Below are 72,089 nucleotides of genomic sequence, written 5' to 3'. Positions count from 1 at the left end.
CTCTAATCTCAGCACCAATCAGAATAGCTCATCACATTGTTAGCATAATGTTTTATGTTTTAAAGGCTTTTAATAACTCCTGGATGGAAGACACTATTTTCTATATTTTAGATATAAAAGAATATATTCATATGATAAAATTCACATAGGGCAGAAAAGAAATAAAAGCAAATTCTTTCCCACAACACTATTCACTAAAATAATTACCTTTAGCTTTGGAGGTTTGTTGTTTTTCTTTTCTTTCTTCCCCCTCCCCCCTACTCACCTTCCTCCTCCCCCCTCCCACACTTTCTTTTTTTTCAATACCGGGGATTGAATCAAGGCCTCATGCTTGCTAGCAGGATCTCTGTCCCTTGAGCTGCACTTCCAGCCCTCTTTTGGGTTGGTTATTTTCAAGGTAGAGTCCCACTTTATGCAGGCTGGGCTGCAGTCCACCTACCTATGCTTCTCTGAAGTGCCACTGTATATCCCCCTTTGCTGTCACCACACACAGCCATTGGTTAACATAGAGTCTTATGAACTTTTATTCTCAGGCTGCCCTGGAACCTTGATCTTTCCCCTGATTTGTGTCTCCCAAGCAGTTAGGATGAAAGACTTGAGCCACTGTGTCCAGCTCTTAATTATTTCTTCAACCATTTGTTTTTCTACTCTTTCTTCCCCCAGTGGATCCCTCCCATGGGTCTAATGAATATATTTACACTTCCAATTCTTGATTTATTGGCTTTAGATAGTATGCCTGTCAATTTTTGCTTCCATACGTACAAACACTCCACAAACTGATTTACAGCAAGATTTAGTCCAAGCTTATGAGTTATTAGCTGCAGCTGTGCTGATCTTGGTCATGTAGGTGTCTGTTGTCTTCTCATTTTGGAGCTTGGGCTGAAAGAATGACCATTACTTGGGACATGTTTCCATTGCAGAGGGGCATAGCTCAAGAGGAACAAATATGGTATTTCTGAAAGCATCAGTTCAAATTCTGAACTACTGTCACTTCCACCAAATCTAGAGTTGGTGGACAGGGATGACATTGTATACAGTTCTTCCAGTTGGCATGGTAAAAAATCCCCAAACCATCAGGACAAAGAATGTGAATGTATTATAGACTCTGCAATTATAACTGTGTTCTAAATTGGTAATGATTGGATTAGTGATTCACTGTACCACACACACATCTATTTAGCCTTACTTACCAAAGAGAAGAAGTTGATCTTATTAATATCATTGCTTCCCTTCCCAACCTCATCCTTTCAGTCGCTGGGATGGCAGGTACACACTTGCACCCAAATATTGTTTGAGATGAGGTCATGTAGACCATTTTTTGTCTAAGCTAGTTTCATATTGTGATCCTCCTGATCTTAGCTCCCAAGTACCTAGAATTAGAAACACACACTACCATACCTACCTAATTAATTATCTGCTGAAGTGAGTACAGTTTCTTATCAATTCCATTCATTTACAGGCCTTCTATCAATTTGTTTAATTTGAACCAATTGCTTCACAGCTGCTGCCAAATCAGTAGCCTCAAGGTTCTTTTTTTTTTTTGTCTCTCCATTCCCCCCCTCCCCACTAGCTATTCTGAGGTATGACTGTTATTTTTTGGATTCCATATCTTCACCTTTTTAAATTGTGATTTTCATTTTTCTAGGGCATACACTCAAGTGATTTTTTTTTCTCCAGAAAGAGAATTTCATTCTGACTTGGACACTGATAACTTGGCTGGGCACAGAAAACTGTGTCCCAAACCACTTGTTGTGAGACCTGCTAAGGCGTTCTATTGTATCCCTGTCAAAATCAGGACAATCAGAAAGCCAGTATCAGTTTCATCCTACTGCAAATAAGCTGTTTTTTTTTTTTTTTAATCTCAGGAAGCTTTTAAGTATTTTCTCTTTAAAATGGTGCACTGAAATTGCGTAAGAATGCATGACTGAACAACGAGTGTTTAAAAAAATATTTAGCCAATAGACTTTTTAATATCCCTTTATGTGGTCAGCAGTGCTAGAAGTGGAAAATATACAAAAGGAACACAATATTTCTCAGAGAGTTTCAATCTATAAAAGTACATTTACTGTCTAGCCAAAGAATGAATTATTTAATGGCTCTTATATAATGAATTCTCTTTATTTTCTTTTTGTGTGATGGTACTGGAGCTTAAGCTCAAGCAGCACCTGAACACTATCCCTTAGCTTTGTCACTCAAAATTAGCGCTCTAACTCTTGAGCCACACTTCTACTTCTGGCTTTTTGGTGATTAATTGGAGATAAGAGTTTCACAGACTTTCTGCCTAGACTGGCTTCAAATCCTCAAATTTCAGCCTCCTGATTAGGATTACAGATGTGAACTATCAGGAGCCATCAGTACCTAGCTCAATATAATGGATTCTTAATAAGCCAAATTGTGTCAGGCACTTATTTTGTGTCTGGATGAAATTGTGTATAGTAGAAGTTATTTATTTTTGCACCTTCTGGTGGAAATACTCTACAACTTTTTGAGGAAGAAACAAAACCAGCCATTTCTTTGCTTTGTTGTCCCTTTGTGCAAAAACCTAAAATTACTTTTTCCTTCTACTCCTCCATTACTCTCCTTTAAAATTATTTTTAGAACATTTCAAATTATATTACATTTATAGACACTCACTTCATGGGTAAATATACAAGTTAAAATTATTTTCATTTCCTCTTTTAGATTTATCCTGTAATTTGATCATATCTGCAATAAACTGATTATTGGATTGGTTTATATTCTTGAGACTATTGCTGTCTTCTCCTTTAGGATGATAGAAATCACATCCCCTAACCATATCCAGTTTTGCCTTTTCCTATGCCTACTGTCCTAGATGTGGTCTAAGGCCAGATTCCCACCATCAGAGGGAATAAGGACATGATCTTTCAGGGTGGATGAAAACAAATGAGGTGTGAGGGGAAATAGAGACCCAACAGGGCTTGTAAAAGAACAAATAAAGTGAGAATATCAGTTCCAAATGTCTACAATCTCAATCTCTTGTGTTGCCAATGGATTAAAACAACTAAGGAATGCTCTAGAGAAACTGATATATTAACACATGGAAAACATAGCCTATTTTAATGCTAAAGTCATGAGACCCCTTAAATTCTTCTTTCTTGGTCTTTAGTGTGACTTAGAATTCCTTGTAGATGTGTTAAATATACAGCTTTCTTGGCTTCACCAACCAAGTATCTGGGAGTGGGCAGAGCTGGTTTTATCCCCTTCCTGTATCAGAAACCTCCCAGGAGCAAGGGTGCCAGTGGCTGATGCCTGTAATACTAGCTACTCAGGAGATTGAGATCTGAGGATCAGTGGAGGTGGTTGTTTCAAAGACAGTCTGGCTGGGAAGGAAAATCCATGAGATTCTTATCACCAACCAAGCACCAGAAAATGGAAAGTGGAGCTGGTGGCTGTGGCTGTGGTTCAGAATGGTAGAGTGCTAGCCTTGAGCAGGAAAGGCTCAGGGACAGCACCAGGCCCTGAATTCAAGCCCCATGACCAACAAAAAGAAGAAAAAGAAAGAGAAACACATTGAGAAATAACAAAAGAAAAAAAGAAGAAAGAGAGAGAAAAGGGAAGGAAGGAAGAGAGGAAGGGAGGGAGGGAGGGAGGAAGGGAGGGAAAGAAAGAAAAGAAGTGAGAAGGAAGGAAGGAAGGAAGGGAGCGAGGGAGAAAAAGAGAAAAGAAAGAAACCTCTCAAGAAAATCCCTAGGAGTTTTGATAGGTCTTGCTTGATCTACCAGTTAAAAACCTAAGGCTCTTTATTGCAAAAGAACAGTTAAATATGATTGCCAAATAGATGGTCCCCACCCCACCCTCAGAAGGTATTGCTGTGTTTGTATTTCTTTGGATATCTGTTGGTAACTCAGACAACTAACTGTTGCTGACTAAGAGCATTAAAAACTTGCCTTTGGGAGTTGTCTCAACGTATTTTCCCAGACATATGATTGGAAGACAAATCCTAAAGCAGAAAACTTGAATCCCTAATAATGGATCTTTGTGCACATATGTTTGTGCACGTATGTGTCCATAGCCTGTAGCATGCAGATAACCACACTTTTACATACATAGCTGTACTCCAGAATTTTTGCTATAGAGAATAGATTCATAATCAGAAGGCAATGCGGAGCTTTCTTTCTAATATCTGATGGGTCAGAAAAGCTTCTAACCATGAGATATTTAAATAATTTGAAATGCAATGAAAAAAATGAGATACAATGTTAAGACTTGCAGGATGGGGGAACTGTATGTATGGTCTACAAGACCTGCTCTTTCTCTGGTATTTTAATGCTCCCTTTGTCTTCCTTCCCAAGTGGTTATCAACTCTGAACTTCTTAAAGGAGAAGGGGAAAGCTGTTGGCTCTACTGATCATTCTACTTTTGTTATTGATCCCCTAGAGGGTTTTCCCCACTTGCATTAGCAGGAAATCTATGCTCTTAACTATTATTTTATTGTCTATTTTCTTCTATTTTCTTCTTTTATTTTCTTATTCTTTTATTGTCTATTTAGACTATAACCTAAATATGTCATCGTTTTTCTGTTTTGGTATTTTTTTCTCTGTCTTTTCACTTGCAACTTGCGTCTTATGTTTCAGGTATGTCTCCTGAAAGTGGTATATGTCCAAATTTGGGTGTTTTTTGTTTGTTTTGGTTTTGGTGGTCATGGGGCTTGAACTCAGGACATGGGTAATGTTCCTGAGCTCTTTTGCTCTGCCAGTTTGAGCTACAGTGCCACTTCTAGATTTCTAGTGGTTAATTGAAGTTAAGAGTTTCACAGACTTTCCTGCCTGGCCTGGTTTTGAACGGCAGATCTCAGCCTCCTGAGTAACTTGGATTATAGGTGTGAGCCACCAACGCTTCGCTAGATTTGGTTTTTAATAACTGCAACAAACTTATTCTTCAAAACTGAATTTATTCTATTAAAATTATGTTTGAATTTATTTCTATTATAGTATGGTTTCTATTTGTTCTATGTCTTTTTCTAATTCTTATTTTCTTCTTTTTGTTTTCCACTTTGTGCTTTGCTAGTCAAGTGCTCTGTCACTTGAGCCTCAGTCCATGTTTTGCTTCTTTAATTCATTTTTCAAATAGAGTCTCATGAACTTTTGCTGGAACTGCATTGAACCATGACCTTCCTGTCTTTGCCTTTCAAGTAACTGGGATTACAGATATATATGTATATATGCTGCTATGTGCAGCATCTTTATCCTTAAAAACAACTCTGCTGTTTCCCCATCACTATTTTTATCTATGTATAGTTAGGAGATTATATAGTCTATTTCTGTTTCTTCTAGAAAATTTAACTGCATTTACATTTGCTGAAAATTTTATTAATGAGTTGGCTATTTTTTTTCTTTTTATCTTGGACCTCTCTGAGATCTTTTGCTATTACCTGAAAAACAACCCTTAGCATTAGCATTGGAAGGGCAGTTGTCTTTTGGTACTAAACTTCTCTTTTTGTCAGAGCATTTCTTTATTTCACCTTGATTCTTGAAAAAAAATTCAGTGGGGATACAATACTACTTTAATGGTTATCAAAACATATTCCATTATTTCTTGGCCTCAATAGTCACTATTGAAAAAAATCAAATTTAATTTTTTGTTTATAGCCTTCTTTTTTTGGTGGTTGTGGGGCCTGAACTCTGGGCCTGGGTGCTGTCCTTCAGCTATTCAGCTCAAAGCTGGTGCTCTAACACTTGAGCCACAGCGCCACTTCCAGTTTTTTCTGCTTCTGTGGTGCTTGAGGAATCAAACCCAGGGCCTCATGCATGCAAGGCAAGCACTTTACCACCGAGCCACCTTTTCAGCCCCTGTTTATAGCTTTGTGAGTGAGTGTGTGTGTGTGTGTGTGTGTGTGTGTGTGTGTGTGTGTGTGTGTGTGTGTGTGGTACTGGAGTTTGAACTGAGTACAATGCACTTAATACCACTTGAGCCATACCTCCAGCCCTCTGGTCTGTATTTTGTAAATGTTTTTTTCTTCCAGTCGTGGTCCTTGTGAACTCAGGGCCTGGGCACTGTCCCTGACCTTTTTTTTTCTCAAGGCTAGCATTCTACCACTTGAGCCACGGGTGCCTCTTCTTGCTTTTTTCTGATTTTGTTTTGTTTTTCTGTTTATATACTATTGAGGAATAGAAGCCAGGGCTTCATGCATGCTAGGCAAGCACTCTACCACTGAGCCACATTCCCAGCCTTGTATTTTGTAAACTTCTTATTTTGAATAATTACAGATTCAAAGAAAGCTACTAATATTACAGAGGTCCTTACGGTACTCTCCCCCCCCCCATCTTCCCCCATTGGTCACACTCTACATGATTATAATAGTAAATTAAAATATAATAGCAAAACTAATACAAGATTAATGTGTGTACATGCAGTTCTATGCTACCTTATCATATGTGCAGACTCCTGTAAGCATATTCAGTTTCAAGAGCCAGCAGAGTCCTGTCACCATGCCACTTAGACACACACTCAAACCCTCACCACCCTTGTCCGTTTGTAACTGGTAATCTGCTTTCCATCCCTGTAATTTTATATTGTTGAAAATGTTATATAAATAAAACTACACTATATACTATGAGCTGAATTATATCCCCCAAATTCATATGTTGAAATCCTGTCAAGTTGACTGCGTTTGGAACTAAGGCTTTTATGTGGTAATTGAAGTGAAATGAGACGCCAGGAAGTTTCTCTCTCTTTTCTCCCTTTTTCCCTCCTCCCCTCTTCCTTTTCTTCCCCCAAGGAGGGACATACCATGAAGGTAGCTGTCTGCAAGCCAGGAAGGGAGCCCTCACCAAAAACCACTGTTGCCAGATCTTGATCTAGGAATTACAGTCTCTAAAATTGTGAGAAAATATATTTCTGTTACTGAAGTCCCTCAGTCTAGAATAAATGCATTGTCTGTGACCTTTTGAGACTCACTTTTTTTCTACTCAGCATAATAGTCTTGAAACCCATTCAAATTGTTTGGTATATTAAGGGCTTGCTCCTTTTAATTTCTGACTACTATTCCAAATGGACTGATTTTAAGAATTTCAATTTGTTTTTGGTGTTCTGTATATTTGCCATGATGTGTCTAGTTGGGTTTTTTTCTTTTTCTTTTAAAATCCTTCTTTAGACTTTTTTTCCTGCCTCCTGAATTTGAAAAGTGATATCATTCACCAGCTCTAGAAAATAGCCATTATGTCTTCTACTATGGCTTCTCTTCCATTCGTTCTTCCCTTTCCTTCTGGAACTCTGAGTAGACATATGTTAAATATTTTTACTTCATCCTCTGTGACTTAGGGGCAGGGACATTGAGTGCTACTAGCATTTGAATTCAGACCTTATGCTTGCTAGACAGGCATGGTACTACTTAAGCCACGCCCCCATCCACCACCACCCCTTTTGCTTTTGTTTGTTTGTTATTCCTAATAGGGGCTTGCAATGTTTCTTAGGCAAGCTTGGACTGCTGTCTTTTTATTTACCCTTTTTACATAGCTGGGGTGACAGGTGTGCACCACTACATCCAGTTATTGGTTGAAATGGGATCTTGCTAAATTTTGTGCCGGGCTGGTTATATTCTATGGTCCTCCTCATCGCTATCTTTTGAGTAGCTGATGTTACAGGTGTGAGCCACTGGGCCCAGCCTAAGTGCTGTGACTTAACTTGCATGCTTTCCCTTTTTTTGTGTCATTACGCTCTACTCTAGATTATATAATTAGATATTCCAGTTCACACATTCTTTCCAGTAGTTCAAGCTATCCATGAAGTTTTAATATCAGTTAATTATGTTTATAACATTATTAAGATATGACTCACTAAAATGTTAACCCTTCAAAAGTGCATGTTTTATGCTTTTAGTATGGCCACAAAGTTGTGCATTCACTGTCATTATCAGTTATCTCAGAAAGAAACTCTGGACTCACCAGCAATCAATCCCCAGCGAGCATTTCATACACATGGAATTCTACACTATATAACTGGCATCTAGGCATTTTGTTGTTGCTCAGTATGTTGTCTTCAAGTTTTATGCATATCATGTATTTTATTATGTCTTACTGAGGAATAATATTTCACTGTATATACCATATTCCATATCTTTTTTTTTGCTAACCATTCATCAATTGTGTATATTTGAATTTATTTTACTTTTTGGCTGTTATGAATTATGTTGCTAAGAACCTTTATATACAAGTTTCTGTGTGAACATATGTTTTTCACTTCCCTTGGTTATTATATACATAGGAGTAGAATTGTTGGGTAATATGGTAACTCTATGTTTAATCATTTGGGGAGCTGCCAAATTGTTTTCCAAAGTAGCTGCATGATTTGGCATTCCCACAAGCAATATGTTAGGGTTCCAATTTTCCTACATCCTTGCCAATACTTATCATTTCCATCGTTTGTTTTATAGTCATCGTAGTGGGTGTGAGGAAGTTCTATCCCACTGTGGTTTTGATTAGAAATTTTCTAATAATGAAGCCGTGCTGGTGACTCAAGCCTATAATCCTAGCTACTCAGGAGGCTGAGAGCTGAGGATCGAGGTTCAAAGCCAGCCCAAGCAGGAAAGTCCGTGAGACTCTTATCTCCAATAAACCACTAGAAAACCGAAGTGGCGCTGTGGCTCAAGTGGTAGAGCACTCACTCGCCTTGAGCTGAAGAGCACAGGGATAGCTCCCAAGCCCAGAGTTCAAACCCCACGACCGACCAAAAAAAATTTTTTTTCTAATAATGATGCTGAGTTATTATGGCCATTCTCACACTTCTTTGGAGAAGTTTCTAATTAAATCCTGGGCCTGTTTTTTTTTTTATTTTATTGTAAGATTTAACAAGCATTTAGTTTAATATGACAGGGTTAAAGTATGGAGAAATAGAAAAAGCATTTCCTGCCCCCCATGCAAAATGGGAGTAAAAAATTTCCCTTTACCTGTTTGTCATATAAAACAATCCAGGGTCATGAAGATTTAATATCATCTTTTCTTCTAAGAGTTTTGTAGTTTTAACTAGTACTTTTACATCTTAGTTAATTTTGGTTTGTGTTATGAGGTAAGACTCCAACTTCACTTTCTTACATGTGAATATCTAGTTGTCCTGAAACTATTTCTTGAAAAGATTCATCTTTCTCTTATTGGTAGAACCCCACTGAGTTGTATTGGTATTTTTTAAATCAATGAACAGAACTGATTCATAAATAGGTCAGTCACAGACTGTGTTCTTAGCATGCCTGAAACGCTGGATTAATCCCTAGTTTGGAGGGGTTTGCCATTTTAATAATCATTTTCCAGGTCATGAGCACCCATGCCATTCTAAGCACTTACATTGGCCTTAGTTTCTTTCTATGACATTTCATCATTTTCAGTGTACATGTTTTACAGATTTTTAAAAATATATTTTAAGTATATTATTTGTCATTAAAAAATACATTTTCTACTTTTCCATATTCATTAATTATGTATAAAATGTAATTGATTGTTTTGTATACTGAAACTTTGTCCTATAACTTCGCTGTCCTTAGTAGTTTTAATAAAGAGTGTATATTTATGAATGCCTTAGAACTAAATGTGTAATTATGAGTACGTGTGTGTGTGTGTGTGTGTGTGTGTGTGTGTGTGTGTGTATGCTCTGGTTTTGAAGCATGAACTCAGGCTGTGTGCTGTCCCTTGAGGGTTTTTTTTCTTGTTCTTCTCTGCTTTTTGAGCCACACCTCTATTTTCAGCTTTTGGTGTTTAATTGGAGATAAGAGTCTAGTCTCCTGGACTTTCCTCTCTGTCCCAGCTGGCTTTGAACTTTGATCCTCAGAACTGAGCCTTCTGAATATCTAGGATTACAGGCATGAGCAACTGACAGATTTTCTATATTTAATATTATTTCATCTGTGAATTAAGTTAGTCTTTTTTTTTTAATTTAATTTTATTTTATTTGAGAACATACTGTACAGAGGGGTTACAATTACATGGGCAGGATAATGCATACATTTCTTACCAAGCATTGCAGCCTCCTCCTTTGTTTACCCTTCACCTCCCTTCCCAGCCTCCCCCCTCCCTCCCACCCAATCATACCCCCCTCCCCCCCCCAACCGACATTGTAAAGCTGGTTTTGACATGACATTTTGTACTTCTCATTGTTGCAACAGGTCCACCTGAATCCTTAAACGACTTGTTTGTCCCCATCTCCTCCACATGTTATACTGACATCAAATATAGTGAAAGCGGGGGTTACACTGTGGGGGAGGGACATACAAAGCAACAAAGAAATAATCTTATAAATGCGTTAGAAACACATGCATGAAAGAAACAAAAACATTAAAATACATATTTGAGGGTTCGTTTTCCTAACATCACATTATCTGACTTTTTCCGCTTGACTCATACCTATACTAGACATTGCAAATAAGGGAAACCATGGGACCTATGTTTCTTTGGGCCTGGCTTACTTCACTTAATATAATTTTTTCCGAGCCTTTCCATTTCCTAACAAATGGGGCAATGTCATTCTTTCTGATGGAGGCATAGAATTCCATTGTGTATATATACCACATCTTCTTGATCCATTCATCTACTGAGGGGCATCTGGGTTGGTTCCATATCTTAGCTATGGTAAATAATGCTGCAATAAACATAGTTGTGCTGGTAGCTTTAGTGTGGCCTTGTTTGTGATCATTTGGGTAAATGCCCAAAAGTGGGATTGCTGGGTCATTGGGGAGCTCTATGTGGAGTCTTTTGAGGAACCTCCATACTGCTTTCCAAAGGGGTTGAACAAGTTTACATTCCCACCAACAATGAAGTAAGGTTCCTTTCTGTCCACATCCCCTCCAGCATCTGTTGTTGTTAGAGTTCTTGATTTTTGCTGTTCTAACTGGAGTGAGGTGATATCTCAATGTTGTTTTGATATGCATTTCTTTTATGGCTAGGGATGTTGAACATTTCTTCATGTGTCTATTGGCCATCCTTCTTTCTTCTTCAGAGAAGCTTCTCTTTAAGTCTTTCGCCCACTTACTTATTGGGTAGTTGTTTCTTTGAGGATTTGTTGTTGGGTAGTTTAATTTTTTGAGTTCCAAGTATATTTTAGATATGAGACCCTTGTCCGTTGTATGGCTAGTGAAGATCTTCTCCCAGTCCGTGGGCTTTCTATTGATCTTGCTAGCTATGTCATTTGCCCTGCAGAAGCTCTGCAACCTTATACAATCCCATTTGTCCAACCTTTCTTTGATTTGTTGTGTTTCCGGGTCTCTATTCAGAAAATTTCGGCCTGAGCCAAGGAGACCCAGGGTTTCTCCTATTCCATCCTGTAATGTTTTCAGAGTGTCTGCTTTGAGTTCAAGGTCTTTGATCCATTTGGAGTTGATTCTGGTGCAGGGTGATATATAAGGATCTAGCTTTAGTTTTCTACATGTAGTTAACCAGTTTTGCCAGCACCATTTACTGAAGAGGCTGTCTGTCTTCCATTCTATTGTTTTAAATTAAGTTAGTCTTAATTCATCCTTTCCAATCTGGATGCCTTTTATTTCTTTATTTCTTTTTAGTTGTCGATTTGTCCTTGTTTCTAGTATAATGTTGAATAAAAGTACAAAGAATAGATATCCTTCTTTTGTTCTTGATCTTAATGGAAAATTATCTAGTCTTCCATTATTAAATATATTGTTAGCTTTGTGCTGTTTCATAAGTGACCTTTTAACAGACTAGAAATTTTTCTTGTATCTTTATATTGTTGAGCTTTTTTTTTTCATGCAAGGGTGCATAGTTTTGTCAAATTCTTTTCTGTATCTGCTGAATAGATCATGTGATCTTTGTCCCTTCTTCTACTAAAATGGTGCATTTCATTGATTGACTTTGCTTTTTGTAGAGGTATTCTGGTTTAAATTCAGGGTCTTGCCCTTGTTACACAGGCACTCTACCACTTGGTTCATGTCTTCAGCTTTTTTACTTTAGTTATTTTAAAAACAGATTCTCGTGTTTACATGCAAAGCAGCCTGGATTGTGACCCTCTTACTTTCACTTCCTGTGTAGTCAGGATGACAAACATGTACTACCTTACCCAGCTTTTATTGGTTGAAATGGGAGTCTCATAAATTTTTGCCCAAGTTGGCCTCCAATTGCAATCTTGATGTCTATCTCCAGTGTAGGTAGGGTTACAGGTATGAGCCACTGTGCCCGGATACTATTAGCTCTTTAGGTAAACTTTCTCTTCATTTTAATTTGTAGGTATTTATAGTTACAAATGTTCTCACTGGCATTTTTACTGTATACCATAAACTTTGGTATAGAATATTTTTCCATTCATCTTGAAGTACAGTATCATCTGTTGCACTTGTGATTTCTTTTTTGATTCTTTGGTGACTTAGGAGCATATCGTTTAATTTCTAAATATTTGTGAGTAGTCTGACTTCTTTCTGTTACTGATTATGGCTTGTATATTTCACAGGATTTAAAAAGTGATTTTAAAATTTATTGGTGCTCATTTTATTCACTAGCACTGGTCTGTTCTAGACTCTGTCCCATGTATACTTAAGAAGAATGTGTATTCTGTTTTTATTGGATACAACATCTATACATGTCTGCTAGGACTGATTGGCTTATAGTATTGTATGTCATTCATTTTTTAAAATTTTAAATCATCACTGCTTTGTTCTTGAAATATTTCAATATATAGAAACAACTTTAGAAATAAGAAAAGGCACATGGTATGTATTTTTTCTAGAAGTTCTTTTTGTTCCTTTCAAATTATGCTCAGTTATTATTAATTAGCTCTTTCTAGACATATTTTGCCTTCCATTTAAAATTTCTTCATAGAAAGTAGATGAATGTATTTTATATTAAGCATCTGATAAATATCATATGGTTTGGAGTATGTTGTCTCTGACTCTCACTCAGGTTATCTTGTTTTCTTGTATATTCTGTAATATGTTACATAAAGCTCCCATTCTTTGGAACTTTGTGGATTCTTTGAGCTGTGTCTTCAAGGCATATTCTTTCATAAAAGCTTTGGCTTGCTTTTGTAGCTGCCTGAAGCTACTTTAAATTTGCAGTCAGAGGTTTTTAAAATCTCATGGGTAGTTTGAATTTGGGCCAAAACTCGTATGTGTAATCCTGTTGAAGATTCTACATTATCAGGGTAGAATTTTTCCCCACCACTCAATGTCAAAGTTAAGACAAGCATGTTTCCTTGCTGTCTTTTTCTTCAGGGTAAGTTTATTTGTAGTCTTACATTACACTGAAACTATACCCCTTGGGAGTATCAACTTCACATAGGCATCTCCTTTTAGATTCTGCTCTTTGGGCAGGACTTCCATTTTCCCTCATGTTGGTCATACCCCTAAGGGTATGGTTTAGTAGATGTTTTCAAGATCTTTCTTACCTGGATTTCAATGTTAGTTCTTTTTGTCTTAGAAGCCTTTCTCACTGTCTTGCAATGCATTTATAAATACATACATTTCAAAATTTTATTTAGCAGTTTTAGTTCTTTTCTGGGGAAAGTTATTTAAGATACATTCTATACATGCTCTGTAAGTCTAATTGAGCAATACTCCTGTTTAAGTCACTGTTTTAAACTGATCCTCTGCCTAGTTCATGAAGTAGTACTAACTTTATAGAACTTCCTTTTGGCTTTTAACTTAATTGTTGTTGTTGGTTGTTTTTTTTTTCCATTTTGAGACAGAGCGTTGTTATGTAACCCAGACAGGCCTCAAACTTTCCATCCTCCTGCCTCAGCTTCCTGAGTGTGGGGCTCACAGGTACATACCACTGTATCTAGCCTTTAGGCTTTTAAAGTTATGCTTGGTTATTCTGTCTCTATCCGTCTCTGTCTCTCTGTCTCTCTGTCTCTCTGTCTCTGTCTCTGTCTCTCTCTCTCTCTCTCTCCCTCTCCCTCCTTCTTTTCTTTGCTTCCTCCTCTTCCATGTGGGTATAGGGGCAGTACTATGTGGTATATATGGTCTGTACATAAGATATATGACCCCATATTATAATTTAGTTCTCAGAAACATAGAAACTTTTATAATTTGGAGGAAATGCATAATAAAATGTTATCACTTTTGTCTACCTTCTCTCCCAATCAGAGAAAACACTTCTTTAAAAGAAGATGCTTGGCCAGGTGCTGGTGGCTCACACCTGTAATCCTAACTACTCAGGAGGCTGAGATTTGAGGATCATGGTTTGAAGCCAGCTCAGGTGGAAAAGTCTCTGTGAGACTCTTTTTTTTTTAATCTGTGAGACTTTTACATCCAATTAACCACTCAAAAGTCAGAAGTGGTGCTGTGGCTCAAGTGGTAAAGTGCTAGCCTTGAGCACAAAGAGGCTCAGGGACAGTGCCAAGAAGAAGAAAAAGAGGAAGAAGGAGAAAGAAAAGGAGAAGGAGAAGAAAGAAGTAGTTTGGAATATAGCCATTGTCACTGCCCATGCTTAGCACATCCATTCATACGTCCACCAAAGTAAGACAGACAAAGCAGGAAGAGCCAATGTGTCAAGACAAGCAACAGAAATAGAGTGGTGAGCTAAAAGTGAGGAGCAGGTGGATAGGCAGACAAGAGAGGGAGAAAGAGGAACAATAGAAGAGCCACAGAGTGGAAGGCCATTGCATGGATGTACAGAGTTGGAGAACATGGAAAGCCTCCAATATTTGTTCCATTAGAAGTGGCAGTTTCATGCTTCCTCCAGTACTTTCCTAAGTGGTGCCACTTTATTTTTTGTACTATGCCATCAAACTGCCATTTGGATGTTGCTAGCAGAGCTAAAGGCCCTTTATGACAGATGCTGTTGCCCATCAATGCATTTGACCATACTGGTTCAGCTTCGCCCTGCTGACTCACTTTTAATCATCACTAAAATACTCTAATTTTCCTAATATGAAGTCATCTACTCTCTTGATTTTATTGAATTTTTAAAAATTTGAATGTGCAGACACATATTTACATTCAGCCTGCCATCTGAACCAATGAAAGCTCTTGGTTCTGATCTGTTTACATGAACATTTCTTATCTTTCTTGATTTCCTGTCATCTGGCAACTTCATAAGTACTTTGGTATCTATTCATCCAAATCAGTGATGAAAATATTCAGCCAGATCAAGGGATGAAATTTCTTTCCAATCTCAGACTGATGCCGTATGATTGTCCAACTACTTATTTATCCATCTAGTTGTAGACACAACAAATGTGTGTTGTTGTTATGTATGTTCTTGTCAATACCCAGGTGGCAAGTACACACCTTGCAAATCTAGAATGATAAATAAAGCCAAGACAAGTTTAACCAGCCTGGCCCTTATTGTAGCCACTTCAGGGACTAGTGATTGCTGCTGCCTTTTTAAATTGCTCACCAGCTTCCTTTTATTAATCTAATCTAGAAAGCAACCCATAATTGCCAATAGTTGGCAATTAGTATATAGACTATGACTTCTTCCTCTTCTGAAAATCAAAATATGACTTTTATTCCTTTCTCTACTTCCTACTACATTTCAAAAACTCTCTTGTAAATAGTTTTGTAAAGAATAAACTAGATGTTTTTTTCTTTCAGGTGATTGTTTCTAGCACATTTATAAGATTATTTCTTTGTTGCTTTGTATGTCCCTCCCCCATGGTATAACCCCTGCTTTCACTGTATTTGAGGTTGGTATAATTTGTGTAGGGGAAGGGAAAAAACAAATCGTTTAAATAGGGATACAGGTGGATCCATTGCAACAATGAGATGTACAAGTCGTTATGTGGAAAAACGAACTTTATAAGTCTGGTGAGGGGGAAGGGAGGATGGGAAGGGATGGGAAGGGGAAACAAAGGAGGAGGCTACAATGCTTGATAAGAAATGTACTCATTCTCTTGCCCATGTAATTGTAACCCCTCTGTACAATATTTTCACAATAAAAATAAAAAAGAATAAACTAGATATCTTATATAAAACAACAAGCAATAGAGTGGTGAGCAATAGTAATGCTTAATAAATGACTAGTTTTCTTCCTCTTTCTCCATTTCAGTTTAAACCCATTGAAATCATTTAACTTGCCTGCTTTTGTTCTAATGTACAATATTAGGAAGACAACTGTAAAAGCAGGCTTAAAATATACAGGCTTGTGTAAAAAAAAAATGAAGCTTATTTTTTCCATACATAAAAGCTGGTAAGTTGCTCCACAATGATAAGGAGTCTGTATCCTAGCCTTTCTTGCTGCTCTGTCATTCTTCACAGTCCAAAACATGATTCCTACTCTTATTTTTTGTAATATAAATCAATGGGAAGATAGAAAAAGAAGGCAGAAAAAGAGACATAATTCAATGAGAACAACCCAGGAATTTCATACATCCTTTTTACCTTTATTTCATTGTCTAGAACTTAATCACAAGACTACAAGTAGGTGAAAATGAGTCTAGGAAACAGTAATTGTTGTTTGGGGGCAGCCAAACTCTTTGGTTGACCAAGTCACCTTGGGTGAACAACTCATCCTCGTTTCCCCAAGTCTTCTATGGCTTTAGCAGGGAAAGTCCTGCATCCTTAGGATCCTTGGTCCCAAGCAAACAGGACAATCACACTATATCTAACTAAGATTTTTGGGTTCTAAAAAAAATACTGATGGACACTAACTCTCTTCCTTACTCTCCAGTTTGTCTTGTGAGTCTGATCTTTTGCCATGCTTATGAGTTGCTTTTTCCATTTTAGTCTGAAGATATTTCTCCTAGAAACAGAGGAGCATTACATTTCATCTATTACCTGATCTTCTCTTTACTCAGAAAATTTATTAAATTCCTTTTGATTATATTGGTATTGAAAAAATACACAATTTACAAAAAATAAATATACAAAATGGCTAATAAGAACACCTATAGATCCTTAACATCACCGGGAATCTGGAAATGCAAATTAAACCCATGATGCAGTCCCAGTACACATCCATTATAATTTTAAAAGACTGATAATGTAAAAAATTCGTGAGAATTTGGTGTGATTGGCATTCTCATTCTTTGGAAGACAGTTTGACAGTATCTGAAAAGTAAAACATACATCTATCATATGACTCAGTCATTCCATTCCTAGTGGAATTTGTCCAAGAAAAATGAAGGTGTATATTTCTGTATAGACTTGATTACATAGTCTATTCATACTGAATTTATTTGTAATAGATATAAACCTGTAAACAATCCAAATGTTTCTCAACAGGCAAAAGGATAAGCAAGTTGTGGTATATTCATACTATTAGATACTATTCAACAACATCAAAAGTAAATAACTTCAGTAATATGTTTAAATCTCAAATTATGCTGAAGGAAAGAAGCTGGGCCAAGAAATATTGTCCCAGTTAATGTGGATGCTAATTATATGGTGAGTTCATGAAAATGAATTGAGTAGTACAATTGTGACCACTATATTTGAATGGATATGTATGCCTTATCTTCAATATAGATAATTATTTAGGGAAATCCAAGCCCTATCTCCTTTCATGCATTATTCTACTTGATGTCCTTCTTACCCATCTGTCTACACCTGCAAAATCCTCCTTGGTTCTATTCCTTCTTTCTATCTTCCAGGAAGAAGGTTTTTTTAAATGAACCACATATCAGAACTTTCCAAAATGAACAGTTTCTTGCAATTGTACCCTTCTTTTCTTATTAGAACAACATACTATATGTAATGGCATATTTTCCTTATACTTGGCTTAAGTTCTAAAAGTAATTTAGAATTGTAGACTACAAACTCCTCAAAAGCAGATGTCTGATTTCAGTGCTCTGTGCTATAATAGAGCCTTCATAAACACCCTAAATAAAATGTTCTAGAAATCTTCAGAGTTGGAAAGCAGTGAAGTTTAGAAATAATTTTTAATATTTGTAAATTATTAAATGTACCCTTAATGCTATGGGACCAGAAGCTCCAGTATCTGGCATCTTTCCTGGCCTTGACTATGTTAATGTATATCATTTGTGATATCTTTTAAGTAATCTTTAAATGTAAGCAAATGTTTCCCTGAATTTTGTGAGTTATCATAACATATTATCAAACATGAGGACGGATAGTGGAAACCCTGGTTTATAGCTGGTTGGTCAGAAGTACAGATGACAGATGAAAGTACAGGTGACAGAGACTTTGTGTGGGAATCAGAAGTAGAGATAGTAGCCCTTAAACTGTTGCATATGATGTTAACTCCAGATAGATAGTATCAGAATTGAATTACAGCAACACAATCAGAGTCTGGTGAGTTGGAAAACTGATCATTGGTATGGGGGGAAACCCACACCATCTCATAGGTAGCTTGAAAAAACAGACCACTAGTATTTAAGAGGGTTTTGGGCCTCCTGTCTAATAATTTACAAATATTAAAATGCTTTCTAAACTAATGACATTTTAAAGCGCCTTCACTCCCTCCTCGATGGGTGTATTTCTTCTTGATGTTAACCAATGTCTTCACTATTTTCAATATTCTCCTAGTTTTCAACAGAATCTTAACATTAATGCATTCTTTACTTTTGCCTGATCCATAACTTAATATTAATAAAATAAAGCTCTGATTATTCTGCAGAAAAATTATTTCTTATCCTCTTAAAGCAATACAACTTGTCTTTATATAAAAACATGTATGAACATCATTGAGTGGATCTGAGATAAGATCTATTTGGCACTATACCATCTAAGAAGGTAGCACAAGTCTTTGGTAATGCTTGAAATCTACCCATCCATTTATTCATCCATCCATCTACTTACCTACCTTCACTGTTACTTTTTTTGTAGTTTTAATTCATTTGTAATTTTAATTCTCTAGTACTATGTGATTCTTCACTTTCTCTTTCTTTTCTACCACCAGTTTTGGTTGTTGTTTCTCTTCTTTCTTTTTTCTTCTTTCCAGTAACGGATCTGGGATGCAGGTCTCACAAATGCTGAGGCCAGTGCTCTATTACTAACGATATCACCAACCCTCTGCTACCTTTTGTTTCTAGTCAACATTTGTTTCAGGATTTATTTATATTCACTTCCTTAGAATCTTAACTTGACTACTTTCTCTTCTCTGAGTGAAATGTATTATTTCCTCTACTATATCTAGGAATTTTTTTTCCTCTCAAATTTTTTTTCCTCTCAAAACGTGTCAGAATAATATAAAAGTATAGTACTTTTTGGCAGGAAAAATATGAGCTCAGAAACATAAGTATCCCCTTTAAGAAGAGGATTAGCTTTTGATTAAGGGGAAATGAGGACAAAATCTCATGAGTCTTTGTTTATTCAGGTGCATTACAGTCAATTGCCTCTGCTGCAGAATATTTCCAGTGCTTGTGAGTTCCAGGCTCATTTCATGACTGTCTGGGTAGACTGAGATCAAGTCTGTGCAAACAGCATTCTGCTTTACTCTGTTTCTTCCTCTTGGATTTCATTGATTTTTTTACCTTGTCACTTGGTATGTAAAGATTCCTCCTCCTTTGCTGCCTTTACATTTCAAAAAAATCACTTACCTTCCACACATATAGATCTAGTGTTGTGAACAATATTAGATAACCTCAAGAAGTCATAAACAAGGTGGGGGAAGACAGTGTGGCTGTTGACTTGGATCTAGCCCTGAATTTCTAGTGACCATGGCATTCTAGCATATAGACTAGTATAAGAGACTAAAAGTCACATACAAGTAGATGCTGAGATAGGAGTGACAGAGAATCTGTCACTGTTGTCCTTGAGGCCTGCTCTACCTTGAGTTATCAAAGATTATTTACTTTAATCCAAACATTTTTTGCTTAACTTTCTGTTATCTGTATTTCTGTCATCAGTAAGCAAAAACTCCTTGTATAGCAAGCACACTCCAAGCACTGGGGGCTCAGTTGCTAATATCCCTGGTTAAGAGCTGGACATCCAGAAAGACACATGAGATCTGGACCCTTTAGACCTGAAAGCTTGGACTTGAATGCCCAAAGGAAAGGGAGAGGAGGGGATAAAAACTCAACAGAAAGTTCAGAGGTGGAGGAAGTAACTAGTTCTGCAAGAATCTGCCAAGGTCTTCTCAGGAAACTAGGTCCTCAGCATTCATGCAGAGGACCTGGCTTTATGAAGATCCTTTCCCTTGATTTTCTAAACCCCATTGGCTGCTTCTTTTTCAAGGGGAAATTCTTCACAAAGGTGCCACTTGCTTCAGGCTTCACAGACTTCTTTGTTACATTACAGTGTTATGAGGTGTGTATTATCATTATAGCCCTATTGTATAGTAAGAAAACTAAGAGATAAATCAGTAACAGGACTGGGGCCTGCAGCTGCTAAGAGACATAGCTGAAATAGTAGCCAGGAAGTTTGGGTCCAGAACTACATTCATCAACTTCACTCAAGGTCTGCTACGGGCTCAGTGTTGTCCTTGGTCTTTCATAGTCATTACCTTCCTTACTGCTACCTTTGTGATAATAACAGATCAATCCCATCCACTGTTTCTTCTCCTAAAAACACCACTAAATTATAGAAAATAAAGAACAGCTTCACCTATGAGGACAAGAACAATAAAGAGGGCAATGGACCAGAAATCTGAGCACTTTTTTGTGTGTAAGAAGATGGGCCAGGCGCATGCCTGTAATCCCAGCTACTGGGAGGCATACATAGGAAGATCCCAGTCAGAGGGTGGCCCCAGGCCAAAAGAAGTATGAGACAACAACCTGAAAGCAAAAAGGGCTAAGGGTGTATCTTGAGTAGCAGAGCATCTGCCTAGTAGGTGCAGGCCTTGAGGTGAGCTCAAAATAAATGAATCCATAAAAAATATATTAATTAATTGACTAAAATCAATCAACTAGTAGATGAAGAGAGGGAACTCATCTAAGAAAGTCCAGAGAGGGGCTGGGAAGGTGGCTCAGTGGTAGAGCGCTTGCTTGCCTTGCATGCATGAGGCCCTGGGTTGGATTCCTCAGCACCACAAAAGCAGAAAAAAAAAAGCCAGAAGTGGTGCTGTGGCTCAAGTGGTAGAGCGCTAGTCTTGAGCTGAAGAGCTGAGGGACAGCGCCCAGGCCCAGAGTTCAGGCCCATGACCGGACCCCCCTTCCCCCCAAAAAAAAGAAAGTCCAGAGAAAAGAGGGCAAAAGTTTCCCCAGAACTTCTTGGATGCTCTCATAAACCCTAAGTAAGAAGGTTGTAAGTTTGTTCTCAGGGTCAAGAACTACCATGTGGATTCTTGTGTATCTCTAGATCTTTATTCCCTTCTAGTGTCATATGGGGAAAGAGGTCTTCTGTGAAATTGTTATCTCTTCTATTTTGGGGGGGGGGGGGGTCAGGTCGTGGAGCCTGAACTCTGGGCCTGGGCGCTGTCCCTCAGCTCTTCAGCTCAAGGCTAGCACTCTACCACTTGAGCCACAGCGCCACTTCTGGCTTTTTTCTTTTTGCTTATGTGGTGTTGAGGAATCAAACCCAGGGCCTCGAGCATGCAAGGCAAGCGCTTTACCACTGAGCCACCTTCCCAGCCCCTCTTCTGTGAAATTGTGTTGGAAGAAACTAATGCTTTGTCTTAAAGACATCTAGAATAAGAAGCCCCACATTTTCCATTTGCAATGGGCCCCATCAATTACATAATTAGTCCTGTGAACTTTGAGGCTCAGAGGAAGGGATGCAGGTACAGTGGTGGCTGCAGATGATAAGCAGCATTGGCAACAGAGCAAATCAAGCAAACTATAAGACACCTATACTGTCTTCCCATGTCCATTCATTTAAGTCCTTTTCTGTATCATAATTTTATAACTCACTTCAACTATATTTCCTTGTTTGTGTTGAGGAAATTCCCAACAACATTTCTGTTATCCCATGCTTTGATTCTAATCATCTCTCTACTTTGCATTTCTCTGCATTCTACCCCCATACTTTGCTGGCTGGGTGACAACCACAACCTTTCCTTCATGGTTACTTTCTTCTGGAGAGTCTGAAGGGCTCAGGCTAAGGATTTTTTTTTTGCTTAACAATTGAGAGCAGGGAAGGGAGAAAGAGATCAAACTGCAAAAGTTACAACTTTGTGGAAGGCCATTGGAAAGTTGTATTCAACAATATCTGAATTGCCCAACACTGGAGGAGAGACAAGCATCTATTGGTAAATTGTGGGGCTTACTCCTGATTACAAAGTAAATGTAGATAGACACAGCAAGAATTGTTCATCTAGAATAAATGGTGAAATGTGAAGGGCCAGGTCCTAGTTGGTGGAACAGTTTATTGTCAGTTAATAATTCTTTCAGCGAAGGCCCACCCCACCAAGACAAAAACATCTTTTTCCACCTATAGATAGAATGAAGTGCCCTCTTGGAGCCTGTTGTACATATATGAATAAACTTTTGTTCAAAATAAAATACAATTATATGGTAGTTTAAAAATACTATAGAGGGTAATCATAATATTAACTTAAAATTGTAAATGTATGACAATAAGATACACTGAGGCTAGCACTTGGTCCCCCTCAGAGTGGTATTAAATTTATTTTATGCATTTCTGTTTCTTCAAATTTTACTTTGATGAATATGTACAATGATTATAATTAGGAAAATTATTTTTTAAAAATTGAAGTGCTCTTATAAGTTTGTGAGCCAGAAATTAAAAAGGAAAGAAAAGAAAAGGCCTAAGAGGCTCTTATCCAAAATGCTTTAATATAGCTCTAATTGCCTAATTTTGATCCTTTAAGCATAATTTTATAATAGGTTATATATTCAATAACTTTGAACTAATTTTCTCCTATTATTTTACATCATAGACAAAATTTCAAAGGAATAATAGCTCTATGTTGAGTAGTTGAATGTGTTGGAAACTGAAAGAATTTTAACTCGAATTTTTTAAATTTTGGATATGTTCTTGTTTCATTTATGTTATTAATATGTAAAGCCTCTTAAAAGAGGCTTTATTGGCTTTCACGCACCTCAACAGAGCTCACAACTATTAACGACGACTCCTGTCTCCCTTCACTCTTGGGGATAGGCTCTGAGTAGTGTCTTCTAGTGGGCTCTGCACCACTTTCCTGACAACCATCCCCCACCACCACAAAGTCAAGCCCACAGGCTAGAGGGAGAAAATTCCATCTTTCAAACTGTAATAGGGAAAAGATGTGGAGGAGAGAGGAAGACTCCAGTGGCACGGTTTTGCTGCCCAGTTTCTGCTTTCTAACACATTCATTCATTTAACAACTACTGAGGTTTCTTTCATATATGATTATTTAGAAGTGCTTTAATTTCTTAGTATATCAAGATTTTCCATTTATATGTCTACTATTTGCTGTTTAAGTCCATTAAAGATGACAGAAGTATATAGCTTAAATTATTTTGGTTCATGTTTGTTTTATAACTCTAGATATATCTTGAAGAAGCTTCTCTAAGTGTCACCTGGTCTAGTTGTTTCAGTCGTATATTTTTTTTTCACTAGCATTCCATCTACTTTGTTTTTATCAATAACTGACAAAGAAGTGGTAAAACTTCCAATTATATTTCTGGATTTCTTTGTCTTCTCAGTTCTGTTCATTTTTGTTTTATAAATTGTAAAGCTGTGTGTAAATTCATTTAAGTTTGCTATGTCTTTTTGGAGAATCATCGTTCTATAATTACGTAATGTTCTTGTTTATCCCTAGTACTCTTCCTCTGCAGTCTATGTGTCTGATATTAATGTAGAAATTCCAACTTTTCCTGGTGATTACATACTCTATTTTGTATCCTTTCTCTCTTTTAATTTTTTGGTTTTCTCTTTTTCACTTCCTTTCTCTCTCTCTTTTGATTCCTGTTTCATCAGGAAATGGGTGGGTTAGAACACTACCCCTGACCTGGCTTTAGTAGGTTATGGGGTTTGTTGTTGTTGTTGATTGTTTAGTTGGTTGATTGGCTTGTTACATGGAGGACCCGGGACCTGGCACATGGTAGGCACTGGCCCACACTCCATACTTGGGTTATGATTTTTAATGACAGCTTGGTTTTCCAATTTTTTTCCGTGATAGTCATATATGCCCCATCTATTTATTTCTCAGAGACAAGAATGGGTGTCAGTCTCATTCATAATTCAGATTCCAAAGATTTTTAGTAGGATGCCATGGTCAGAACCAAGCAATTCATAGCTCAGGTATGAACCTAGATTTATTATAACATTGCCTTCTTCAGTTTATAACAATGACTTCTTCCGTTTTCTCTTCATAATTGTAGTGACACAGGTACCTCTTTCCTTGGTCTTCTGTCTAGAAAGGTGGAAGTTTAGTCTCTGTACTTTGTGGCACATTTCTGTCTGCATGTTGCCTCTAAAACGACATAGTGGGTGTGAGAAAGGATAGATCAGGGAAAATGAGGAACAGAATTCAGAGACAAACCGTGGATGAATGAGTAGTTCTATTAGAAACACATAAACACTATTTTCTTTGCTTTATGCCTTATACTCTCTCATACACTACAGTATTAAGGGGAAAATGGATAAAAAAAAAAAGCAGTTCTTTTCCTCTGACCTTGCCTGCTTGCCCAATAAATAGTGCTGTCTGGGAACTGAGCAAAGCTATTGTAAAGAAAGACAGTTATCCTGGAAAACAAGCGCTAGAAAAGTGTCTTATCATCTCAGGGATGGAGACCTATCTTGAAGGGAGCACACAACAGAATCCATTCTTGTTTTGAAGAGATGCCCAGACAACAATGACCCAAGTTTAGTGAGCAGACCAGCTTTGAAATCTCTGTGTCTAATTGATTAAAAAAAAAGTGCAACAACAAGAATTACCAGGTGTCAGAACAAAGCAGAACACTTATCCTAAGGTGAATTTGCGCAAATCATGACCTACTTTTTCTCCATAAATACTTATGATATTAAAGGACTCATTGCATCTATTATCCAGTATGTTCACACCCATGTCTGGGTTGTGTACTATCTTTCCATCTTTCCTTACTTTGATTTGCTAATTAAACTTTCCTGGTCTTTTCTTCAATAGGTGCTCACATTCTTTTTTGACATCAAGAACTCAGACCAAAGCTTCCTCCCTTTAGGAGATCTCTTTTCTGAAGCATCACAGGTCACTGATCCAGTAACAGTACCATAGATTTAGATAAAATGTGATTTAAATTTCCCCAGATTCTGGGACTAGAGTTCCTCTGGTCAGAGAGAAGGATTCTTTACCTTCGGGGTTTCAGTTGCTTGTTCAACTGCTCCTGTCATTTCTGTCACCACCATGAGGTTACCTGGAAGGGTAGATGAGTGATGATGGAAATAGCTAACAAAAAGAAGTAGGCAGAATTTCCCCCATCTTCTTGGACCTTTGTGAATGTCTTTTCCATCCTTAAAGCAGAGGGGGGGGGGAGGGAGAGAGAGAGAGAGAGAAATAAGAGAGACAGACAGAGAGAGAGCGGGAAGGGAAAGAGAGAAAAGGTGCTTCTTGGAGTTCTTTCTATCCACACTATTCTGGGTTTCTTGAAACTGCCTTGTGGGGAGGAGGATTAAAAAGGAATTTTTCTCATGAATCACTCCCATTTGAGATTTTGGTTTTCTTCCCTAATATTCCTACTGTCATTCCTGCCCTGCCCCAGAGTCCTTAGATAGCTCTCCTACATGTTCTGCCTGTAATTTTTAGTTGCATTCGATGAGAGTAACTGGTTAACTCTAACCATTTGCTACTGAACTAAAATTAGAATGGAAAATGGCTTTTTGATATGTAGTCATTTACTTGGATTAGTTAACTCTGTTCTAACATAATAATTAGGTCCTATGTTATTTTTATAATAGTTTCATTAATTGAAATACATCCATCTTGGGGTATTTTCTCTTGAAGAAATTCTAAGCCTCTTCATAATTTTTATTTATATGTTCCAAATTTTTTCCCTGAAGGATTTGAATATTTTGTTTCATCAAGGCAAACTCAGCCCATGTGCTTGATCTATGGGAGTGAGTGTGACACTTTCTGGTTCTCCAAAATTCCTGAGATTCAATAAAAACCAGGAAAGAAAGACAGAACATATTACAATATATCTTGGGCTTTAGGACTTCCTTTGTCTAAACTATCTGAGCAGAGGCTGTAAAGCTACAAGGAAGTGAAGGAGGGAGACCCAGGAAGAACCCTAGAGGAGGGCTCTAAGGCAGAGGTTCTTGGAACCAAATGAGTGCTTTTTCATGATTTCAGTCTCAAATACAGGATAAGCGTTTAAAAAGAAGACAAGAACTTGTGAGATGATTCTAGATCTTATTCTTTGTCCTTTGATTTTGTATATGAGACTGACATAATGTCCAATGGATGAATATATATATATATATTTCCAAATGTGCCCAGCACTTCTGCCCTCAGGTTCTTGAATCCAGTGAATTCAATATCTTCTTGGTCTGCAAGTCTTAGAAGCATGTACAATTCCAGTTTCAGGAAGATTAAAAAGCAACTTCCATTGCTTGAGCTGAACTTGGGATGAATAAAGTTTATGAAAGAGTTTTTCGCTCACATACTAACTGCTTGGAAAATAACTATCAAATCATCCTGTTCCCTACTCTAAGAAGAAATTAAGAAACATTCCCAGACCTTGACAGTCACACTTAAGTATTTTTTAAAAATCCAGATTAGTCTTGTATCAAACCACATATCCTTCACCCAATTTAAACTCCTCCTGTTGCCCCATGCTTGGCCAGGAAAGGGTGGTGGGTAAGGGGGTATGTGAATGGCCATCCCTTTCTTTGTCTTCCTTAACTTGCAACCCCCCAGCCCTATTCCATCCAACTAATCTCACTCAAGCTTCCCCATGGCTGGCCCAAGTAGGAGGGGAGATTAGAGGGAGAAGAGTTCTTATTAGATTGGTTCTATTGTAATCTGGCTTAGGTGTCCTTCGTATGTGACTGATGTTCAAATGTTGATATTCCCTCTTATTTTTTCTTATAAAAACAATGTTTATTTCCTGTTTGTGCTAATTTTTATTGTTATTATAAAGGTGATGTACAGAGATGTTAAATTTTCTTAAGTCAGGTGAAGAATACATTTCTTTTTGAACAGTATCACCCCTTCCCTTGCTCTCTCCCAGTTCTTCCTTCCGATTGCCACCCACAAATTGCACAGTTCATTTCAATAGCATCTAGTGAGAATCCGCTACATTTATTCACCCTTTCTCCCTTCGTTTCTGTGGCTCCACATACACTCTGATAGTCTCATGGAGCACTTCTGTAGATTCCTCAACATCCTTCCAATCACAGTTTCTGTCCTGGTCAGTGCTTCCGACAGCTGGCCTCTCATGGCCTTCCCTCGCTTTGTAGTCTGATTTATACAGGCCACTGTTTGGGTTAACCTACTTCCTGGAGCAAGCTTCTGAGCAGAATCCTGTACAAGACAGAGTTTCAGTGGCTGAAATCTTCTCAAACACGCCTAACCTGTGTAGCCTGGATATTTTCCTTGGGGCAGGTTTCTACTCTGCTTCTCCCCTCCTAGTGAGGCTCCATTTAAACCATTCCTTCCTCAATAGTCAGTTCCTGTCAATATCTTTGCATAAATATTAATTCAACTTGTCTACCCTACACTAACTAAACTAGATACACTTTATGGAGGAAAATGTATGGATATATATCTGGAATTAATATAATAGATGACATTAAAAAACATTAGGCTTATCACTATGATGCATGCCTGTAAACCCAGATACTTTGGAGAGTGAGGCAAAAGGATCCATTGGAACCCAACAATTCAAGACCAATCTTGAATAGTGAGACCTTGTCTCCAAGAAAAATAAAAGAAAGCAAAGCCAAAAACATTTAAACATGTTAAGGAATCTGGGGTTGTATCTTTTGTTCTAAAGGGCAGGGGCAATTTGGCAAGTACAAGATTTGGAAGGCAGATTTCCCATTTAAAAATATAAGGGATGACATTGTCCAAAAAGAAATGTACTCATTACCTGACTTATGTAACTGTAACTATTCCGTACATCACCTTTATAATAATAATAAAAAAATAACAAATGCAAAAAAAATAGGGGAGATGTAACCTTGCTGAAAAAACCTTACTAGCAGTAGACTGCCAGAGCAACACAGAAAAAGTAACCTGAATTAGGAGGAAATTCCTACAAGGTTAGAACATGCCCCCAAAGAAACAAGATCTTGTTGTGTGATGTGGGAGTGGGGGCAAGAAAAGGGAGACATGTAGCATTGGATAGAAGAGATAAAAGGGGATCAGCCATAGCGAAGAAGTTCCCGTCATCTAAAATAGCATCAGGCCAACTGCCACCCAGAGATAAAGGGCAGCAGTTCAAGAAGGGAAGTAGAGGGGCTGCAGATGCTATCTAGGTAGAGAGTGTTAGCTCTCTGTTCTCAAATCAATAACTAAAAGTAGAAAAGGCAGGGACAGGACTAACATGAGAGGTTGTTCCCCCATCTTGTGGTTCCCTGTCTCACGGTTCATTGACTCAGCTAGCTGATATTCCACACAGGCTGCCAGCTGGGAGGATATGAACACCAGTGAATCCTCAGATTCTCCCAAGTCACTTGCAGCCTGGAATGGAGCTGGTGTCAGCAAAGTGCTGGCTGACAGTTCTGCTGAGCTTCCTATTCAGAAGCTTCCCAGAGAGAGTAGGTCAGGCTCTCTCTTATTGGTTTTGAGTTTTAGAAAAGATAAAGCAAGCAAGAAATAAAGAGATGCATACTTAGCATGTATTAGTGCATTCCCTAAAGCTGGATACCAAGAAAAGAGGTTTATTTTGCATGCAAGTTTTAGGAGCTGAAAGTTCAAAAGCTGGGAATTCATTTCTGCTTCTGCTGAATCTACCCCTCATGTATGGCCTTATGGTGGTAGCACCATAAGAGAGATATTATGGAGAAACAATAAGCCAGAAAGGAAAGGCCAGTCTTACTGTTTGATAACAAGCCTCTCGTGAGAACTAACCAGAGTCCCTTGAGAAAGATATTAATTCTATCTGAGCTTCACTTCTTAACATTATCATGGTGTAAAACAAACTCCCAGTACCTAAGCCCTAAGGAAACAAATCATATTCAGACCATAGCAAAGCATTTCCAGTCACGTAAATAGCATAAGACTACTTAATCATTCAAAGAACTGCTGGAGCCAGGTGCTTGTGGCTCATGCTTATGATCCTAGCTACTCAGGAGATTGAGATCTGAGGACTGCAATTCAAAGCCAACCTGGGCAAAAAAGTGTGTGAGACTCTGACCTCCAATTAACCAGAAAACTGAAAGTGGAGTTTGACTCAAAGTGGTAGAGCACTCGCCTTGAGTAAAATAATTCAGGAACAGTGCTCAGGCCCAGAGTTCAAGCCCCATGACCACCACCAACAACAACAAAAGAACACCAATAAAAAGAATTGTTGGATTGAGGAAGTTCTGGAGTGAGTTGGAGGAAAATTAAGGAAGAAGTTTTCGAACAGGCCTGTCAACAGACTAGATCTGAAGTCATACAAGCTGTAGACCAAAAATGCTCGAGCCACAGATCTGCTACTTAATAGCTATGTGTCCTTGGGCAAGTTATTTCTTTGTGCTTCAGTACCTATTTGTAAAAAAGGAAGCAATAATTATGCCTGTCTCTTGCGGTTGCTGATAGGAGTAAAAAGAATTAAGTATGTAAAACTATTAGCCTATTGTAAGCACTCAATGCCTGTAACTGTTACTATAATCCATCTGGGAGCCACTGCCAGGCCCTCAGCAGCAGGCAGGATACTACTGAGACTGTGGAAGACACCATGTGTCCTTTTGTTCTTGGGCCACATGGTTTGAGGTGTGGATGTCATCAGAGTATGTGATTCCCAAGACCTACTTGAAACTAACTCCTTCATGAAGTTATGAACTTCATATACTTCATAGAATGTATCACTCCTCTGAAGGAGTTAGTGAAGACTATTTATTTTTGCTGGTCTTTTTAATAAAAAGTTCAATTTGGTTAAGAAAACATGAACTTAATAGCCTTAGGAAAACATATATAGATTCCCACAAGTGAAAGAGGCCAAAGAATAGTATGATCAGCTTTAGGTTGGTTGGTTGGTTTTCTAGGAAAAAAATGAACCTCTAGGACATGTGTCTCAACAACAAGATGCTGTGCAAGTAACTTGTCTTGTTGTGAGCTTAAGTCGGGATACTTAGATGTGTTCTAATACCTTGTTTCCTCCCTAGGCCTGGAGCCTTTTGAGCACCAGGGTCAGGGCTTGCTCATTTCCTCACTCCTGGTTATACCAGCACAGCAGGCACACAGCAGGAGTTGAATAAAGGTTTGCTGAGTAGATGAAGGAATGAGAAGGTCTGTGAGAGCTCACTGCTATCACAGGATAACCCATTCCTGCTGTTCATCAGCTGAATATAGCATGTGATGCCTGATTCGTTTGTAGCTGAATTGTTGTGTAAGATAAGGGAATTTCAGATAGAAATGCCGCAGAGTTCAGATAGGTTCATGTGTACTCAGAATAATACCCAGTTGGATCATGTAAATGTTAAATATTACAATCCAGGTATTTTTTAGATTGCTTTTCTATCGGAAGGCTAAGCTTGTCATTCAGACCTCAGTTCTTAGCATTCTGTACTCTGTTATAATCAAAAGCAGACATTTATTGAGGATCTTGTCTTGTCTGCAAACCTTGATTCTGAGAATTCAGAATGGGCCATAGCTCAGCACTTAAAATATGGCAGCCTTGTGTAACAAGCAATCCTTCAAAATACTCGCTATAAAAATGAGCATTTATTATTTTATTTACAATTCCTTGGCTAGCTAGGTTGGCTTAGTCCATTTGGGTGATTTAGGACTATTTAATTTTCACATATAGTAATTGGTCAGCTGCTTGAAACAGGATGGTTCATCTTTGGTTGTTCAGCTGACATGATCCATCACTGTCTTTGTTGTTTTCTCATCCTGGCTCTTTACATGATTGTTTTCACATACACAGTTCTCTAACATTCCATTGGGTAAACCAATTCATGTTCACATGCAAGCTAATCATCCAGTAATAGGATAAATTACTGTGACTGCTTTGCAAACTATCTATCATAAGTCTCATTGGGACAGCAAGATGATAGGTTAAAATAACAACATAAATGAAACAGCACCAGACACATGCCAGGAAACAAAGGAAGGCAGACTTGAGCTGAACAAGAGAGACAGAATTGAGATTGACGCAGGTGAAGTAACAATCCAGCCTGAGGGAGTAACAAGGATGTAGAAGTACATTTGATATGTTTGGGAGGCAGTGGACATATGGCTTTGATCTTGGCGCAAAGCTCACTTAGGGGGAAAGGGAGAACTGAGAACAATACAGTAGTTGAGAGCCAAACTGAGCAGGATCTTGATGTAAGGTATTTGGGCTTAACTCTCCATGCAGTCGAGAGCATTATAGGGTTTTAATCTGGGACAAACAACACTTCCCAGAAGACCCCTCTTGCAGATATGTTGCAGACTAGAGATGGAGGTCTTCTGATTTTGCCCTAATATACAGAGACTATCTCAAGCTTTGCCTAGAGCATGAAAGTTGAAAAACACAAGAGGATGGAGGGTAGGTCTTTGTTATTGTTGCCGTTTTGTCCTTTATTTCTTGTGCTCTCTCTCATATGTGTGTGTGTGTGTGTGTGTGTGTGTGTGTGTGTGTGTGTATGTATGTATGTATGTATGTATCTTGATTCCAAACACATTATTACTTAACTTCTAGGGTTACACTAGGATTAAATTGCAAATGTGTGTAAAGGGCTGAGTAGTCTTTTTTTTCATGATACAGAGGAGAGAGAGCAAATCTCAGGAAGAGAAATGCCATTGACTTGAATTTCTTAAGATTTAGAAAAAGAATCTCCATATTTTCATCTTGTTTTAGAATCCACAAATTAAGTAACTGGTCCTTGGCATCTGATTGGTGGCCATAAATGGAGGCTCCCAGGTTAGCTATAGAGACTTATTGTACAATGGGTCTGTACATCTTCTGCCCAAATGTAGTGCCACCCACATACACTTAAATTGGTAATAACTTGGTATTGGGCACCTATAACATTCGTTCTTTAAGATTAATTTTTTTAGTGAATTTAAAAGTGAAAATATCAGCCAGGCACTGGCAGCTTGTGTCTGTAATCTTAGCTACTCAGGAGGCTGAGATCTGAAGATCAAAGTTCAAAGCCAGCCTACACAGGAAAGTCCATGAAACTCTTATCTCCAATAAATTATTCAGAAAAGCCAGAAGTGGTACTGTGACTCACATGGTAGAGGGCTAGCCTTGAGCATAGAGAGGCTAGGGACAGAGCCCAGGCCCTGAGTTTAAGCCCTGGGGGATGTGGGAGGAGGGGAAGAGTATTAATATCAACCCTGCTTTTCCCTAAACCTTAATATTTTGTGTGTGGCTAGCATCCATGCTGGATTTAGAGGAGAAACATAAGAGGAGTGGGTTAGGGGTGGAGTGCAGCCAGGAAGTGGTCAGTAAACAGAGGCGGTGGAAGAGGCTGGAGGTGGCTCTGGGAAGTCCAGGAGGGGAGACGTGGGTGGCCTTGACTTGCCAGGAATTCCATCAAAACTTTCCACATCCCCTCTTGTTATATTTGCTTTATGTCCAGCATAAGCCTTCAAGATGCAGGAGGAAGCACAAACGCAAAGAATGGCAATATTCAAGTACTAGGACAAAATGTAGAAGTGACTGGATCAATGTTGTTGAAAATACATACTCTTACTTGATATACATGTAAAGGTATATGTACATACATATATTTATAATTGTGTCATTATCATAATTGTGTTGTATTGTTTTCTACTAGTGTGATTTCACATGTATTGCAGAGTTTTATATGGCTTTTATGTGAAACCGAATACTGAATGCCAACTAACCACCATGAAAATTTACTTTTGGAACACAACTTGTTTGTAAGATGTACATACTTAAAATTAGTAAAAAAAAAAAAAAATATACTGATTTTCAAAGAATTCTCTAAACATATCCTTTTAATAGCAAGAGAATCCATAAAGTCCTCCACAGACAACAGCAATAGCTGGGAATAGTTTGAACCTAGCCAGAGGGCCTGTTTGTAGAGTTCTTAGTTTCATTTTCATCAAAGTCCACAAAACTGTGTTTGACTCATTTCATGCCACTTCTGCTTCCTAGAATCAGCTTTCTTCTTTTTTTAAAGGAGAACTCAGGATTTTTTTACGGTGGTGTACTCAGACAACCAGCTCTATTTTTACAGTCTGGCTGGTCTGACCACTGAGGATGTGTGAGAGCTGAAGAAGCCATTATACCTCTTTTCAAGCAAAGGCTTAAAAAACTCTAAGGCACTTCCACTTACTGCTGATCTCTGGCCTTTTGCTTTTGACTGGTGTGTCTGGATGCATGTTTGTGAGAATAATCTGCATTTTTCTTCCTTCTTATGTGAACAGGAGTTGGCCAACTTTATTCCTATCTGGGGTTATCCTTCAAAAGTCTCTGCTTATTATAGGTCAGAGTCAGGTAGTTTCGAATTAGACTGAAAGGAGAAGGACTTTTCCCCTGACTAAGTAAGCTCAGTCTCCTGAGGCTGAAGAGAGTTGTTCTATAATGTTGGCCCAACCAGCTGGAGCACAAACAGGAAATCACTTTATTTTTACCTCCTTTCTTTGTTTTCAAACATGTTTAGTTGAATTTCCATTCTTGACTCCTCAACATCTTCAGTTAACCTTTACTTTTAGACTTTTAGGCCACCAGTGACATTTCATTTAAAATGTCATTCCCCTCTTGTCTGTGCAAGGCTTGGCAGAGTGCTGGAGGGCTATGACGGTCTCTTGGCTCTCCCCTCTCAATCCCACAGCATCAAGGAAAGGCCACCTCCCTTCCCACTTGAAATTTACTCCTCATTTACCTGAACATTGAGCTGGAGACACAGGCCCAGTCCAGCCATTGATTTTTTGGAAGAGATGCTCTAGGATGCAAACATGAAGAAGGAAGGCAGCAGGGATGGACACACACACACACACACACACACACACACACACACACACACACACACACACACACACTTACTTAGAGGGGTTCTGAAACCAGAGAGATCTACACACTAGGCCACAGGTTACCCTGTCCCAGATGCCTGCTCTAAGGCTTCTTTGATACAAAGGTGGGTGAAAGAAAAAGGACCTAAGAATACTATTTGGGATAGAGGAAAGAGCTTATTCTCCCCTGTACTTACATATGTGATCTGTGTAGTAGAGGGTCCTGGGGAAGAGGAAGGGCTTTCCAGTTAGGAGAGTTTGTGTCCTCTAGCAGCCAGGAAGATTGGGTTTGGGAGCCTGTAATTAATTTAAATTGTCTTCATTTTGTGCTGAAAAATAAAAATCAAGTGGCTTCTTTTACATATTTGAATTAGTGTGAGAGGAAAAAAACTATGAGACAACATTAGCAATTTGCCAAGTTGTTTTATTCCTTACTTCCTTGAATCCATTCTTTAAAACATCTATTTTTACATTCTTTTACCATTATCCACAGTCAGTGCCTTTAGTCAATGGATTTGTTTAGCTAGTCATTCTTCCAGGCAGTAAAACTCAGCACCCATCACCCATCTGTGGTGGAGACTTCAACAACAACAACAACAAAGCAAATTCACAAAAATAAAAAGTAAAAAAAAAAAAAAACCCAGAAACTAGAAAGTATCTTTGCCTTGCATGGGTCTCTATTCTGAGAGAAGGAAAAGGTCTGATCCTCACAAATACATTCACCACAACTACCAGTTGACATGTTCTCAGTCATGACCATTCTGCTTATCTATTTATTTTGTGCTGGGGCAGAACCCACAGCTGTACATTGTTATCACTGAGTTACATTCAAAGTTGAAGACCAAGAATTTTTTTTTTACAAAGAGTCTCACAATGTAACCCAGGTTGGTCTTGAACTTGAGATCCACCAGCCTCAACATCCTAAGTGTTGTGATTAGAGGCTTGTACCACTATACCCTATCACTCTTCTGCTTTTTAAACTAGAGGTTGTTTACCTATTAGCACCTCAGTGTAATAGGGATAAACTAGTTCTATAGCCACTGACCTCTGCATCCCAAACTTCTAATCAAAGGGAGACAGGTGGGAAGAATTAAATCAGACCTGGTACCTGGAAAACAGAGAGCCACTGTGAATAGCCGAATGTGTGTGTATGTCTGTATACATGTGTATGACAGCATCTGTATGTTTATACAGGTGTGTGAGAGGATGAACGTGTGCCATGTGTATATAAGTATGTAAATCTATGTGTACATGTATGTGTGTCTGCAATATGTGTGTATATGTGTGCATGTGTAGGATATATTAAGTAGTGGGACAAGGAGGGTCATCAGGAACCAAATACCTGTCCATCCCACAACTCAGACATGCAGCCTAAGCTATATCTGGGGCAACACAGCTCATGGTTAAGAGTGGAGGAAGGTTTTCTTGTTTCCTATGAACAGGATTTCTTTTCTCTGTGCAGTGAGTATCCTTGATGAGCTGAGAACCAGCTCTCAGCTTTCTTGAGAGCAGAGTCTGAGCATTCTGGAGGGAAAGCAAGGATCCGGAGTTGGAAGATCTAGCCTGGAGGAACTGCCTACTTAAGAAGGCTGAACAAATTGTTCCCATGCCTGGATCCATGAACCCAGAGTGAACCTGTAGAAAGTCTCTAGAGGCTGTCACCAAGTTAAGCAAAGGAACTTGGGGTTGCTGGAACTTCAAACTTTATCTTTCCTTAAGATAGCGTATGAAACTGCCTGGCTCATTGTAAATAATTCTAGCACAGCAAAAACAGACTGAAATTTAAATTTCATTGTTGTTATGGACTCAAGGTCTGGGAAGTTGGCTCAGTGGATTCCTCAGCACCACATAAGCAGAAAAAAGCCAGAAGTGGCACTATGGCTCAAGTGGTAGGGCACTAGCCTTGAGCTGAAGAGCTCAGGGACAGTGCCCAGGCCCAGAGTTCAGCCCCCACGACCGACAAAAAAATAAGTTATATATATATATATATATGGACTCAAGTTATGAAGAAATAATTGAGTAGTTAGAAGAGACTTGTGCAGCCAATGGACAACTGTTTTGAACCACACTCAAATTTACGCAGGTGCTGGTTGGGCTGTGGTGGACAGAGTGGCCTGGGAGAGACAGGAAGCTCAAGAGAGGCACAAAGGCTGCTTTGGAACACCATCATCATTGATGAATGGCAATCCCAGAGCCACCGCTAGACTTCTGTTAATGATGGATACCAGCTTCTGGTTTGTTCCTTGAATTACCAGATGTTACCCTGAGAGAGATGGGAAGAAGAGGCACACATTCTGATGGATCAATTTCCCCGCATAATATTGGTGCAACGTTTTAGTTTCTGAGAGACATGTCATTTGAGTAAGATGCATGTCACTCATGGTACTATTGAGCAATGCTGGGTTCACTTGGTGAACTTGGTCAGTGGAGGTCACTCTGGGAAGTGAGTTATGTGTTATAGCCTCTGTATATCTCTAAGAAAGGGCCTACCCATTTGACTTTGTGGCCCAACAAGGACACCATAGAACTGGGAAGCCCATAGAACTCCTGTGCTGTAAGAATCCTGGGAAGAAACAGGCTCCACCTGTATGGGGACTCAAGGCCCCATAATAGGATCAATATGAGGATGAATGTAGTAATGCATGTGACATGTTGGGCACAGGCCTTGGCATGTCATGTGGCATGAGCTCAGGACATATTACACCTTCTACACTTTTCCTCCTTCTACAGACTTGGGTCTTAGGCTGAACCATGGCATCACCAAACTTACTAGCCAGCTTGAGCCATCATAATAATGGAGTTGTAAAAATTCTTGGTGGTCCTCTGGCAAAGGCATTGTAGAATCTGGGTTTCATGCACCAAATGTACGACTCCTTCATGACCATCCAAGGGGATCACACAGAGGCAGGCAGGCACAGGAGAAAGATTACTAAAAGGTTTATTAAAGGGGCCCTATCTCCCTGGGAGAGGGAGCACATGGCATCTGCGCCTATCCAAGAGGCAGGCAGGTCTGGGGGAGGAAGTGAGGGCAGAAGTGCCTGCAAGGTAGGTCTGGGCAGAGAGAGGGAGTGGCCAGCTGTATGGCAGGACCTCTAGAGCAGGGAAGAGCTCAGGTCTAGATGGAACTGAGGGCCAACGGTAGGGATAATACTAACAGGAATTGCTTATAAGAGTGGCACAAAAACATTTTCTTGTTTATGGAAAAGAGGAAAAAAGATTTAAGAATGCCCATGACTCAATGTGTGATTTATGTTTCAAAACAATATTGACTGTATTTACTTCACTCCTAGTTATTCTATAAACTTAAGACTTGAATCAATCTTAATATGGGACTTGTAGCCACAAGGCATATGATTCTTGTCCATTATAGGCTTGTGTATTGAATAAGTAATATATTTGAGATGCAATTGCCTGAAATGAAATCAAAGGATTTCTCACCTCTGATATCATTTGAGTTAGTTGTGTTCCTTTGTGATGAAATTATATCAAGTTGTCTTATGTCACATGATGTGACATTTCAGCCTGCCATTATTTCTGAATAAGGATTTCAATACTTCAAAGAATTTTGGCAGAAAATCAATAGCTCACTCAAATTACGAAAATTCATGGGGAGTTTAATGAAATAAAGGTCTGGAAAGGTATAGGCTGAGTGTCACAAGACCAGAGGAACAGTATAACTCCACAGGATTGTTCTAGAAATCTGGAAGGAGGAAGTCACATAGAGTTAGCAAAGGCCACTGGGTCCTTTGGTAGAGTAATGGCTTACTCTAGGTGACCCTTCCCAGGGGAATCTGGGAAAATAAGTACTTAAATTTCATATTCTCTTATCCATCACCTACAGGTATTCCCACCTGGTTGTCAAAGGACATGAAAGCCCTTAATCTGTCTATCTGGTTAAGACAGCAGAAGAGGAAGGAAAGTCAGAGGAAGGTCATGTCTGGAAGATGGTTTGTTCAAGGGAGTATTTTCTAATTTGAGATAAATACAGCTTGACAGAGAATTGGATCACTTCTCTTGGGTATGTAAAATATAAGGGGCGACACTAAAGAACTTAAAATATATCCTGTGTATTGTAAACTGAAGTGCTAAAAATAAAAAATAATACACCACTGGGCATTAAAGAATAAAGTGCTATTTTAATCTTAAAATAGTTTTTAACCTATTAACAAAAGCAAAATACAATCACACAAATTCCCATGAACATAATGTCAGTCAATCTGCATGTGATCTGGGTCCCCTCTTGGGCCAGATGTGTGTGAACTGAGTCACTCTTACACTCACAATCTGGGGTTTAAAGGCTAACCGCTGGCTTCCAGGAATTACATAAGTGGGGAATAACCAGGTAGGTACATGATAGTGCTGGCTTTCTCTGAAGCAAGAAGTGAAACTACAATGTTTTCTCTGATACCCTTTGTTAGGGTTGGACTCTGTAGCTGAGAGAACTTCCATCTTGTTCTTTCTCTGCCCAGGAGACTTGCTACCTTTGTTGATTCTTCATTACCATTACTGGCTGACCCAATGCCAAACAGGCCCCAGTTATGACAACAATAAAAGATTGGACAGGCAACAGAAGTCAGGAAAAGAGAAGAGAAACCAGATAGCCAAGAGATTCCACCCAAGGTGGAGTCATTGGAGATACAGAGACATATCTCAGAATCCAAAAACTGTTCTGTTCACACTGTCTCTAGTCCTTATCAGACGTGTAGGTGCTTAGTGTAGAATAAAATAGAACATTGCAAAAAGAGCTCCATAACAGGGTCAAGAAGCTATGAAAGTGAATGTAGTTTAAGGCAAGACTCCAGAGCCACTATCCAATAAATCCAGGAATTGGGATCAAAACAGCCAAGGCAGGAGCTAAGCCAAGTTAGGGGAGAGGCTCAGTCTTGCAAGAGCCCTGAGAGGACTGGGATGGAGAAATAGACCTCAGGACCTGGTCATAGCCATTCACCATTCAAATGTTCCAGGGCAAGAGTTAAAAAGGAAAGATGAAGAGAGAAGACATAAGACATCCTACATACACAGTTTGACTCTTTATAGAATAAAAGACTTTTCTAAAAATTGGGCATTGTAGTACATGCCTATAATCTCATCCCTCAAGAGGTTGTGGCCAGCCTGGGTTTAATAGAGATTCTAGGCAAGCCACGGCTAAAAAGGCTGTCCCCAAAACAAATAACAAAAAGAGATAAATAAAAATAAATTAAAAAGCATATTCCATTCCCTGCTCTCCCAAACAACTGACAGGCCCTCTTGGGCAAGGTAGGGAATTGGGAATTATTTGTTTCACTAACCTCTGTGTTCTATCCAGGGTCATACCCAGGAAGAAGATTGCTGATGGCCCTGCCTTAGCTATTGCCCACCATGGATCTTTCTCTGTCAGCCATGGACCCTGCTGGCCTAGAGTTCTGGGAGCTAGACTGGTTGGCTCACCTACTTCAGGGCAAAAATTACCACTTGGTTGAATAAGAAGAAGTCTTGGTTTTTCAGAGTCTTTGGGGAATTTTTCCCCCCCACAAATTTAGAAAACAAACATCTGAGATTCCATATTGTTTAATTCCATAGCCAGCTGTTCCCAAAGCTTTTGGGCTGACCTTCTCCAGTACTATCTCAACATGTCAATACAGCTGAGAGAAACAAAGTTTCATGGCGAATGAAAACAAACACAACAACAAAAGCACAGGGTTAGCAAAATGATGGGGGGATAGAGGCAAGCTGACAGCTTAAGAAGCAACTGTTGTCACAGCTGGGATTAGCAGGGTTTGGGAGAGCAAAAAAAGACAGAATATCAGAGATGAGAGAATTACAGTAATTATAATTGTTTTCTTTCTCCATGGTATGCACAAAGTAGGTGTTAAAATAATAATTCATTTTAAGTAATGGGTGGGAGAGAAAAAGGAAGCACTAGCACCCAGAAGGGGACTCACAGGGGTGGGTAGCAAGAGCAAGGAAAATGCCACCCTGGGAGCATGATCCTACTATTTACAATGAGAGCTAAGAACCCCACTATTTGGGAAGTCCTTTGTCAGCCTTTCTAGGCTACACTTGTAGGGCTAAATTGATGTTTACTTAACAGTCATGGAGTTAAGAAGTAATTCCAGTAAGCAAAATGGTCCATAAAACCATTTTCTCTCATTCTGACTTGGCAAAGAAGGAATACTTGTTGAAACCAAAATGCAGAAAGACTTTCTGAGCTTGAGTGCACCAAATGTGCCTGTGTAAAAGGCACAAAGCCTGACTATAGGGGTTGCTGTTGCTACTGTAATTACCATAAAGGCTGCTCTGAAGTTGAATGGCATCTAGCTTGCCCAATACCCTTCCAGAAAATGTCTTAAAGGTCCTCTCTGAGCTATGAGTCTTGCCAATGACACCTTCCTTCCACTTAGCAGATGACGCTGTGTCCTCCCCTTCTAGGCCCTGGAGAAAAAAAAAAAGTCTAGTCTAAGAGCTGGAGATCACATCAGCTTTCTGCCATCCCAACTGAAAATGAACCACTTCTTGGGTCTGCCTTTCTTTTTCCCAGCCCAGCTGTAAGGAATATCAGCACTTATTGTCCCTCACTCGAGGTCACCTGGCACCTCTTCAAGGCTAAAGCACAGTCTACAGGCTGTTCCTTGGCCTGGGCAAGAGGATCCCCTTCTGTCTTTGTCCTTTGCACTAAGTATGAACCCTGGAGACAAGGAATGGTGGCCTCCCAAGTCTACACCTAACAATTTGAGGACATGTTTTATGGACCTCAACATCTCCTGCTCAAATGGCTCTGTGTCACCTTCAGCACCTCGAAGTACATTGTCTCTGTGTTCAGTGTGTCTGCCCATAGTCCTGAAGAGTGGTCCACAAGAGGCTGTTTATGGGGCTGCAGGAGAGGATGGATGGATGAGGCTTGGATATATAGGGTAGATTTCCATATGGGTACATGTTCCCTCAATTCCCCTCATGTCCCCTCTTGATGGCCTCATGAGAAAGAGGTGAAAAGGAGGCTAAGGGAAAGAATTACTCTCACCATATTTGGTGAGAACTCCAAGGAATCTGAGCATTCTAAATTCAGCTCTGACCTTTGGAATTGGGAAAATGTTTGCCAAAGTAGAGTGGCATGTATTTTATAGTTTATTAGCTTGATTTGTTCATTTATAGATCAAGACAATGGTGCTTAGGCTGCCTTGAAAATGTTAGGCACATGCCTATTTTCAACCACTCTCACCTGCTTTATTTCTATGTATCTATCAGATGAGAAATAAGCCAACAACTAAGTGAATAAAGGCCCATCCCTAGCCCACACTGACTCTTTCCCGATATTAATAACTCTTTAAATAACGAGGCATTAAGTGGATTGCCACCAAGGGCCTGCAGTGCTTTGAAAACTGTAAAGAAAGTGCCCAAATGGATCTATGATCCATGGGTCTCTACCACATACACACTTGGGTCTGTGGCAGAGAAAACACAGGCTAATATAGGAAGACTCCTCAGAGACATGTTTCAAGAATGAGTGCTGCTCTCACAATCCTGAGAAGACTGTGATTAACCTCCTCCAAGAAATGCCATCAGTTTCTCACTATTGTGGGTTTGGTTTTTAGCTCCACATCCTTAAAGCTCAGACGATACAATGCACAACATACTGTCTTTTTCAGTGGCTTTGAGTTGGTGAATTTGATTTTTTTTTTTTTTTTTTTGTCATGGGGCTTGAACTCTGGGCCTGGGTGCTGTCCCTTAGCTTTTCAGCTCAAGGCGAGCGCTCTACTGCTTGAGCCACAGCACCACTTCCAGTTTTCTAGTGGTTTATTGGAGATAAGTCTCAGGGACCTTCCTGCCCGGGCTGGCTTTGAACCATAATCCTCAGATCTCAGCCTCCTGAGTAGCTAGGATTACAGGCATGAGCCACTGGTGCCCGGCTGAGTATCTTGACTCTACCTTTAAGGTCTCTTTCCATCAACAAGGAATCTCATTGAGTATAAGAGCAACTTTTATATAATGAGCTGTGGGTTGCATAGTTTATATTATTAGGAAAAGCTGCACAGCCTTCTATCCAGCAGCAACATGATCCCAAATATCCACTATGTTTCCTGAGATTTCTGAGGAACAATAAACTAAGCACTCTATATCTCAAATGATATGGGGTAGCTTAACAAGTGTGTTATCCATTCATAATTCCTAAGTCTTAACTGGGATCAAGACTCTGAGTAAGGCTGCTTAACTGGTGCACTCAGTCATACCCTCAGCATCCCAAAGGAAATATGGCATTGGTGAGAGGCACAGGAGCTGCAAGGACCAGAAAAGTGGCTGAAGAGGTTATGAAAGGGCTCACACAGTAACAGAGGAGAGACACACCTTGCAAGTTCTCAGGAATAACTAGGGAGGGAATTTGGGGAGGCTTGGGCTCTGTCTCAACATGCAAGCTAGCCAAATAGAGTCCATCAGTGTTAACTTGTCTATACCAGTGCACATGGAAAACATTCAAGTTACACTTGCAATGAGCTGTGTGGAGTCCTTCCAGGACTCAAAGCCTTTCCCCCTGTCTGGTATCCTCCAGAATACTCCTCACTCCTCTTGTTTGGATCTATTGATACTCTGTGGCTCAATCTCTGTGATTCTAGTTATTGCCCATAGGAAGTTCATGTCCAGCTAAGAAGACAAATAGAATGTCTCTCCTTTCCTACTAGATGGGACATGCTAAGAACAGGTAGTGAGGATCATCCTTTTGTGTCTTATCTCTACCTTCAAGAATTAGTAAATAAAATGCAAGCAACAGGTGATTGAGACTGATGATTACACAGAACTGGATCAGAGCAATAGGGAAGGCTCAAGAAATAGCATGCCAGTCAAGATAGAAAGAATGAGTGGAAGTTAATGAGACTGCAGGAGTATAGTATTGGGAGAAAAGCATGCATGTCTAGATACCGAGGGAGGAGGAAGCAGAGCTGACAAAAGGTGAACAACTGCAGGAGCACAGAGACCTGAGACAGAGCAGGGCTGGAGATACAGCAAGTCTCTGAAGACCTGGGAAGCCATGTTATAGACATTGGACTTCATCTTTAACTACAAGATGACTCAAAAGGGTTTCAGGTGGAGGGTGTGATCTGAAAAATTCATAGGGTTATCTTCAAAGAGATCATCTGGAATTTCATAAAACTGGGTTGTAGAGACGAAAGGTGGAAGCAAGGAGACAACTCCTAACACCAATGCACAAATTCAAAGGAGAGATGGCGGTGACTGAAATAATGGTATGGCATTGAGGTGGATGAAGGGAGGTGAGTCGGGATTTTAGTGAGAACAACTGGTGGATAATTTGTGACATTTACTGAGGGAGGAAACGCTGAAGAAGGAACAGAATGGATGAAGAATTTTTCCTTTCTATGGTGAGTGTAAGATGCCTGTGAACTTATAAATCTATATCTTTCTGGATGGGGAATTTAAGTTTGTGTTTGTAGTTTCAGAGAATGAACCAGCTAAGAACGGAAAAGCCAAGAGTAGTCTCCCTTTAGATGGTAACTCAATCCTTAAGAATTGCTGGAATGCTTGAGGACAGTATAGAGTGGGAAGATTAGAGGGCCTCAGACATCAAGCAACTTTGGTACATATGACTGCGTGGAAATAAACTGATTCCAAATGTGGACTTGGAAATTTTTAAGTATGTATCTTTAGAACAGTATGACTATACAATAAATATTTAAACAAATATGTAGTAGTAGCATTGGAAACCATTTGGTAAAAGAAGATGACTGTCAAATAGATGACTAGAGGTAGAATTTTGAAGGAGGAAAACAAAAAAATGGTGTTTCTGATATCAAAAGAAGATTCAAAAGAAAGGAGTCAGACAAGATCAAGACTGAATTTAGTAATGGGAAGCCAAATCATGGTGTACAGATGTATCTGATTCCCTAAAAGTAGGAAGCTGATATTTGACTTCATTAAATATTACAAACAGCCTATATGCTCAGTACTTTTAAAGACACATCAGACAGCAGGAAGCTTCTCATTGAAAGTAGAATTTGAACTGAGGCAAAATGAATGGTAATCAGGTAAGAAGCCACACATTCCTAGGAGAGAAAACAATGGAGACAAAATTATAAAGGAGTTAAGAAAATAAGCAAGTAAGAGTTAGTTTCTGGCTGGGGCACAAAGGAATGACTAGAGTGCTGGGAATGATAAAAGAGAACATGGCCTGGTTATTATGGAGCTGATAGGACAATCTAAAAAGTGATTTGGCTTTTATCCCAAAGATAAAAGGGCTTTGAGAGAATATAAGAAAGTAATTGGGACAGTTGGATCTGTGTTTTAGAAAGCTTATTCTGGCAGCCAGTGGCAGACATGGCTTGGAATAAGGGATGGATTAGGAAATGAAAGCCTAAACTTCCATCTGGAGGCTGTAGAAGAAAGAAGGATAGGAGCAGTGAAGACAAGATGTGAACTGAGGAAGTGACTGGAAATAAAGAAGTAGGGTACCAGAGATTGGCTTGGGTGACCAGATAAAGAATAAGCAAAGAAGTAGTTTTGAGTGAGAGTTAGAGATCTGGAACATTTTAATACTGGTAGGTTATTTTCTTTCTCCAAAGCAGACAAGATGTCAGTAACAATATTGCTGTTTTCCCTAACTTTCTAGAGCCTATTTCTTTAAATATCCAGAGTCATATCATTTGAGTCACTACAGGAAGTCCACTCATTATTTGCTTCACTAAAACATATTTATAATGTGTCAGGGACTTGCAAAGTATTATGAGTAGGGACACAGTTGAATGAGCAAGACATAACCGGCCTTCCCTCAGAGATTACATTCTATGAAGGACAAAAAGGCATCAATTACTCAATTATAAGCTATTGAGTCTATGTCATAAAGATTTTAGAGTTGCATGTGGTGAAGAACGGGGAGTGTCATAAATAGCTCTTTAGCAGATCTGTGACCTCTTTGAAATCTTCGTGTGAACTTTTGACTGGTCTGCATCCATCTAGTGAGGCGAAGGGAGGCGTGGAAGTGCTCCAGGGGTCTCTGGTCCCATGAGGCTGACAGACATCCTGCCCTTATGGCCTCTTGGCAGCAACCACGAAGATACAGCCTGGTGATGCGTCTAGTCACTAGTAAGGGAATTACCTTTAGACTCTCAGACGTCGAAAATGACCAAGCTTTTGCCGTCTCGCGACTATTACCATTTTGTAAATGTACCGGGGGATGTTCACTGGGGGGCTTCCGGGCGCTCGCCCCGAGGCCCAGGCTCAGACCCAGCGAAGACGCAGGGCGCCGCCCCGTCGACACCTTCCGGCCCAGGCGCACCGCCCGGCTCCGAGCTCCGCCTGGCAGAGGCAGTCGAGAGGGAGAAAGCGCGAGAGCTCCTCCAGTGTCGTGACTCCAGGCCGGGTTTTCAAGCCCCGAGACGGAAGTCACCGCGAGCCGGAAGCTCCCGGGCCCCGTCACGGACGGGGAGGGGGAGGGGAGGGAGATTCAGGGTAGGATGGCGGCTCAAATTCCAATCGTGGCCGCTACTTCCACCCTGGCGGTAGCCCGGAACAGCAAAAAGAGACCAGGGAGCCCTTCCCACAACGGCAGCAGCGCAGGAGGCTACGGCGCCAGCAAGAAGAAGAAGTTATCCGCCTCCGGCTTTGCACAGGTACACTTCCGCCCTCCTAGCTTGCAAGAGTGCGCGGGGCCGCCGGGGCGAAGGGCGCATGCGCGGGGGGGGGGGGGCGCGCGGGGGCGGGGCGGAGCCGCTGCGCAGGCGCGGGGCCGGGCCGGTGGGGATACCCTTGGTCCCCGGTGTTTGGACGAGTGGGTTTGGGTTAAAGAGACTCGCGCGTTTCGTTGGTGCGGGAAGGCGAGGTGGCAGGTTATTCTTGATTGGTAGAAGAACCGGCCTTTCCCAGGCAGGTAGCATTTAAAGCGAGGCGGCCGACTTCTGTCATGCCGAAAGAAGTCCTCGAGTCTCCCCGGGTCCATCCGAGAGTCCGAGCTGCAAAGCGATGGAGACGGATAGGTTCGGTCATCCGCCGGGGGAAAAGAAAATTCCACTCCCCGTGTTTCCACCCTAACTTGGGTTTGGTGTGTCTTAGCTGAAGGAGTGAAACGGAACGACTGCGATCTGGGCTCTGCAACTTTAGCAGAGAAGTTTCAGCCCAGTGCCTTGTTTGATTTAACTAGTAGTTTGCTTCTCTCTCCCCCACTGCCTTTTTTTCTCTTTTTGCAAGCAGAGTGAAGAGGCAGAGTTAATGCTCCTTAACACCATGGCTTACTTTCTTTTTTATTTGTACTTACTTATTTTTGCCAGTCCTGGGACTTGAACTCAAGGCCTGGGCGCGCTGTCCCTGAGCCTCTTTGGGCTCAAGGCTAGGGGTCTGCCCTCAACTTGAGCCACAGTGCCACTTCCTGCTTTTTCTGAGTCGTTTAAGAGATGAGTGTCATGGACTTTTTGTTTTGTTTTTGCCTGTGCTGGTTTGGAACCGCGATCTTCCGATCTCGGCCTCCTGGTATGTGCATACGTCAGACCGCCTGGAAATTTTTTTCTTACCTTTTGCTTTTTAGGCATTACATTTTGCAATTTTTGCCCAGCGCCAACCAAGGACTTCAGTCCTCTGCAGTCTCAGGCAAAGCTGGAGTGACAGCCATGAGCCAACACACCTGGCTTATTGGCTTAAGACAGGGTCTTGCCAACTTATTGCCTCAGCATGATTCCCCTCACCTCTGCCCTCTCCATAGCTGTGATTATTAGGCATGAGACTCCATGCCTTGCCTGTAATTTATACAATCCATAAGGTTGAATTGTGTCTCAGAGCCCCAGAAAATTCTCTAGTGACCCTTTCCTGTCTTTAGTCTCGTCCCTTCCAGCCAGAGGTCATCACTATTCTGCCATTTTACTGTAAAGTAGATTTGTTTTCAAACATAATATGAGTGGAATCATACAGAACAAGTATGGGTTTCCTTAGCAAAACAATGTTGTGTTTCTCATCTTATTGTTATTATTAAGGTGTTGTTTAGTAGGGGTTACCATTTCGTAAGTCAGGTGATGAGAACATTTCCCTTTTTTTGGACAATGCCATCCCTTCCTTTGCTTTCTCTTTTTTTAATGCCAGGGTTTGAATTCAGGAACTTGAGCTTACTCAACTTGCTTGCTCAGCTGTTGCTTTTTACTACTTGAGCCATACTTGTAGTTTGGACTTTTTTTTGGGGGGGGGGGTCCGGTTGTGGGGCCTGAACTCTGGGCCTGGGCGCTGTCCCTCAGCTCTTCAGCTCAAAGCTAGCGCTCTACCACTTGAGCCACAGTGCCACTTCTGGCTTTTTTCTTTTTGCTTATGTGGTGCTGAGAAATCGAACCCAGGGCCTCAGGCATGCAAGGCAAGCGCTCTACCCTGAGCCACCTTCCCAGCCCCGTAGCTTGGACTTTTGCTAAGTTATTTTGGAGAAGGACTTTAGAAAAGGCTCATGGATTTTTCTGTCCAGGCTGTCTTGAAATGCAGTTCTCTGGATCCCAGCCTCCTGAGTAGCTAGGATTACAGATTTGAACTACTGGTGCCTGGCTCTTCGCTTTTGTTTTACAAAGAGTCTCTTTGTAGCCCAGGCTGGCTTTGCAATCTTTCTGCTTCAGCATTCAGAGGGATAGAATTACAAGCTCAAGCCTAACACAGAAGGCTAAAACAAAAAGAGTCACTCATTGAATACATCTGATAGGTTGTATAAAGTTAAGAACCGATGGACATTTGAGTCATGTACAGTGTTTGGCTTTTATGTGTGAACTGCTCTGGGTACTCTTATGCAAGTCTTTTTGTGTTGTCATTTCACTTGAGTAGTGGAATTTCTGCGTTAGAGGGTAGACACATTAACTAAGAACCTGTCAAATGGTTATTTCCCAAAGTAGTTGTGCAAGTCTGTATTCTTACCAGCAAATTATGAGAAGTACAGTTTTATATCATCAACAATTGTGAGTCCTTTAAAACTTCCGTCATTCTGTTGAGCAGGTACTACAACTATAGTTGTAGTTTATGTTTTTTTAGTTTATGTGTTTCTGATGGCTTCCAACTGCCTTTTCATGTGATATTGACTATCCCATTATTTTTATGAACTACTTGATTATTTTTTTCTAAGGAGTTTTTATAAGATATTGTTGATGTGTTAAGAGTACCATGTGTTCTTTTTTGCTGAACTGAGGATTGGACTTAGGACTTCTCATTTCCCACACATACTCTTCTTGGAGTCCTTTGTCGTGTGTGTGTGTGTGTGTGTGTGTGTGTGTGTGTGTGTGTGTGTGTGTGTGTGTGTGTGTGTGTGTGTGTGGTGAATACTTTCTCCTTGTATGTCCATGATGTGTTTTTAATATTCATATACGCCAACACTTGGAGTCCTTTGTCGTGTGTGTGTGTGTGTGTGTGTGTGTGTGTGTGTGTGTGTGTGTGTGTGTGGTGAATACTTTCTCCTTGTATGTCCATGATGTGTTTTTAATATTCATATACGCCAACACCAAGGGATGTGGTCAGTATATTTGGGGAAGAATGCTTGTTTTGACTTAAAAAGTAGCATTGATCACGTTCCACCATAGTAAGCTTCAGAGAGTGGCCAGATGACTTCAGGAAGCTGGAAATTTCCATAACCCAATGTGGTAGAAATTTCAACTTGTTGGCCTCGGGACTGTCACTGAGGAGAAGGGCTGCCTAGATGTTCTCTGAGGACCCTCTCCATTTCAACTGCAGCCACACAAGAGGCTGCAAAGAGTAGGACATTTGCTTGTACAATGAATTCTATTGTCTTGATTTTCCTCTTCCCAGCTGGTGTCTAAAAAGATAAAATAACTGTGCAACATGTTTTAGATTTTTAGTTCTTTAATCCATAACACATGTAGCCGTAACACAGTACTCCCGTGAGTACTGCCTGGGATTTTCCTGAGGAGACCCTCATCTCTGTCCTTTGCTCAGTCTTCCTGTTCTGTTTCAGTTCAGTTCAATCGGCAAGGCATTGCAGTTGTGTATTTCTGTTATGTGTCCACAGTATGCTTAAGACATTCCAAAGTTGTAGCTTGTCTCTATAGGCTCGAAGAGAGATGGACAGATGTACATTGTAATTGCTATCCATTATTGATTCTCAAAATTACCACAGCTTTAGTGGCTTAAATAACATCAGTTTATTAGCTCATATTTCCTTAGATCAAATGGTTATTGAATCACATATCTGTAAATCAGATGGCTAGGTTGGTTCTGTGCTCTGTACCTAGGCCAAAATCAAAATATTTCCTATGCTAAGTTTTTGTCTAAAGGCTTCAGGAGGAGTGATTGTACTTGGGCTTATTCAGCACTTGGTTCTTTTGGAGTGGTAGGACTGGAAGTCCCTATTTCCTTGCTGGCAGTCAGCTATTGCCCCCATCCATGCCTTATTAGAAGCCCTCTTCCATCTCCCAACCAGTTACAGAGAATCTTTGCCTTTTTGCCCAATCCTTCTTAAGCTTTGCATTATCTCCTGCTTCTCTCATCTCTGAATCCCAGGATTTAGATTTAAAGGATTTATGTGCTTACTGCTTGGGTTACTTGGATAATCACCTTTGTTTAAAGTCAGCAGAGTTGAGATCTTAATCACATCTGGGTACAGCAGTATCTAAGTTAATGTTTGTGTGAGTAACTGCTGAGTTGTGTGTACCTGGTGAGAGAACAAGCTAACATTCTACCTGTCACTGGAAGGAAAGGCCAGGAAGATAGGATGACTTTTGAATGTACTATCAACATTTTCTCACCTTGGTGTCTTATCACACCTGACAAAAGAAGGTGAGGACTCCATGCTGGAAATAATAGCAAAGTAGAGAGAGGTAGAGGCACCGGGGGACTTGAGGTTGACTTGAAGGGGCAATGGGTTTCAATATAGAAGTTGTACCAGGTTCAGAGCTGTGGATATCTAAGATTAACTCTGGTTGCCCAAGGCTGTGATTGTATTACTTGAGTCAGAAGGAATTTTACAGATCTCTCAGAACTGAAATTTTCTTATGTCAATAATAGCAGGTATTTTTTAAAAGAATGAAGTACATAAAGAAGTATCTAAAGGATATAAAGTAAATAATATATAAAGTATATAAACAAGAGTGAAGTATATAAAACTTTCACAAGATTTAAATACTTCAAAGTCCTCAGGACTTCTGGTTTTGGTTGAAATTTGGTTGAAAATTATTCTGAGCAAAAACATTTTGCATCAATCCTAAGAAAGGTGTTGAATGGTTTATTAGTACAGAAATAGTTTTGTCTAAGTTCATCTGGATGGTTTTTAAGAAGCTGGTGGTGCTGGTGGCTCACACCTGTAATCCTAACTATGTGGGAAGCTGAGATTGTTGAGATTGAGGTTCAAGGCCTGTCTAGGGAGAAAAAAATTCCATCAGACTCCTTCTCAGTGAAAAGCTGTGTGCATGTGTGGCATGTACCTGCTCCTTATTTCAAAAATAAAGAGCAGTAGTGAGGGGTGGAGGTGTGGCTTAGTGGTAAAAGCGCCTGAGGGCCTAGGTTCAAGTCCCAGTGTCTGTCTTCCCCCCAAAGATGAATTTTTAGTTTAGCAGAAACTATAATTGTTTATACTTGCTAAGTTCTAAAAATTGTCTTGGCTCTACAATTCTGTGTTTAGATTTATATTTTCAGAAAAACTCATATAGACTTCCAGGCATTTTGCTTATGATACTTCAGAAAGGATTAATGTGAGTTTGGTGGATTGGAGAAAGTGAAAGAAATAATGGTGAATGATAGTAATGAATACTTATTGAGACTTTAGTGAGTGCAAAGCACTGTTGTTATACTTTCTAAATAGCATTCCTTCAATTCTTAAAACACCTCTTTGTGAGTTGTTACTCTCATTTTACAGATTAAAAAAAAAGACTAAGACTCACTGGACACTATATTGAAAATGAACTCTAAAACTTGTAGGTGGGATGGAAGGGAAAAACTGGGAGAGAGAGATGGAAATGGGCCACATATTTTGTATGCACTCTTGACCTGACATATGTAATTGTAACCCATCTGTATATCACCTTCATAATAACAACAAAAAAAGGACTAGAGCCATAGAGAAGATAAGCAGCCCAGATCATACAATAAACAAGTCAAAGTTCAAATCAATTCTTTTTTTTTTTCCTGCTCCTGGATCTTGAACTCAGGGCCTAGGCACTGTCTCAGATATTTTGCTCAGGGATAGTGATCTGCTGTTTGAGCCACAGCTCCACTTCTGGCTTTTGGTGATTAATTAGAAATAAGATTCTCACAGACTTTCCTGCTGGGGCTGGCTTCAAACCATGATCCTTAGATCTCAGCCTCTGAGTAGCTAGGATTACAGGTGTGAGTCTCCTGGCTCCAAATACTTTTCTTTTTTTCTTAACTATCTTTTCTATGTCACTCATTACTTTGGAAGATGTGATTTGTGTTTTTGTTTTTTTTTAATAATCAGATCCACATATAGCTTTTGGGGTACAGAAGAATGCTTTTGGGGAGATTTTACTGGGGACATGTAATACATATAAGGCCCTCCAAATGCCTAGTCTAGTTAAGACTTCCTAAGAAACCTGATTGTCCTCTAAACTGATTTTTAGTTAATAGACTTCAGAATTGAGGTTAATAAACAGTTAAAGAGTCTGAAATTGAGAGGTATTAGTTGTTTCTTTAGAATAAGGGATGACCAGGAGAATAGAAGTGATGACACAATTTTCTATAGTTGGAAGCAGACAGAGAATACTGGACTAATTTTGTTTATTCATATTTTAAAAAAATCCAATCAAGCCAGACACCAGTGGCTCATGCCTGTAATTGAGCTACTCAAGAGGATGAGATCTGAGGAGATCAGGGCTCAAAGCAATCTGTGGCAGGAAAATCCCTGAGACTTTTATGTTCAATTAACCACAAAAAAGCCAGAAGTGGAGTTGTGGCTCAAGGGGCAGAGTGTAGCCTTGGGTGAAAATCTGAGGGATACAGCCCTAGGTTCCCCTCCCCCCCTTCCTCCTCGCAAATCATTCTATCCTTAGCTTCAAAAATTATGACCATCTTAAATCATGTTATTCTTTCTGTGAGTGGATGTAGTTTTTCATTTTGTACTCAGCATATAATGTTGTGTATTATTTTCATTTGGCATTACTTATGACCATTTCCCTGTGTTGACAATCTTCTCAATTAGACTTTGAAAAGTCTAATAGATTGTAATGTCTAATTGACTTCATTCTGTTCTAAGAAAATATGTGCTGTTTAGTTAACTGACTTCATAGAATATTTAGGTTGCATGTCATATTTTTTCTGTTTTAACTAATCCTACAGTCACTTGTAGTTTTAGCCTAGAATCAACCATCTTTAAAGTCTAGAAAACTATGAGATAGATGTAGCTGGTATTTGATTTTTCAGTGACGAGACAGAAGGGCCAAATTTTCTTAAAGTCGGACTTGGAGTTGTGCAGGCTGCTTTGTGGAGAGACAGAGAGCCATTTTATCTGGGCTGTACAGTTGGAAAGAGCTGAGCCAAGATGGTAGGCTGTGCTAACTCCTATGTTAGGGGCAAGCTGGGTTTCTTTTTCCTAGGATTTCAGTCAATACTTTTAGTGCTGCAAGTAGGGGACAATACTTAAGTACGAGGCATTTCTTTGGCTCCCTTTATTTGAATAGCCTAAAGAAATTCTCAATAATTTTGTAATATTGTAATGTTGAATTTGTAATATTGAAACTCGACATCATCTTAAATTTTATTTGATGGCATCAGAGTGTCATAGACTTGACCTTCCTTGTGACTAAAGATCTCTTCCTCCCATCCTGCTCTTAGTAGACGCTTAGGTCTCAGCTTAGCTGAAGGTGAGACAGAGGATGAAAGTGAGCTGACATAGGAGTGGAAATAGGTCTGAAGAGGGAAGACAGCAGGAAGCTAGCTCTTGATAGAGAGGCAGGAACCCTCTGGCTTGGTGTGACTCGGTTCATAGTAAGGTGGCTTTCTTTCTCTGCTTCTTCTTTAGCTTAACTGGCCTGCTGCAAAGAGAAAAGCAGAGGCTGGAGGAGCAGAGGAGAGAGGGAGCCTAGAGCAGGCTATACCTGATTTAAAAACATAGTGCTTCAGCAGATTATTTTCATTCCTTCTCCATGCCTCTCTAGCTTTCTGGAACAAATGACTTCTAGTCTTTCTTCATGTCACCTCACCTCTCCAAGTTGGCAGCTGTGCTTGTCTGAGCTTGTCTGATGGTGTGTCCTTTCTCCTTTGAGAACTTCTAGATTGTCTAAGGCTGGTCTGATGTCTTAACTACTTTTCATAGTGGTTTCTGGGGTAGAAAAAAAGCTTCAGTTGCCTGGATCCCAGTGAAGCTTCGCTGGCTTTTTCTCCCCGAGACCTTGGGACCTTGAGTCAAAAAGCCTTTGTCAAAAAATCCCCTGAGGGCTGGGAAGGTGGCTCAGTGGTAGAGCACTTGCCTTGCATGCCTGAGGCCCTGGGTTCCATTCCTCAGCACCACATAAGCAAAAAGAAAAAAAGCCGGAAGTGGTGCTATGGCTCAAGTGGTAGAGCGCTAGCCTTGAGCTGAAGAGCTGAGGGACAGCGCCCAGGCCCAGAGTTCAGGCCCCACGACCGGACCCAAAAACAAAACAAAATAAAAAAATCCCCTGAATTCTTTCCCTTTCACTGGTCCAATGCACCTTTGAGTTTCCCTCTAGAATCCAAGGAGAAGAATAAAAAAGGTGAGAAGCAATCTGGAGATTTCTGGAGTGGGAGGAAAAGCAGGCATTCCTAGAGGATGGTCCCTGGGGAATGGGCAGGCTTTGGATGATTCTGTCATCACTGTCACTGTCAGAAACCTTGGGACTAGAATTTCCTCCTTTCTCTTCAGAATCTCCTCTTTGTTTCTTCAGCATCTTCTCCCAGACGGAACCAGTATTAGTAGTCATAGTCTCTGTCTGTCTCTGTCTCTGTCTGTCTCTGTCTGTGTCTGTCTGTCTCTGTCTCTCTGTCTCTCTCTTCTCTGTCTCTGTCTCTGTCCTTCTCTCTGTCTCTGTCTTTCTTTCTGGGAATGGCTTCTTTTCTTCTAACACCTCTTAAAAGATCAATTTCAGGATAAATCTACAGCCAAAGGTTTTTACCTATGATAGTGTGAATCGTCCTTGAGTTCCCCCCTTCTTTTTCTTGTGTGTGTGTGTGTGTGTGTGTGTGTGTGTGTGTGTATACAAACTTTCTTATAAAAATGAACTTACCCAATAATACAACCACTCCACTGTTGGGTATTTACCCAAGAGAAATGAGAACATTTTCCGGCAGCTTTATTTATAACACTGAAAATAAACCAAATGTTCACCAACAGGAAAATGGATAAACAGATTTTAACACATCTATATATTGAATTCTAGTCTGCTGAGAAGTAGGAAAATACCAACAACAAACTACTGATCCATGCAGCAACATGGACATTCTCAAAAACTTCATGCTAACTCAGGCTCATGTCTGTGATCCTAGCTATTCACAACATAGATAGGAAGATTTTGACTTGAGGCTAGCCTGGGCAGAAAGCTAATGGGATTCTACTTCAAAACAACAACAACAAAAAAAAAACAAGACAGATCAAGAATGACAAGTATTGCCAAGTGCCAGTGGCTCACACCTATAATCCTAGCTACTTATAAGAGGCTGAGATCTAAGGATCGTGGTTCAGTTCGAAACCAGCTGGGGCAGAAAAGTCCTTGTGAGGCTCATCTCCAGTTAACCACCCAAAAACTGGAAGTGAAGCTATGACTCAGGGTGCTAGCCTTGAGCAAAAAAGCTCAAGGACAGCGCCCAGGCTCTGAGTTTAAGCCCTACAACTACTACCAACAATAACAACAAAAATGAATGACAAGTATCACTCTTTTTTCAGTTGTATGAAATCTACTGCTTAAAAAGGAATGATGGGAATGCTAAATAGCTTCTGTTTGGAGGTGGATAGGAGTGGGAAGAGGAAGGGCAAAAGGACAGGGTATCTGGGGATGAATATGGTCAAAGTTGTTTAGACACAGATATGAGAATAGAACAATGAAACCTGTTGAAATTGGCTAAGAAGTAGAGGAAGAATGCGAAAGCACAGTGCTGGAAAGTGAATTTGATTGGGTACATTGCATGTATTTAGGAAATACCATGATGAAACTTCTTTGTATAACTAATATAAACTAATAAGATATTATGAATAATAATATAAAAATAGAATATATATATATAAATAATAAAATATTATGAATAAGAAATAAAAGCCCCTGGACTTCAAAAATAAAACAAACCAGGTATAGTGATGTGGTGCCTGTAATCTCAGTTATGTGGAAGGTAGAGGTGGCAGATCATAATCTAAAGCCAGCCTCCGGCCAAAGTTAAAAACTAACTCTATTCTACAAAAGAAATAAAGCAAAAGGACTAAAAAAAAATTGTCTTGAATAATAGAGTACTTCTCCTGAGTTCAAACCCCAGAACAGATCACCTTTACAATAAACATTTAACAAACAAAACACAAAATGAAATGGATCCAACCAACCAACCAAGACCAAATTTTTGACGGGGCTAAAGAAGGCAGAGGCAAGAATACATGCTGTCCATTCCATGTTTGTGAAGTTGTAGAATGGCTTGAAAGTACAATGGTAGGAATTAGAGCAGTGATTGCCTTTTGGCCTGGAAGGCATTGTCCAGGAAGGAAGAAGAAAACTTTCTGGGATAGTAGAAGTATTGTGTCTTAACAGAGATTTGGTTAATGCTAGTATGAACATTCGAGAAACTCAACAAACTTATACCTAAGGTCTGTGTCTTTCACTGTCTGCAAATTGTATCTCAAGTTTTAAAAAAGCTTATTGTAGTCTGGGAAAATTGGAATCTCATTACAAGTCACAAATTAGTTCTTACTTTGACTTGTTTTTTTTCTTTGTGATGGTTAGCTTAAAGGGTTTTTGTTTTGTTTTTATTTAAAGCATATTAGCTTGCTTGTCAAGGCACTTTCTGGCTTCAGTCGGCTGACCCATGGCTGTCCAGCTTCCTCTCTGTTTTCCTTCCTCACAGTGCCCTTGTCCTGTCTTGCCCCTACTCATACCTATACCTGTACCAGCTCTAGCCTGGGCTTGCTGACTGACTAGACCTGTAAGGACCAGACCTTTTTGTCTTAAAGCTTCAAGTCACAGCCAGGAGCTGGTGGCTCACGCCTGTAATCCTAGCTACTCAGGAGGCTCAGATCTGAGGATCACGGTTCAAAGCCAGCCTGGCCAGGAAAGTCTATGAGACTCTTATCTCCAATTAACCACTAGAAAACTGGAAGTGGTGCTGTGGCTCAAGCGGTAGAGTGCTCCTTGAGCTGAAGAGCTGAGGGACAGTGCCAGGCCCAGAGTTCAAGCCCCATGACCCAAAAAAACCCAAAAAAACAAAAAAAAACTTCAAGTCACAGTTGCCAAGATCAGCAGGAGTAAGGACTAAGTGGTGTCATGGAGATTATAGAGGTTTTAGATTTGGCCTGACCTCGGGTCCAGTCAGGTCCAGTACTATATGGCCTTGAACCTGCCTGCCTTCCCTCCCCCACCCCACCCCCTGCAATCCTCAGTTTTCCTTTCTGTAAAATGGGAATAGTGGATAGTATGTCTTTTGTAGCAGTTGTTGGAATGAAATGGGCCAGCTTGGGTAGGTTACCCATCCCTGAGCTAAGCACAAAGGGGATCAGGAAATATGGCAGCTGGGGCTTCTGTCTGTCTCTCCTGCAGCCTCTGCATACATACAGATGCTCCCTATGTGTGGGACAGGCCACCTCCTGGCACTCTGGGTACCCTGTTTCCCTTTCCATGCCGGTGTTTTAGGCAGCAGAAGGGGGGAGATCCCAGTAGGAGAAACTAACCTCATGCTATTCTTACTCTGTTGAAAGGGTGTCAGCATGGAAGCCATGACTGAAAATAAAATGGTGTCCTCAGAGTTTAGCACAGGACCTGTGGAAAAAGCTGCCAAACCTTTGCCATTTAAGGATCCCAACTTTGTGGTAAGCATCTAAAGTGTTTTGAAATATATCCAGACAACCACACTTGGCCTTTTGTCAGGCTATTCCTGCGCTGAGGTGGCTCTGGAGACCTCTTCTTTTAACCTGGGCTGCCACCTTCTTTCCATGGGCTATGAAGGGAAGAAGGAGCAGACGGGCCCTCCTGTTGATCTCCCTGTGTGCCAGACCCCAAGGACTTTGGTGTGTCTTGTGGCATTTACTAAAAGGCAGGCCATTCCCATGATGATTCTTCCTGTTCCTTTTTGTTGATCTTAACACATGTATTAGAGGAGGCTTGAAAGTGTTCCTCACTCATTTCTTTAAATAAAGCTGTGGTACTGTTAAGTACAAAAAGGGTACTCTTCTTATCACTGGAAGATTAGAATAAGGTACAGTGACTCAGATTGCACCTTTAGAAGTTTATTGTGTGTGTGTGTGTGTGTGTGTGTGAATGCGTTTGGGGAAAAAAATGTTACCAGTGTCTGTAAATATGTCGGAAGTCTTTTCCATTTTATTTTGTAATCTTCACAGGACACACACACACACAATTAAGCTGTCCAGAAGGTCTGCCAGGATTGAGGCTTACTCAAGTTTTCCAGGATCACTAGTAATTTACTAGGCAGAGAAACTTCCCCACAAGGGACTTGAGAGATGCAGTTGTGAGGGTAAATTTAATTTTGTAAGTCATGGGTGAGTTCTACGCTCAACCCAATAAAGGGTCTGTGCATGTAAAGAAGTAGCTTTTCATTTCTGTTCTGTCATAAGCCCTAACTCATGGGTTTCAACAGTGTGAAAGCCAGGGTTTTGTTGTTTGTTTTTTAAACAAAGATTAAAGTATACTGTGAAATACTTTTTAAGCGACCCCAGCAGTACAAACCATTGCTGATAGAATGCAAGGTACATACCAATCATCATTAAGCATAAATGTCAGGTTTTCAAGTGGTAGCCTCCATTGATTTTTTTTTTCTTCTTCCTTCTAATCCATGCTTTTAATTTGAGCACTCTGGCCATGGTGGCGCGGTAGCTGGCAAGAAGAACAGAACCTGGAAGAACCTGAAACAGATTCTCGCTGCTGAAAGGGCATTGCCGTGGCAACTGAACGATCCTAACTGTGAGCTGTCCAGAGCCTTCCCTGGGTTTATAACTTTCTGAGAACAAACCCACGCTGTTTGATTGTGTTCATGGTATTTGTAGGAAATTGTTTCTAGCTTAAGAATTTTATAGTGCCGTAAAATCCTGGGAAATTATGTACATATTTCCTCTTAACCATCCTCTGTATTGAGTCTGATTGTTTGTGTTGTCATAAGTATGTGGTTTTTAGTTTGTTGTTAACATTTTGGTTTAGGGAAATAGTTCCTAATAGGATAATATTGATGTTTCTATTAGACAAACTTCTTTTTCAAAAGTCTACTCTTAAAATTTATTTCCAAGAACAAGGTAGCTCAGATAGAGAGCCAGACTTAGAAGGATTTCCAACAAGTGGCTTAAAGGCCAGCTCTTTCAGAGTAAATGATTTCTGCTGCAGTAGGTACAAATCTGTGCAAAACCCTGTTACACGTTCTGTCCAACTTCATTGGAAACTACAGGCTCAAAGAGCGCTCTGCCTCCCAACCCTGCTGTGCTTCTTTCCTGAGGGTGACTCAGTGACAAGTACACTAGTCAGTTACCTGGGTGTGGACGTACAGCAAGCCAGATCCAGTTGGTGGGTTATATGGCATTTCCCCACCATCAGCCCACATAGCCTGAGACTGTAAGCATGGTTTGTGGTTACAGGAGCCTAGCAGTTCCCTGGTGACAGGGTGGGGCTATAGCAGAGCCTGCCCTTGGTCTATGACACATAGCACCATTGCTAATACTCCTCCCTTACGAATTCTGTGATAACTATTCACAAAGGAACAATTCAAGAATATTATCAACTGTTGTTTTAGAGAAAGAAGAAAAGAAAGAGCTAGACAGTCTTAAAGCCAGTTACCTGTTTTTTTTCTTCTTCATCTTCGTTTTTTTTCTTCTAGACTTTAGTATTGATGCTCCTCCATCCTTTAAACCAGCCAAGAAGTATTCTGATGTTTCGGGTCTTCTTGTGAGTATGATTGTATCTCTCTGTATGCTAATGTTAGATTGAAAATTTCACAGTAATGCCTATCCAAATAGTGTTTACTATCAGCCACTGACGGTCCTGCCCGGAGCCTGGGCACTGTGCATAGGTGATGGCTTTGTGCACACTGTTTCTGCTGCAGTCTGCAGTGTCCAGGGAGCAGACTGGGAGGAGGATTGCTTTCAGAAAGCAGGAGACATAGTGGCCCTTCCCTTTCCTCTGCCTGTAACTATGTGACACCACACAAGAGAAATAACTTTTTTTATCCGGAAATTTTAAAATACTACATTTAGATAATTGGTTGAACTTGAAAGAAATATTTAGTGTTGTGAATGTAGCTCAGTAAGAGAGCACCTACCTAGTATGCTGGAGGCCCTGGGTTGGATCTCTGTCATCTTAGAAAAGAAAATTAAACCTCTGCATAGAGGTACTGTGATAAAGGCAGTGGCTTTCAGAGTCATTTTTAAACATCAGAACCCCTTTTCCAGATGAAGTGACTTTACAGAATACGCAAACCTAAAAAGGCTGGAAACCTCCGCATTACCACCTGTATGGCTCTTCTGTTCTCTTCCCTGTTCCCAACAGAGTCACTGCTCAAGTGCTTTGCGGGTACATAGCTTGGGAACCACCAGCAGAGCTGGAAGGATGAGATGGGCAAATTGCCGAAGCCAGGTACCAAAGAGAGCCCAGTTTCTTATGTGCAGAATGTAGACTAAGTGTGAGATTTGTAAAGGTTTAATTTTTAGTTTACCTTTTATTATTATTACTTTTGCCAGCCCTGGAGCTTGAACTAAGGGCCTGAGCACTGTCCCTGAGCTTCTCTTGCTCAAGGCTAACGCTATATCACTTGAGCCACAGCAGCACTTATGGCATTTCCTGTTTATGTGGTAAAGAGGAATTGAACCCAGGACTTCATGCATGCTAGGCAAGCACTCTACCACTAAGTCACATTCCCAGCTCTTGAGCCTTTAAAAAAAAAATCTCTTATAAATATGGAAGATGGGCATTTTCTCTCAGCTACAGAAGTAAAGACTCATGTAACTTTTTTTGTGTGTGCCAGTCCTGGAGCTTAAACTCAGGACCTGGGTACTACTGTTCCTGAGAGCTTCTTTTGTTCAAGGATAGTGCTCTACCACTTGAGCCACAATGCCACGTTAAGCTTTTTCTGAGTAGTTTATTGGAGAGATTTCAAATTAGGTTCCTCATATCTCAGCCTCCTGAGTAGCTAGGATTACAGGCACAAGCCACTAGCACACCCGACAGCATGTCACTTTTTAAACTCATATGTACATCATTTAAATGTTTTGCCTATGAATGGAAACATCTGGCTATAGCTTCTGTAATAAACTGATTAAACTAATTATGTACATCATACAAAGAAAGCGTGTTGTGATGTTGTACTTTTGTAATTTGGTCCCCAATCTGACAGTGTTGGGATGACGAGCTTTGAAGAGGTCTTTTGAGCTCTGTTTTCTTAGCCATGTAGTCTTCTACTACGCCTGTCTATTGCTGAAAATATTTGCATGTATTTGACCCATTTGAATGGTTGTTTATAGCAGGGGAACTAGTACTTTCTTATGGCCAAAGTGAACATTTCTGCTTGTGTCAGTTTTAAGTTTGTAGGAAACTGTGATTATGGCCAGACTTGAAGTCTGGTCACCTGGAACATCAGCTCTCTCCTCACTGTTGAAAGCAGCTCCTGCTAATCCAATGGTTTTCACCCTTTAGGAAGCATGAGAACCATTTTGAAAAACATTATTCTAGGTTTCTATGGCCAGAGGGCTTGCCATGGTAGGCATTACCTTGACCCTTATGCCCCAATGCCTTTAAGAATTTACATAGAGCCAGGTGTTGATGGCTCATTCCTGTAATCCTACTTAGGAATCTGTGATCTGAGGACTGCAGTTCTAAGCCAACCTAGGCAGGAAAGTCCATGAGACTCTTACCGCTGATAAACTACTCAGAAAAAGCTGGATGTGGTGCTGTGGCTTAAGTGCTAGAATGCCAGCCTTGAGCCAAAGAAGCCAAGGACAGCATCCAGGCCCTGAGCTCAAACCCCAGGGCTGGCAACAACAACAACAGCAACAACAAAAAGTTTACAAAGAACTCTATCAAATTATTGAAGGACAATCCCACAGAAGAACTAGCAAGGAGGATATAAATAGACAATTAGAAGAGAGGAAAGACAGATGGTAGTAAGTAGGCATTCAGCCTCAATGAGAATGCAGTTAGACTTGTCACACAGGGAAGAAACAGCCCCAACATAAGGAAACGATGCACTCATACCTTGCTTGTTTGAGGTGAGAATGAGTACTGAAACTGCTTTCTCAAAGGACAATTTGGCTCTATATCTTGTGTCAAAGCAAAAGCCAATGACCTGGCAGTTTGCTTGCTGGCAGCTCCTGGACAAATAGGATATACAAGGAGAATCATGCAGAAATGCTTTTGGAAGGCTGTTGGAAGACGTAAAGGCCTGTCACTGGGGACAGTTTCATACTGTTCTGTGAGCTGCACGCTCATGTAACAACATCATGGCCAATTTTCTAAGATATAGTATCAACTGCAGGATTCAGAGCTGTGTAAACAGTCTGCTATTACATAAAAATCATCACATTCACTCAACGAAAACATTATGTAAAGCTGGGCACTAGTGTCTCACGCCTAGAATCCTAGCTAGGCAGGAGGTTGAAATGCTTTAAAGCCAGTCTGGGCAGACAAATCCTTGAGACACTTATCTCCAATAAGTAACCAAAAGCCAGAAGCAGAGGTGTAGCTGAAGTGGTAGGGTGCTACCTTTGAGCAAAAAGTCCAAGTGCAAAGCCCTGAGTGCCAGTACCAAAAAGAAAAAAGACAGTCCCTTTCCCAACATTTCATGATTTCTCTGGGATGTTTATGTGTTGGCAGAAAATCGTGGTAAAGGGGTACTTTAGTCTTATTCATAATGTTTAATTTTTTTTTAAATAGGAGAACACAGTTCAGTCTGTTACTTGTGTAATTTAAAGTCACAACATTACAACACTTGGGCTCACATTACACTGACTCCCCTGTCCTCCACCAGCCATGCATGTATCTGTTTCCCTGGGCTTGGGAAGGCATACACGATCACATCTGTGATTAGTGACAAGGTGATGGGAAGCATTATGGCTCTAGGTGAGTCTAGGGAGCCATGAATACTGCCTGTCACTCTGCTGTAGGAACCCAACATTGCTGAATGCCTGTTTGCTTCAGCTCAGCTCAAGGCTAGAACCCAGAGGAGGGGAGACTAGAAAGGAAGCTCTGCCCTGATTAATTCAGCTTTGGGACGTCATGTGTCATCTTCGTTCCTTCTCTTCAGAATTGTTGGGTGCTGGCCCTTGGATCAGGTTAATCTGCCCCAGGTTTTGTTGGTGACCTTCTTGTTGGTGCTATAGGATCTCCCTTCCACATTGGTTATTCAGCAGCCTTTTTGGCCCTGAGGTCTAGAGTAGACTGCCTGGCTCAGCACAGTTGGTGGTAGGAGTGAAGCAGCCACAGATCAAGCCAGACAGACCGATGATCCAAGCTGGATGCACATGTTTGCAGCCTCCCCTGCCAGCTCTTTCACCTAGCTGCCTCAAGGCCCTGAGCCCGCAAAAGAGACTTGTCATTGTTCTTTTTTTTTTTTTTAAATTGAAGCCTTCCCCTATATTACTGTTATTAAAGGAAATATCTAGATCAAGCCAAAGGATCAAAGCTATACTTTGTACAGAGCTCTAATTAATCTTAGCTTTTGAGGAATAAATCTCCATTCTCCTGACACGTAACAGCTAAATAATTGAGTACGATCCCCAGTGGCACGATTGAGACTTCAGAGCATGAGAAATCCATGACTCAGTTCCCTTTGGCTCATAGCCTTTTTCCGAACCTTCTCCTGTACCAAACCACAGAATTACTGAGCGTCTAAGTCCACACACAGATGGCAGCAGGGGAGCAGACAGTCCATGCTTGAGTAATGGGACATTATCTGTCTAGACTTTTAATGGCATCTTTCATCTTTTTTTAAGCGCTTAAAATTATTCATGTACATTTTCTTTTTCAAAATCTATAGAAGCCACCTATTTTGAAGTGTATACTACTTTGAGGTGAATTATTTTCTCTACATGGAAAAAACAGAAACCAAAGATTGTCGAAGATGCAAGTTCTCTTTCCTGCAGTGGTTTGGATCATCTATTCATGTGTGCATTCATTCCTTATTTGTTGTACGGACCCTGATGGAAGGCCCTTTGTGTGTTCCACACTGCACGAGATGGAGCTTGTCCACAGTGATGATTAAACCAGTGCACTCCTCCTTCATGGCATCTCATAGCCATTGTATGCCTTAATCAGAGTATCAGGCTGAGAACCACAGAACTAAGAATTGCGCAGGCAGGCACTTTGGTCCTGATTTTGGAGGGCAAAGAATATGCTTCCCTGAGGGTGGGGGCTGTGGAGCCAAGTCCTCAAGGGTGAGCAGGTGATTACTAAGTACAGTAAGCCATTCGGGGCTGGGACTCCCGCTAGGGAGAGGAGGAGGAGACATGGCTGGAAAGAGTTGCATAAAGACTTTGGTGATTGGAACCAGAGCATGGGACATGTGGCTAAGGATGGAAGAGACCCAGGGCCTGAGGAGCCACACTGAGGATTTGGGCATTTGTCCCAGGAACAGTGAGGAGCCATCTTGAGAGGTTTTATACTATATACAGAATGACGTGATCAGAGTCGCAGGTTACAAAGGTGATCCTGGCTACAGTTGCAGGGTGTGGTCCCTTCCTGTGGCAGGGTGGGTGTGGGGAGTCAGTACAGCTCTGGGGAGCAAGATATGGAAGAGGTAGTGGTAAAGGCAGATCTGGAGAGTAGGACATGGAGGTACTTGGTACAAAAAAGACAGCCATGGCCCAGCATGCATCTGGGCAACTCCTGCCTTGAGGAACACAAACCTAGGCCTTCTGATGGAAGGAGGCAAGAATTTGAAGGCAAGGAGGAATGGTCATGAATTCAGTGTCGGTTGGATGTGTTAGTTATACGTTGGAGCCACTGACATGAAGAGTATAGGTAGATGCTAAACCCTGCTGTAGTGATTACTCTTCTTTACTCTGTGCTCTGAATTATTTCTCAAGTCTGGGAAGATTAATGAGCCCTTGCCAAAGTGAGCAACTTAGTGTTCTCAGTGACAGTAAAACATGAGGAAGATCTATTGCATTTGGTGTAAAATAGAGAAAAGATTAAAACATGACCAACATGCCCTTCTTGTTCCTGCTTCTCACCCAGGCCAACTACACAGACCCCCAGAGCAAGCTGCGCTTCAGCTCCATTGAAGAGTTTTCCTATATCCGGAGGCTGCCCTCTGATGTCATCACAGGCTACCTGGCCCTGAGGAAAGCCACCAGCATCGTTCCCTGAGCCTGAGAAATGGAAGAAATGTTTGTGAAGCGGAAACTATTGCCATGACAGACTTTGGACTCGTCATTTTGTCTCATGGAAACAAACTCTTTCTGCCGTCAATCTGAAAATGTCAGTTCTGTGCCTTGGGAAGAATGTTTGGTTTTTAGTTTAAGAGTTTGGGTTTTTTTTCCCCCCTATGTTTTCTGTCCAAGTGTGATATTTCCTGTTGAATTAAATTATACTTCAGTTGTTGCCTTAAGTAAAATTGTTTGACAAGAAAATAGAGCATAATTATGCTTTAAATTTAGACCTAGTTAGTCCCCAAATTTTGTTAACAAGTTGTAAAGTGTTGTCCAACATTTAAAGACTGCAGTGAGTCCACAGTAGTTCTGGGTTATTTCTGATTCCAATGACTCTCTTTTAGAGCATGTTGAAGAGTATATGTAGTTGCTAGGGCCTGAAGCCCTACATATACTGTAGCATCTACATAGCAATCTACATAGGCTCTAGCATCTTCGTAGGCTCTAGCATCTACATATACTCTTCAGAATGCTCAGAAAAATCCCGAAATTGGGTCTCGAGAAGTTCACCCCGACTCCAGTGTCTTCTAAGGGTCTTGAACTATGAGAAACATTAATACTCCCTATCCAAGAAGGACTCTGTCTTGGTTCAGGGTACTGCCCTTTGGCTCCAGCCTATTCCAAAAAGCTTTGCTTCCCCATCTTACTGGGAAAAGAAGCAATTCCTTGCATCAGGAAAAGGATTGTGAAGATGACCCTAGCCTCACTGAGTCCTACTATTCTTGAATGAGAATACTAGGAACCTTAGGACCAGCTTATGGGCCAGCTGCTGTTTCTTTTAGGGATTATTAATTGTGCAGATACCCTTTCTGGGAGTTGCCCTGGCCTCCAACTTTCCTAGCCTTGGAGGAAAGAAAACCCCTAGGAGAATAGCCTTCCAGCCAGTGGCAGTGACTCAGAGCCTAATTTTCTTCCTCCAGGTTCAGCAACTGCAGGGTCCCTCTCAGTAGGAAGAGTACTGTGTAGCCTCCTCCTTTTCCTTGACAAAGCACCTGAGGTTACAGCTGGGGAGGAGGGGAACTTTTCTAAGCCACAGCCATCAAAACATTTGACTGGGCTTTAGCGTCAGAGTTGTGACAGGTTGGGGGCCTTGCCCAATTGAGTGGCTAATGCAGTGGGTGGTTTGGGATGGGTCAAGAATTGCACTTAAAAAGTGATTCTGTGAGGTTCACTCTTCCAATGAAATCAGAAGTCTCAGAAGAGAGAACTTGTTTCCCATGAGGACCCCCAGATGGGCATTTTCATCCAACCTGGATGCTGGATGGTGCCTCAGACTTGCCTTTTCAGAATCAGGTGGTCTAGTGGGTATACCCTAGGGAGGACTGTGAGCTGTCACTCCTGCCTCAGTTTCTAGGTGTATGTTCCATGAGCAAGTCAAGAGTCATCTGGGACCTGCTGCTAAAATGCAAATTCCTGGGCCACACCTGAGAGCTGACCAACTTGGGGGAGAAAGGCCCAGAAATCTGCATCTGATAGACCCTTGTGTGACCATGGAGTGTGAGAGCCACTGGCTGCCGCAGGCATAGTCAAGTTCCTAGACACTTTGCTTCCTTCTTTCCTGTTTCCCTGCCATGTTTTGTTTGTGGCCCTCATTTTGCTGAAGAGCCTTAAGTTCTAAAGACCAAGTCATTTCTCACTCCATCTTCCAGAAGGCCATGTGAGCCAAACCAAGCTCCAAGCTGTGAGTGACTGTTTCCAGTAATGAGTCCTCTCAGTTTGGGAATGTGCAGCTAATCTGCCCTGGGGGGAACAGCCCTTGCTGACCATGCTTTCACCTGGCGCTTCCGAGGTCTGCCTCTGATTGTACATAAGAATCACCTGTGAGGGGAGGGGAGGAGGGGGTGTTCTATACCAAGGAGATTTTCTGGGGTTTGCTCTTTATTAAGGTATTATTTATAATTTAGTAAGAAGTCATTAAATTCAGTGTGGTACAGTGAGTTTTTATCAACACATACGTAGTTGCATCTTCATCAAAATATATGAAGCCATGTGTGATGGTATACATCTGTGATCCTAGCACTCAAAGGTTGAGGCAATAAGATCTCAGGTTCAAGACCAGTCTAGGCTATATACTAAGTCTGAGGCTAGCTTAAACTAAGTACATGATGTGTGTATTTGTGTGTCTGTATATGTCTGTGTTTTGTCCATTTATTGTTACTATAATTAAGCCTGAGTCTGGCTAACTTTATAAACAGTTTAGATCAAAGTTTTATTTAGATCACAGATTTAAGAGCAATATGCTAGCATTAACTCAGCTTTAGTTAAGAGACTCTTCACTATGCCACATTGTAGAAGAAACAAATATGAGAGGAACCATCCTACCAAAACACAGGAAGTCAGAGAGAGACTGGCTCATTTCCTTTTGAGGACATGTCTCAAGACCTAAAGACCTCCCATTATGCTCCACCCCTAAATGGTTTTCTAACAATTGGCTTTCTCCCTTCTCTTCCTCTGACTAACAAGACCCTTCTATAGCTTGTATGACTCTGCTCATTGTGGTATGTCTAATGATTTGTCCCTCTGGTACCTGACCAGTTCTGGAGTTGACTGATAGGATCCAAAGGATAAACTTGGCCTTAAAAGTTAAAAATAGCTAGATATGAGAAATCACATATTTTTCTTGAGACTACACTGAAATCCAATCTACTTTGAAGTTCAACTCTTTCTTAATATCAATATCTGATGTGTGTCTCCATTGTAAAAGAGGAGAGAAATCTTGGCATATTTCGGAACTAGTGTTGGAGAACAGTCCTGGTGAGTGAGGAAGATCCACTGGCTAGTCTCCATGTGTCCATTCAGACTTTACATGTATTTTATAATTGATTTGGCACTTGATAGAAGGCTAACTGTATTTTCACTGAGAAGTCTCTTCTTAATCCATAACTTAGGAAGAGGTAACAAACATTTGATGCTATTTGCAAGGGTGTATATCTGGGAGTGTTTATTGAACTTGGTAAAAATAAAGTATAAGGAAAGAAATGGATGGAGTATAGAACTTGATCATGTCATCAAATGAGGCATATACCTTGCGAGAGATAGCAGATGATACTCTCTTATAAATGCATGAAATAATTATTGCAATTTATAATAATGTCCTACTGGAGGGAATTTGTGGGGCTCATTTGGAGCCTTATTCAAACGCCAAAAAAACTTAAAATAGTTTTGAAACAATTGAAAATTTGCTCTATTTTGGTATTTGATAAGAATTCTTATGAATGTTTTTAGTTGCAATGATAGTATTGTAATGTTACAAGAAAGGGTTCATAATTTTAGAATTATGAACTGAAATATTTATGCATGGAATGCTAGGCTATCTGGATTTTTTTTAGGATGATGTGGGAGAGAGGAAGTGGATGGGTGTAGTGTTGAAACAAGATTGGCCGTGAGTCAATTATTGTTAAAGCTGAATATAAGTATGGTGTTCTACTAGTCTACTTTTGTTTGTTTTTTAATTTCTCTGTAATTAGAATTTTTAATGCTGTTTTTATTACTAGAATTTGAGATGAAATTGGTGAGCTATATTAGTCTAAACTGGCTGATCAGTACTGAAAGTTTGAGAAATGCTGCCTGAATGGTGTGAGATCTTCAATCAAGGTAATCTTGTAAGGTGTAATTGAGTTATAACTTCCTAAAGCATCACTCAAAAACCAGGGTAGCAACAAAGAACCACAAGGAAAGTAAAGCTGTCCTTCAGATCTTTCCAATAGAGGTATTCATTATGTGTTCCATTGTCCTGGAAAACTGTAAGAGTTTGTCCGTGTTCTGTTGCTAAAAAAAAAAAAAAAAATACTTCAAGAAGGAAAGATTTATTTTGGCTTATAGTTTCAGAAGTTTTCATCCAAGGTGTGTTGATTCCATTGCTTGGGCTGAAAGAAAGACAGAAGAACATCATGGCAGTAAGAGCATGTGGCTGAGGAAGCTACTTACCTCATGGAGTCCAGGAAGTGGAAGAGGAGGAATAGCCAGGGACAAGATGCAACCTTTAAAGATGACTTGATTGATCTACTTCCTTGTAGCCGTGAACTCATCTGTGGATTAACCCATTGGTGAAGTTGGTACTCTAATGATCAATCACCTCTCAGTAATACCACAGCTGAGGACCAAGCCGTCCTCACCCGAGCCTTTGAGTTTCTTGTGGAGTATAAATAAACCGTACTAAAAAGGTTTTGGGATGCATTAGAATGGCTAATTATGTTTCACAAAAAACACCACTGAGCTTTTGCGCATAGAAAAAGATGGACAGCAATTGGGCCCCAATGCTTCTGTTATTGTTTCTCTATGCAAACCTTCCAAACAGCTAAGCAGAAAATCTGGGGAAATTCTACAAATGTGTAAGATCTGGTATAGTTCTCTTTTTTTTTTTTTTTTTATATTTTGGGTCTGGTTGTGGGGCCTGAACTCTGGGCCTGGGCACTGTCCCTCAGCTCTTCAGCTCAAGGCTAGAAGCCTCAAGGCTAGCGCTCTACCACTTGAGCTACAGCACCACTTCTGGCTTTTTTCTTTTTGCTTATGTGGTGCTGAGGAATCGAACCCAGGGCCTCATGCATGCAAGGCAAGCACTGTACCACTGAGCCACCTTCCCAGCCCCGACTAGTATAGTTCTTGAAAAGACTTTTTCTTTGAAAAGACCAGAAACTCTCATCTTTATCTCTACTTAGCAGTTTCCTTTCCAGCTGTTATTAGGGGAGATATCAGTCACCAGGGCCTTGGCTGGATCCTGAAAAAGCTCTTGCAATATTCCACACTGCAAGCCCAGGCCACGGCCTCCTGAATTCACAGTGGAAACACAGAAAGAAATCAGATCTTCACAGAGCTAAGCACAAGGACAAACTGTCAGTGTTCAAGAAACTACTTTCACTGAATTTCAACTCTTCTGAGGGAAGGAGACACAGCCCTTCAACATGCAGAAATGACTGCCAGACATAGAACCCGATGGCCTGGGTTTGAATTGTCTTCGACAACTGACTATAACTTCTCTGTTTGTTCATTTCTTTATCTGGAAAGTGAGCACCAAAACAGTGTCTAGTCTATGAGACCGTGATTGGCAGAATCAAATGATAAAATGTGAGCAGAGCATTAAACTGTCCCTTGCCATGTAGACTGTGAACACCTCTGGTGTGTGCATCACAAAGACACATCTGCTCCTGAATTGCACCTTCTGCTTATTTTTCTCATTTCTCATTTCTTCTAAAAACTCTTGGAGCCACATTTGCAACCCACTTGTAGTGGCTGAACAACATCATTTCCACGTTTTTCTTTATTTCTCTCAATTATTTCCCTAATCCTCATTGCTTTCCTTGGACATTATTCTTTATCCAGTGTATTTTAATAAATTGGCTCAATTTTTATGTGACAAAGGGAATATACAATTAGCTAAATAAGTAAATAAATGATCTATGATTGAGGCTGAGAGGGAGAAAGGGGATAAAGGAATTAGAGTACCCAAAGTCCTTAATGGATGAGCTGCTCCAGAATAAAGAAGGAGCTCATAGAAGCTACTTGCTGGTCCTCTTAAAAATCATTATTACTGCTGGGCATGGTGATATATTTCTGTAATCCCAGCATTCATTCAGGAAGTAGAGACAGAGTGCAAGGTCAGATTGGACCTTGTAACAGATTCAAAGCCAGAGTCTGCTGTGTGAGACCCTATCTCAAAAGCAAGGACTGGTGTGAGAAGAGGGCGTGTCTCACTTGGTAGGCCTGCTTGCTTAGCATGCTTGAGGCCCTGGGTTCTGCCCAGTACTGCAGAACAGAAAACAAAAACAAATCATTTATGTTTTCTTTGGTACTCATCATATATACTACCTTTGTTTGTTTCCCATAAAATGTTTCCCTTAATCAAATAATAAAACCAAATAAAATAAAAACCAAAACCAAAAGGAGTGTGTACTTGTTTAGGTGTCTGGGCTGAGTAGGAAAATGAAACATCCTCCTTCCCGCTGTAAACCCAGGACTCCTGAGTCCACCTGGTGTTCTTCCATGACTCGGTGGCTGCTGTCCACTGGTGCTTCCATTCCAACTGCAGACAAAGCCTTTCCTGGGAAGAGGCATTGTTTTCCTGGCCGACAGGATGCTGACTGCTGACAGGTGCACAGTATGTCCCAAACACAGCACTGTCTCCACGTGGGGTCAGGAAGATGAGTCACATCCACCAGCCCTGGTGACTTGGAGCCTTGGATCTTTCCACAGTCAATTCGGGAGGCTGTGGCCTGGGCTTGCAGTGTGGAATATTGCAAGGGCTTTTTGCAGGGATCCAGCCAAGACCTTGGTGACTGATATCTCCCTTCATAATAACTGGGGAGGAAACTGCTGAGGGAAGATAAAGATGAGGGTTTGCAGTCTTTTCAAAGAAAAAGTCCCTTCAGTAGTAACAGACCTTAAAAATGATGCTCAAAACTACATTTGTATGCTTTCCCTCAAGCTTCTTGCCAGAGTCTCTGGGAGGTTTTGGAGAAAAATAGTAACCTAAGGATTTGTGCCCTGGGGTACATTTTTCTCTGAAATTCAAAGCTGCCATTTCTCCCTTGTAGAGTGGCAGAGGACCAACACTTCTGACTCAGCCTGAAAGGCAAACCTGAATTCAGGGAGAAAGGCCAGACAGGACTTGTTGGGGATGGAATATGTAAGTGCATATTGGGTCTAAAACAACAAAAACAAGTTCCCATTGAAGCATTACCTGGTCCAGAGCCCTTCTCAGAGAAGAACAGGCTGGGAAAGATGAATATTCCCTCAAAGAACAATCATTTTCCTAGGCCTAGGGCAAGGCTCCTCTTTCATTTGTAAAACAACTTTTATTTACTTACTTTCCTTCTTTATCTTTCTTCTCTATTATTTGCAGTACTAGGATTTGAACTCAGGGCCTTGCATTTCCTTGGCTGGCACTCTTATCATTTCAGCTATGCTTCCAACCCTGCTTTGTTTTTTTGTGGGTTCTTTAGGAGATGGAATCACAAACCATTTCTACCCAGGCTGGCCTTGAAATGTGATCTTCTAGATCTCTACCTCTTGAATAGCTAGGAGTACAGATGTCCAGCCCTTCTCTGTTTTAACAGAAGTTTAAACCTATTGCACAAAGCATCAGATTTGGATATGGAAAAAGACTCCTGATCTGTAGCTAAGTGGATAGCAAAATCATAGACCTTTAGATGAGTCCTGTTGTGGTTTGATGTACATGCCCAGTTCATGTACTAGAGTCACCCCCTCATGCAACAGTGTTGAGGGGTGGGACATTTATGAGGTGACTAAGCCCCAGGGTCTCTGTCATCATAATGGATTCATGGATATGGAAGGAATGGGATTTGTATCTGGAGAGTGTGTTCTTGAATAAGAAGGATAAGTTTGGCCCCTCCCCCCACTGTCTAGTGTGTCTTCTCTTCCTTTCCATGAGAAGACCACATAGTACCAAGTCCTGCTAAGTCCTTGCTCTTAGACTTCACAGCCTCCAGAACTATGAGCAAAATAAACTTCTATGGCTTATAGCTTATTGAGGATGTGGTAATCTGATATAGTAGCAGAAAACAGATTAAAACAAATCCTTTTTTTTCCTATGAACATTTAAATTAAAAACTTCAATAGAACATTTAAATAGAAAATAGAAAAAGAATGCTCTGCTTGTTTTCTTAAGATACAGGCTTTTATTTCAGTGGTGGGGGGGGGCGAGGAAGATATTGGGAGTTTTGAAATCAGGACCTTGTGCTTGCTAGGCAAGCACTCTACCTTTGACTCGTGCCCACAGAAATTTTGGGTTGTTTTATCAGGTAGAGCCTCAAGCTTTGTTGCCTGTGTGCAGCTTCAGACTAGCATCCTCTCATCTTCACCTCCCCACATAGTTGAGATTACAAGTGGGCACTACCATGCCTGGG

General features: G+C 40.4%; 1 protein-coding gene across 1 annotated transcript; it reads left to right on the top strand.

The window, feature by feature from the left end:
* The first annotated feature begins 45,112 nt into the window (after positions 1–45,112).
* On the top strand, positions 45,113–67,661 carry Ino80c (INO80 complex subunit C). The gene is made up of 5 exons (XM_042675165.1): positions 45,113–45,358; positions 56,566–56,676; positions 57,673–57,784; positions 58,686–58,753; positions 64,034–67,661. Exons 1-5 carry the CDS (start codon positions 45,203–45,205, stop codon positions 64,163–64,165), a joined length of 579 nt encoding a protein of 192 aa, XP_042531099.1. The 5' UTR covers positions 45,113–45,202; the 3' UTR covers positions 64,166–67,661.
* The last annotated feature ends 4,428 nt before the right edge of the window (positions 67,662–72,089 follow it).

This window comes from Dipodomys spectabilis, unplaced genomic scaffold (assembly GCF_019054845.1).
Source record: "Dipodomys spectabilis isolate Male_0828 unplaced genomic scaffold, ASM1905484v1 ptg000024l, whole genome shotgun sequence".
Classification (NCBI taxonomy): Eukaryota; Metazoa; Chordata; class Mammalia; order Rodentia; family Heteromyidae; genus Dipodomys; species Dipodomys spectabilis.
The sequence above is the reverse complement of the archived record's forward strand: the minus strand, read 5'-3'. Positions and strand labels throughout refer to the sequence as shown.

What these genes read in the sequence shown, in the direction of transcription:
- Ino80c (XM_042675165.1), top strand. Translation starts at nt 45,203, where the DNA reads ATGGCGGCTCAAATTCCAATCGTGGCCGCTACTTCCACCCTGGCGGTA. An exon ending in TTAAGGATCCCAACTTTGTG is followed by an intron (nt 56,677 to 57,672) that starts GTAAGCATCTAA and finishes TTTTAATTTGAG; the next exon opens with CACTCTGGCCATGGTGGCGC. An exon ending in GCAACTGAACGATCCTAACT is followed by an intron (nt 57,785 to 58,685) that starts GTGAGCTGTCCA and finishes TTTTTCTTCTAG; the next exon opens with ACTTTAGTATTGATGCTCCT.